The sequence below is a fragment of the Stegostoma tigrinum genome, chromosome 44 (assembly GCF_030684315.1).
Source record: "Stegostoma tigrinum isolate sSteTig4 chromosome 44, sSteTig4.hap1, whole genome shotgun sequence".
In the NCBI taxonomy this organism is placed as follows: Eukaryota; Metazoa; Chordata; class Chondrichthyes; order Orectolobiformes; family Stegostomatidae; genus Stegostoma; species Stegostoma tigrinum.
In genome coordinates, this window is record NC_081397.1 from 4,015,303 (window position 1) to 4,086,983 (window position 71,681).

General features: G+C 44.9%; 5 protein-coding genes across 13 annotated transcripts; 2 read left to right on the top strand and 3 right to left on the bottom strand.

Moving 5' to 3' along the window:
- Positions 1-5,101: 5,101 nt before the first annotated feature.
- On the bottom strand, positions 5,102-9,265 carry LOC132207104 (histone H1-like). Of its 4 annotated transcripts, none has more exons than XM_059642273.1 (2): positions 8,684-9,265; positions 5,102-6,766 (listed from the first exon to the last, which is right to left on the bottom strand). In XM_059642273.1, the coding sequence occupies exons 1-2, from the start codon at positions 9,263-9,265 to the stop codon at positions 6,629-6,631; spliced, it is 720 nt and encodes a 239-aa protein (XP_059498256.1). In that variant the 3' UTR covers positions 5,102-6,628. The 4 variants fall into 4 exon arrangements, 1 of the variants encoding a protein (XP_059498256.1); XR_009443333.1 differs by lacking the exon at positions 8,684-9,265 and adding an exon at positions 7,594-7,703 and having other exon boundaries at positions 6,654-6,766; XR_009443331.1 differs by lacking the exon at positions 8,684-9,265 and adding an exon at positions 6,851-6,981 and having other exon boundaries at positions 6,658-6,766.
- A 5,195-nt stretch (positions 9,266-14,460) lies between these two features.
- LOC132207105 (late histone H2B.L4-like) lies at positions 14,461-34,582 on the top strand. Of its 5 annotated transcripts, XM_059642276.1 has the most exons (6): positions 14,461-14,574; positions 15,284-15,365; positions 19,680-19,791; positions 22,632-22,720; positions 24,388-24,464; positions 32,528-34,582. In XM_059642276.1, the coding sequence occupies exon 6, from the start codon at positions 32,539-32,541 to the stop codon at positions 32,917-32,919; it is 381 nt and encodes a 126-aa protein (XP_059498259.1). In that variant the 5' UTR covers positions 14,461-14,574; positions 15,284-15,365; positions 19,680-19,791; positions 22,632-22,720; positions 24,388-24,464; positions 32,528-32,538; the 3' UTR covers positions 32,920-34,582. The 5 variants fall into 5 exon arrangements, with proteins under 5 accessions (XP_059498259.1, XP_059498261.1, XP_059498257.1 ...); XM_059642278.1 differs by lacking the exon at positions 19,680-19,791; XM_059642274.1 differs by lacking the exon at positions 24,388-24,464 and having other exon boundaries at positions 14,462-14,574.
- Positions 34,583-35,006: 424 nt separating this feature from the next.
- Positions 35,007-35,426, top strand: LOC132207110 (late histone H2A.2.2-like). The gene has a single exon (XM_059642285.1). It carries the CDS (start codon positions 35,034-35,036, stop codon positions 35,424-35,426), a length of 393 nt encoding a protein of 130 aa, XP_059498268.1. The 5' UTR covers positions 35,007-35,033.
- An 806-nt stretch (positions 35,427-36,232) lies between these two features.
- Positions 36,233-38,038, bottom strand: LOC132207109 (histone H3). Of its 2 annotated transcripts, XM_059642283.1 has the most exons (2): positions 38,010-38,038; positions 36,233-36,644 (listed from the first exon to the last, which is right to left on the bottom strand). In XM_059642283.1, the coding sequence occupies exons 1-2, from the start codon at positions 38,018-38,020 to the stop codon at positions 36,233-36,235; spliced, it is 423 nt and encodes a 140-aa protein (XP_059498266.1). In that variant the 5' UTR covers positions 38,021-38,038. The 2 variants fall into 2 exon arrangements, with proteins under 2 accessions (XP_059498266.1, XP_059498267.1); XM_059642284.1 differs by lacking the exon at positions 38,010-38,038 and having other exon boundaries at positions 36,233-36,649.
- Positions 37,526-37,837, bottom strand: LOC132207107 (histone H4). Its single transcript, XM_059642280.1, has one exon. It carries the CDS (start codon positions 37,835-37,837, stop codon positions 37,526-37,528), a length of 312 nt encoding a protein of 103 aa, XP_059498263.1.
- Positions 38,039-71,681: the final 33,643 nt, after the last annotated feature.

Consider the following 71,681-nt stretch of genomic DNA (forward strand, 5'->3'; position numbering starts at 1 on the left):
CAATTTGTGCATACAGTTATCAATCCGCTCCTGTCAGCATCCTTTTGTAAACATCAGGGTGCCGTCATTAATCTACTCCGTCACTTTCAGCTTAATGAATTTGAGAGTGGTGTTAGCAATCCATAACTGCCAGGTTCCACTCTGAATGTTAATAGAGAAGGCAATAGTCTAATAGCATTATTGTTGGACTATTATTCCAGAGAGCCAGATATTATTCTGTGGACCCCGTTTCAAATCCCATCATGGCAGATAGTGGAATTTTAATTCAACAATAAACTAAGCAAAAAGTTGACTGATAATTCTCCATGAAAATAAATCTGATCCTCTAACATCCTTTTGGGAACAAAGTCTACCATCCTTATCTGGTCTGGCCTACACATGATTCCAGACCCACAGCAACGTGGTTGGCACTTAACTGCCTTCTGTGCACAATTAGGGATAGTCTGTGACACACATCCCATCAATAAATTAATAAAAAAAATGTTGGAATGCAGTTATCAATCTGTCTCTGCCAGTCACTGTTTTGATAATGTGATGAAAGTTATCATCCTGTACCTGTCAATTTCTGCAATGTCCATACATATCAGCAGTTATTAATTTGTACCAATTTTTCTTGGTTTACAAAGTCACCAGAGAGCTGATCTGTACCTGTCAGTTTCTGTTGTGAGTGTATTTATCAAATTGTTCCTGTCAGTTTCTGCTCTGTCAATCTGAGAGTGCAGTTATTAATCTATACCTGTCAGTTGCTGCAAGGTGAATGAGGGGGTTCTGTTATGAACATACACCATCAAATTCTGCTCAGAGAAGTGAGAGCAGTTATCATGCTGTCACCATCAACTTCGCTCTGTAAATTTGACTGTAGTTATTCATCTGCACTTGTCAGTTTCACGTTTGTGAATGTGAGTAATTAGTATTCTCTCCCCAACTGTTTCTTTTTCTTGAATATCAGTTTAGTTATCATTCTGTCCTTGTGGAGGCGAGGGAACTTGGGGAAATAAATATGGATGTCTTGAAAATAGTCCGCATGACATTAACAGGAGTTGTTAGAGGCAGCAAGAGTAAAAACACAAAGTGGCTAAATCGACAGGACCTAAACAAGTTTTTGTAGATTTTCAGGATATCAGGATTTTGTGGGAAGCTGTGTTGATAATTTGAACAAATGACATTGTTTTCGTGCTTTCTTGTAATATTTCGAGGGAAGGATCATCCCATCCCTGTCACATATTGCAATACAAATGTGTGACTATGGTCATCAAATGTGTACACTCAGTTTCTGTTATGTGAATGTGACAGTGCAGTTATAAATCTCAGTTTCTGCAGTGATAATGAGAGTGTAATTATCAGTCTGTCAGTTTCTGCTATATCCATATGGGTTTAGTTATTATCAGTACATGTTAGTTTCTGTCATATTAATGTGACAGTGTCATCAGCCTGCCCCTGACAGTTACTGTACTGAAGGTGCGTGACTGTAGTTACCAAGCTGTAGCTCTCCATTACTGCCATGTGAATGAGGGTAGTTGTGCACCTACACCTTGGCTTTCTAATGATCAATGTGTGAGTGTCGTTGTCATTTATATACCTGTTTGGATTTGCTTGTCAATCTGAGTTTAGTTATCGATCTGTACTTGTCAGATTCTGCTGAGAAAGTGTATGATTAGTTATCAAACTGTCCCTGTCAGTGTAAACAATGTGAAATCGGGAGTTTTATTATTAATCTGTTCCTGTCAGTTTTTGCTGTGTGGATATGATAGATGTGTTATCAAAAGTTCTGTCTGTAACTACCATGTGAGCATCGGAGTCTATTTACCGGTCAGTCCCTGTCCGTTTCAGCTCTGTATCCGAGTGTGCAGTCATTAGTCTGCAACTGGTAGTCTCTGCTACATGACTATTTCAGGACATTCATCAAACTTTCCCTATCAGGGAAAGAGTGTGCTATGAATGTGCTTCGCAATTTGGACTTGCCAGTTCCAGTGCAGAAATGTAAATAACAATTTCTCCTTGTCAGTTTCTGCTGTATGTGTTAATGAGTGGAGTTAGAAATCTGTACACATGTTTGTACCACACAAATACAGGTACAGATGTTACTCTTTCTCTGTATGTTTCTGCTACGTGAATATCTAAGCATGGTTATCAATCGGTACTTGCCAGCTGCTGCTTTGTGAATCTGTGAATTTAGTTGTCAGTCCATGCCTGTCAGTTTCTGCTTTAAGAATGTATGAGTGCAGTTATCAACATGTACCTGTCAGTTATTGCTCCATGTATTTGTTTTGAGCAATGGATTGTGTAGAAGCAAAAGGTTTTGTAACTCCAACAGTGCAGAGTCTAACTGGGAGAAGTTATCAAGGGCTGTTCATAACATCAGATTTTCTGACTGCATAGTAACATAATTCTGTGAATAATGCTGTGGAATAGACAGATGTGGCATTCCTTTCTTCGAGTCTAAAGGAAAAAGGGCAATGAACAAATCAACTGTATTCAGCTGAATGACCACAATGTTCCTTCTACAGGGAAGGGTATTGGCTAATTCACTTCATTATTCTCATGAATATTACATAACCCTGCTCTGTGGCGTGACGGTGCACGGCAGCAGCAATACTCTTATGATGTGCTGTTGTGGGGATGAAGAAAGCAAAAGGACTTGTATTTTCTGTCTTACAGTGGAGAAGATTTAAACTTATTGAACATGGTCAAACTCTTTGCCAAAAATAATTGACAAATACAAGATTTAGTTACGTGGATCATTCTTGGTGGCTTTAAATGGTGATTACATCATTAATGTGAAGAAACAGCATTCTGTTTTCTGGCTTTTTTTTTGTAATTTCATTTGGAGGGGCAAGTGACACAAAACTGTTTAACCTAGTCGCCAAATTCACTTCCATGCTTCCCCACCGACGCCACCCTGCCCCCGATCCAAAAAGAAGTTTTGCAAGCCAGATGGAAAATATGGTTTCTGTTCCTGAAGGTGAACATGTTGAGGATCACATTGTAATGAAGTTGGGGTTGGCAAATCGTATACTGCCATGGCACACTTATTGAAATGGAATGCTAGCTGAATGGGATCAGAATTGTCAGGTGCTTGTTTTGGTCTACAATCAACCTGATGGGCTGAAAGGTCTTTTTTCTGTCCTGTAGACTCCTCCTCCGCTGAAATAAAAAGGCCGTAAACATTTTGTATGTATCCACTTGTTACCTGTAGTGTGTATGGGTATATATTGTTGTTAGTCTTTGTATGTTATGTGTTCATACAGACAGCATATTTGGGACTCAATGTGAATCAGTCAGCAGCTTTGTGTGTGTGTCTGCATGTGCTCAGTAGTGATTTGCTACTTGCCAGTAACACTACTTGTCACATGTGGTTGTTGAAACTATGTAACATGATGTCTTTCTTTGAGGGGGTAACAAGGTGTAGAGCTCGATGAACAAAGCAGGTCAGGCAGCAGAGGAACAGGAAAGCTGACATTTTGGGACTGTTAGAAATGGGTGAAGAGAAAGGGACTCTGCAATAAATAGAGAGAAGTGAGGAGATGATAATGAAAGGTGGATAAGTACCAGATAGGTGGAGAGAAGATGGACAGGTCAAGGAGGCAGGGCTGGAGCCAGTAAAGGTAAGTGTAGGGAGGGAGTTTGGATGTGGATTGGTCAGTTGAGGGAAGATGGAGTGGTCAGGGAGGTAGGGATAACACGAGTAGGCCAGAAGTGCAGGTTTGGGTTGGTCAGTGAAGTGGAAGGAGCAGATTGGTCAGAGAAAAGATGTACAGGTCATGGAGGCAGGGACCTACTGGACGGGTTTGGGGTGGAGAGATTTTGAAGCTCACATTGAGAACATTGGGTTGCAGGGCTCTCAAGCGCAATATGAGGTGCTGTTTGTGCAGCCTTCTGGTGCAACATTGTGGCAGTAGAGGTAGCGTGGGATGGATATGTTGTCCAAGGAGTGGGAGGGGGTACTGAAGTGGTTCGCAACTGGGAGTTGCATTTATTTGTCAAGATCAGAGCGTAGGTGTTCAACAAAGCAGTCTCCAAGCCACCGCTTGGTTTGCCCGATGTCGAGGGGGGCACATCGGGAACAGCGGATACAATGCACCCCATTACCGGACATGTAGATGAACATCTGTTTAATGTGGAAGGTTTTCATGGGGCTTGGGATGGGGATAAGGGGAGAGATGTTGGGGCAAGTGTTGCACTTCCTGCTGATGCAGTGAAAAGTGCCAGGGTGGTGGGGCTAGTGGGAGTGTGGAGTGGACACGGGAGTCAGAGAGAACAGTACCTCTGGGAGGCAGATAAGGGTCGGGAGGGGAAAAAAGTGTCCGTGGGAGTGGAGTGAGATTGAAGGTGGCAGAAGTGGTGGAGGTTCATGCCTTGAGTGCAGAGTTTGATGGAGTGATACTTGATGATAAGAGGATATTGTCTTTGTCTTTGAGAGATAATGGGAACTGCAGATGCTGGAGAATCCAAGATAAAAGTGTGAAGCTGGAAGAACACAGCAGGCCAAGCAGCATCTCAGGAGCACAAAAGCTGACGTTTTGGGCCGAGACCCTTCAGACAGGAATGTGGAATAAATAGGGAGCAAGGGGGAGGCAGACCAAAGATGGAGAGAAAAGATGATAGGTGGAGAGGAGAGTATAGGTGGGGAGGTAGGGAGGGGATAGGTCAGTCCAGGGAAGACGGACAGGTCAAGGAGATGGGATGAGGTTAGTAGATAGGAAATGGAGGTGCGGCTTGAGGAGGGGGTAAGGGATGGGTGAGAGGAAGAACAGGTTAGGGAGGCAGAGATAGGGTGGGCTGGTTTGGGGAGGCAGTGGGCGAAGGGGAAGACCTGGGCTGCTTTATGGATGCGGTGGGAGAAGGGGAGATTTTTAAGCTGGTGAAGTCCACATTGGGAACCCTGCATCCCAATGGTGTCAAGAGGAATAGGAGTTGCTGTTCCTGCAACCCTCAGGTGGCATCATTCTGGCACTGCATGAGGCCCATGATGGACATGTCATCTAAAGAATGGGAGGGGGAGTTAAAATGGTTCATGGCTAGGAGGTGCAGTTGTTTGTTGCGAACTGAGCAGAGGTGTTCTGCAAAGCAGTCCCCAAGCCTCCGCTTGGTTTCCCCAATGTACAGGAAGCTACACTGGGTACAATGCATACAGTATACCACATTGGCAGATGTGCAGGTGAACATCTGCTTAATATGGAAGGTCATCTTGGGGCCTGGGATCGGGGTGAGGGAGGTGTGTGGGCAAGTGTGGCACTTCCTGCGGTTGCAGGGCAAGGTGCCAGGTGTGGTGGGGTTGGAGGGGAGTGTGGAGCGAACAAGGGAGTCATGGAGACAATGGTCTCTCCGGAAGGCAGAGAAGGGTGGGGATGGAGAAAGGTCTTGGGTGGTGGGGTCGGATTGTAGGTGGTGGAAGTGTTGGAGGATGATACGTTGTGTCCGGAGCTAGGAGGGTGGTGTGAGACAACGAGGGGGATCCTCTTGAGGCGGTTGTGGTGGGGGCAGGGTGTGAGGGATGTGTTGCAGGAAATGGAGGAGACGCGGTCAAGGGCATTCTCAACCACTGTGGGGGAAGTTTCGGTCCTTGAAGAACTTGGACATCTGGGACGTGCGGGAGTGGAATGCCTTATCCTGGGAGCAGATGCGGCAGAGGCAGAGGAAATGGGAGTAGGGGATGAAATTTTTGCAGGAGGGTGGGTGGGAGGAGGTGTGTTCTAGGTAGCTGTAGGAGTCGGTGGGCTTGAAATGAACATCAGTTTCTCGCTGGTTACCTGAGGGGTCCAGGAAGGTGAGGGATGTGTTGGAGATGGCCCAGGTGAACTTGAGGTTCGGGGTGGAAGGTGTTAGTAGAGTGGATGAACTGTTTGAGCTCCGTGTGGGAGCAGAAGGCAGCATCGATGCAGTCAGTCATCGATATAATGGTGGAAGTGGGGTGGCGCCAGTGTAGCTGTAAAAGATAGGCTGGTCCATGTATCCTACAAAGAGACAGGAATAGCTTGGGTCCATGCGGGTACCCATGGTCACCCACTTTGACTGTAGGGAGTTGGGGGGGGGGGGGTTGAAGGAGAAGATGTGGGTGGTGTCACAGACATCGGTGGGAGTTCCTGGCCTTGGGGAGTGGGGTGGGTGGGTGTAGAAAAGGGAGTTGAGATAATTGGAGATAAGTTTGATGGGGCAGGGTCATGCAGAGGCAATGGGTCAACAGGGGCAGTCGGGTTTGTGGATTTTGGGAATGAGGCAGAAACAGTTAACATGGCGTTGGGGAAAGATGAGGCTGAAGGCTGTTGGCAGGAGGTTACCTGAGGGGTTGAGGTTGTGGATGGTCTGGGAGATGATGTTTTGGTGATCAGGGCAGGGTCATGATCAAGGGGGTGGTAGGAGGAGTCTCTCTCTGTCCAGTTTGAGGCAAAGTACATTTCCTAAATGTAAACTGGATACAGTTCCTGTTTGAGTACTTTCAACAAAGAGTCACCCGTTAACATTTCAAAGATGTGAATGTTGATGGACTATGAATGATGTTAATTGGAACTAGCGGGATGTCAATTGGCAATTGAAACATTACAAAGAGAAACTTGCCTTTTCTCAGTTGGGATTGGGTGGTTGTTTCCTTGGTCAAGTCTCTGGAAATTGACCTCAATGTAAGTCTGATTCAATCCGCTCTGACTATGGGAAAGATATTCTCCATTTTGATCACAGGAACGTGCCTGCTGTTAGTTGGAAGCAACTGCACACACTCGGCTTTGTACCGAGGAAATATTGCATCAACTGGTTTCTTCAAGTATTTTGCCTGGAGGAAGACAGAAGAGATATCTCTCGTAAATCAACATCAGCCAACTTTGACAATATCAAACAGATTAACATATTCAGGTACCAGTTATTAGGATGTTTCTTTTCTTGAACTTCACCTCTCAAAGCAGCAGAACTCCAAAAGCTTGTGATTTAAAATAAACCTGTTGGACCACAACATTGTGTCATGAGAGTTGTGTCTGTTCTTTAAAAGGCATCAATTTAAACACAAGTCTGATTCAATTCTTACATCGAGCTGCTCCTTGGCTGAGGATTGTGTTTTTAAATATGTAATTCGATACCAAGTGAGTGAGATTCAGAAACTGAGCAATAATTGCACAGCTCCATCTACGGTGCTACCTGAAGATGCTACACTGTTGTCACAGCTCATGTTACCAGATCCCAACACACTGACTGTTGAAAGAACAACAGCCGCTATTCCAAATATTTTTCCCGAGACGTATGATCTGTTAACTCCAATCTGCGTCCTTTACAGGTCTTCCACTCCACGTCCCACCGCCCAAACCCCGCTCCCGGCAACTCGCAACGAACAGCGTGAAACAGCAGCCAAACAGTGAATTTGCAGTGTTTACAAGTCTAAAAGCGACAAGACTGACCCCCAGCAGCTTCTTGCCGCTGTGTCTCCCTCAGCAGGCCCACACACAGCCCGAGAAAGGCCTCTCTCTCCCCGCCCCCAGGCCGCTCTCTCTCCAAGTTCCGGGACCAGTTCCTGCCCCGCTCGGCCTCTTACCAACAGCCCCCGGTTCTCCCTGAACTGAGCCCGAATCAATGCCGGTCTCGGAGCCCCCCTCTGTGTCCCGGACTCACATCTCGATGCGCGGCCGGAAGGAGCCTACTGCTCCCTCGCTTCCGTGGGCGCTGGTCTCTCCATTGCGGCCTGTTTCAAACAAACCTCTTCCACTCACTGAGTAAATGCCCCTCAATGACAGCGCAGGGGGAGGGCCTCACGCATGCGCTCCCATGGTCATCAAAAAGCAACATTGGGGGCCGGGCCAGCCTCACGCATGCGCTGTTAGCCCCATTTTTTTAAAACAGAGTTTGCAGGCAGCGCGGACCGGACACGGGATCATTGCCTGATCTGTATGTACCATTCAGGAGGGAAGCGCGGGGTTTAATACAGCCCAGGCAAACTGATCAACCGGCTGGGTAACCGTGGTTAATCAATCTTATCAAACCCGCCAATTTAAACAACTTCAAAGCGATTAATTACAGAATCCCTTTTTTTTCGGGGCATGTTTAATTTGTAATTGCAGTTGCTGCCTGAAATGTATTTCGCAGGCAAATGGAAGGAATAACCGTTAAAACATCGCCAGAGATCGTAGCATCAAAGTTAGATAAAATATCATTCCTGGAAGGGTTATACTGCAATGTGCGACATTAGTGCCTGGGCAGAATTACAATCCGTGGGAGGAAATAACCAGATGCAGTTCCAGTGACCCTCCCGACATGATACCATCCTCATTTTCAGTCTCCGCTCTAGGAAATGTGATATTTGAGTTACTAGAATCAATTCAAATTTATGCTCTGTCTGCACTCGGAACCGGGACAGGGATAATTTGACTTATAGACGGAGCTGCAGATGCTGGACAATGTGACATAAGGTGTAGAGTTGGATGGACAGAGCGAGCCGAGCAGCATCAGAGGAGCAGGAAGAAGGATCTAGGTCCGAAACGTCAGCTTTCCTGCTCCTCTGATGCTGCTTGACCTGTTATGTCCAGCCAGCTCTCCACCTTGTTCTCTCAGGGATCATTTGATCCGGGCTCAGCTCTTTCCTGGAGAGATGTGGGTGGCTCTGAGAAGAGCCTTTGGGTTCAGGTGGTGACACATTACAACGACTGCTTCATTTCTTTGCTGCTTTCTTGGTCACTTTCGCTTTGGCCTTCGCCTTCGTTCTCACCGATTTCGGGGCCGGTTTTGCGGCCTTGGGGCTCTTGGTCTTTTTCACCTTCTTCACGGGAGTCTTTTTCTGAGGCGCTGCTTTCTTCGCCGCTTTCTTTGGCGTTGCTGCCTTCTTGGCGGCCGCTTTCTTTCCTGTTGCTTTCTTGGCTGGGGATTTCTTCGCTGCCACCTTCTTGGCCGTTGTTTTCTTCACAGCTGCTTTCTTGGCGGCTGCTGCGGGTCTCGCCTTCTTTCCCACTTTTGCCTTGACCTGATTCTTTGGGAGTTTGAAGGAGCCGGAGACGCCCTGGCCCTTCACCAGAACCAGGGAGCCTTTCGCCAGGCACCTCTTGGTAGCCATCCTGATCTGTGCATTCTGCTTCTCCACATTGACCCCGCTTCTCTGCAGCGCCTTCTTTATAGCGGCCAGAGACGTCCCCTTCCGATCGCTGTTCTCCCCGACAATCTTCACAATCCGCTCGCCCAACCCGGGACCGGCTGGTTTTTTCCTGGGGGCCGCCGCCTTCTTCTTCTTGGGAGCCTTGGGTTTGGTGCTGGCGGAGGCTGGAGGAGCCGTTTCGGCAGCTGCACTGTCGCTCATGTCGGGAACTCTGCGCTGAATCTCTCTCTGTCAGACTGAACTGGGTCAGCAATGAAGCTGCTGGTGGCGGCACTGAGCAACTTCAAGGCAGCGAGCGGACGGCGCGGAGACAACCTGCCCTCAGCTCCCTGCTCCTGCTGCCTCTCTGTGTTTCTCTCTCGGCAGAAACTCTCCAATTCCTCTGCAATTCCGCATCTCCAGAGAGCCAGGTTCGATCGTTCCTGACCATGACACGGGAAGGTTTGCGGCCAAAAAGTTTTCACTCGAATTGACGGCTCCGTTGTCGAGTTACACGCATTTTGCTGTTGCACTGATCGCGCTCTCTGAGCTGAGCGCTGGCATTATCCTCACTTTTGGACTGAAATCTTGAAATCAACAAATACACAGCTTTGAATTCTAGCTTTCGGGTTTAGTGGGGGAGCAGGTGGACAAATGGAATTGAAAATATTTTCGATCTGCACAAGAGAGATTCGGAAATATCATGATATGAGCGGACAGACAAACTCAGTGACGTTAGACTAACCCGCCCGCCCGTCTCCCACAGTCTCTCTGATTCAATATTCACATTCACACAGTCACAGGCCAGAAATATGGCCAGATGTAAATGTGGAAGGATATAATTTGTTTTCCTTTCAGCTTTTGCTCGGATATCAGGGAGTTGTTGGAGATTTTCCCCTCAGTAACTCTTAAACTCTCTGAGGCCGGTTTGCCGGAGATTCGCTCTTCTCCACATTCAGCTGCAAAAGCCAATCATCTGGTTTGAAGTTATATTGATCACCCAGATCAGTTTTTATTTAATTTTCATTCCGGTGACAATACTCAACATCGGTTCTGGGAGTAATCAGACATAGAAACACATATAATGGCAACTTGGCCTGACCAATCGGCCCTTCAAACCACTCCTCCAACTCATGAAAATGGCAGGTCATCTAACTCAATAGCCTGTGTCCGTTCTTCTCTCATATGGAGTCGTTCAGCAAGGATGCATAACCTTCAGTCCAACCATAACATGCCGAATATAATGCCAAACTGAATTAGTTCCACCTGCCTGTCCCTTACCTGTTTCCTTTCAAACCTGTCATATTTACCTACTTATCCAAACGCCGTTTCAAGGCTGTATTTGTAGGCACATGGGCCGTTTCCTCAGGAAGTTCATTCCACTTGCAGCCGGCTCTGTGACAATAAAACCCTCGTGTCTTTTGTTTTAATGTCTCTCCTGTCACTGTAAAAATGTTCACGCCGCTCCTCAATTACCCCCATCCCAGGCAAAAGACAGCTGCCACTAACTCCGTCTCACCCCCTCATTATTTTATGAACTTCTATAAGCTGACTTTCAACATGCTACACTCGAGTGAAAAATAAACTCCCAGCCTTTCCATCCTCCCTTTATAACTCGAAAACTACATACTCGGCAATTACTGATGAGCCTCTTTTGAACCGTCTCCACCTTAACACTGTCCTTCCTCTAACTGGCCCAGTGGCCTCACCCAATGCCCTGTGTAACGTCAATGTGATTGTCACCTCCTAAACTCAAAGGACTCAGCAGTGAAGGAAAGCGTGCCAAACACCTTCTTCGCCTTCCTGTTGAGGTGTGATGCAGACTGAAAAGAATTCTCGGCCCTTCTGTTCTGCAACACTACCCATTAATTGTACAAGGCCTACACTTGTATGTTGCACCAAAATGCAAAACCTCACAGTTATCCAGTTGAGCGCCATTTTGCAGCCCAACCGATTGGATCAGGATCCCTTTGCAATCTCAGAAAACCTTCTCCACTCACTGTGCTACTAACTTTGCCAGCATTCACAAACGTGCTTACCATGCCTTCTATATTCTGATTCCAATCATTTTTATAAATGGCAAACAAAAACAGAGCCAGTACCAATCCCTGTGGAAACCACTGGTGACAGGCCCCCAGGGTTAAAAACAAACAGCCCTCCACCTCACTCTCTCTCTATTGCCATTAAGCCAATTATAACTAGATTCCCTTTAGTCACAATTGCTACACCCTATAACATTTTGAAATCATATATACTGTGTTGGATGTAGCTGATTTCTGCAGTTGAGAATTCCAGAGGCATACCGTTCTCTGTATGAAGAAATCTCTCACTTTCTCAGCCCTAAATGCCCTATCCCATCTCTGAAAAATGTCATTCACACCTTCAGGAATATTTTTCCAGCATTTACATTGTTTATGTCTGCCAGTTTCTTACAGATTTCGAGAAAATCCCTCATTATTCAGAATCTAAGTATGTAAGTTCACAAACAATTCAATCTCTCCTTCCATCCCAGCAATCTGCCCACTAATGCTACCTTTATAGTAACACCATCCTTCCACAGATAAGGAGGCCACACCTGCTGTCAGTATTCTCGATGTTGTCTCACAGATGCTCTGTTAAATTGTTCCAATTTCTACTTTTCTCCTGTACTCTAATTCTCTCTCCATGAAGGAAAACATACCTGTTGCCTTTCTCACTGCCTTCTACACCGACATGCTTAATTTCAGTGATTGATTTGTGAGGGCACCCTGGTCTCATTGCAAATTCCACTGTGTTCATTTATCGACGTCCAGAAAATAAAGTGCCTTCCTTTTATTTTGCAACCAATGTGTATAACCTTACATTTATGCACATTACACAGTGCCTTCCTGGGTGAAATTGAGGACACAGTAATGAGAAGGGGAGTTGAACTGGTCGCGACTGGGAGGTGCAGTTGTTTACTGCGAGCGTAGATGTTCTGCAAAGCAGTTCCCAAGCCTTCGCTTGGTTTCCCCAATGTACAGAAAGCCACACCGTGTACAGCGGATGCAGTACACCACATTGGCGGACATGCAGGTGAACATCTGCTTGATGTGAAAAGTCAACTTGGGGCCTGGGATGGGAGTGAAGGAAGAGGTGTGGGGGCAAGTGTAGCTTGTGTAGCAAGTGTAGCAAGTGCAACCACTTCCTGTGGTTGCAGGGCGTGGTGGGATTGGACAAGCAAGTCATGGAGAGAGTGGTCTCTCCAGAAGGCATGCAAGGGTAGGGTGGGAAAAATGTCTTTGGTGGCTGAGTCGGATTGTAGATGGCAGAAGTGTCGCATTGTATTGGAGGTTGGTGGGGTGGTAATGAACATAGAACAATACAGCGTAGAACAGGCCCTTCGGCCCTCAATATTGCTCCGAACTGCAAACTGATCTAAACCCCTCCCCCTACACTATCCCATCATTATTCATATGCTTATTCAAGGACTGTTTAAATGCCCCTAATGTGGCTGAGTTAACTACATTGACAGGCAGGGTGTTCCACGCCCTTACCACTCTGAGTAAAGAGACTACCTCTGGCATCTGTCTTAAATCTATCACTCTTCAATTTGTAGCTATGCCCCCTTGTACAAACTGAAGTCATCATCCTCGGAAAAAGACTCTCACTATCTAATCCACTGATCATCTTGTATGTCCGTATTAAATCACCTCTTAGCCTCCTTCTCTCCAATGAAAACTGACCCAAGTCCCTCAGCCTTTCTTCATAGGGCCTGCGCTCCAGACCAGGCATCATCCTGGTAAATCTCCTTTTCACCTTTTCCAATGCTTCCACATCCTTCCTGTAATGGGGAGGGGGGACCAGAACTGCATGCAATATTCCAAATGAGGCCGCACGAGCGTTTTGTAAAATTACATCATGTCATCACAGCTCCGGAACTCAATCCCTCTACCAATAAAACCTATCACACCATAAGCTTTCTTAACAGCACTATCAACCTGGGTGGCAACTTGCATGGATCTATGTACACGGACAACATGATCCAAAGCACATCCGCACTACCAAGAATCTTTCCATTGATCCAGTATTCTACCTTCCTGTTATTCCTCCCAAAGTGAATCACCTCACATTTATCCATATTAAACTCCATTTGCCAACTTTTGGCCCAATTCTGCAGTTTATCCAAGTGGAGGTGGTCGCCTGAGATGGAGACAGAAAGGTCCAGGAAGGTAAGGGATGTGTTGGAGATGGTCCAGGTGAACTTGACGTTGGGATGGAAGATGTTGGTGAAATGGATGGACTGTTTGAGCTCCTCTTGGGAGCATGAGGCAGCGCCGATACATTCATCAATGTGACGGAAGAAGAGGTGGGGTTTGAGGCCAGTGTCGGTGCGGAAGAGGGACTGTTCCACATAAGCCACAAAGAGGCAGGCATAGCTTGGGCCCATTCCTCAGACGACATGACCATCCTGGGCATCTTGCAGTGCCATAATGATGCCACCGGTAGGTTGCATGAACATCAATTCATATTCCGCTGCGGAACCCTGCAGTCCAATAGCATCAATGTGGATTTGACCAGCTTCAAAATCTCCGCTCCCACCACTGCATCTAAAAACAAGCCCAGCTCGTACCAGCCTGCCTAACCTGTTCTTCCTCTCACCTATCCCCTCCTCCCACCTCAAGCTGCACCTCCGTTTCGGACCTGCTAACCTCGTCCCGCCCACTTGACCTGTCCGTCCTCCCCGGACTGACCTATCCCTTCCCTACCTCCCAACCCATACTCTCCTCTGCACCTATCTTCTCCTCTGTCCACCTACGGTCCGCCTCCCCCTCTCTCCGTATTTATTTCAAAATCCTCTCCCCCTCCCCTTTTCTGTTGAAGCGCCTCGGCCCGAAACGCCATCTTTTTGTGTTCGTAAGATGCTGCTTGTCAGCTGTGCCCATTCAGCCCCACACTTTGTTATCATAAGATTAGGCGTGATGTTTTGAATTAGGGAGCACATCTAACGGGCCGAATGGCCGTTAGTTACTCCACTTGCCCACCAGATTGTGAGAGCCGGAGGGAGGGAGTTATTAACATGGTCCGGGAAACGATCGAAACTCATCGTTCAGCTTCTGTTTCACGCTCTTTTTTTTGCGAATTTGTATTGAATCGTGGGAAAGAAAAGTCATTATATACAAACGGTCTCTGCTCTTTCCCCCACGGCCCCCAGTTGCTTTGCTGAAACTGGGTGGAAAGTGAATTGGGGAAATGATCAATTGATCACTGTTTCTGGGAATTACTTGGAAAAGTAGCGCATGCGCGATATTCCCCCCGAAAAAGAGGTGCAATTGGCTGTTGAGTGGAGCGCATGCGTGAGGCCCTCCCCCTGCGCTGCCATTGAGGGGCATTCACTCAGTGAGTGGAAGAGGTTTGTTTGAAACAGACCGCAATGGAGAGACCAGCGCCCAGGGAAGCGAGGGAGCAGCAGGCTCCTTCCGGCAGCGCATCGAGATGTGAGTCTGGGACAGAGGGGGGCTCCGAGACCGGCATTGATTCGGGCTCAGTTCAGGGAGAACCGGGGGCTGTTGGTAAGTGGCCGAACGGGGCAGGAACTGGTCCCGGAACTTGGAGAGAGAGCGGCCTGTGGGCGGGGAGAGAGAGGCCTTTCTCGGGCTGTGTGTGGGCCTGCTGAGGGAGACACAGCGGCAAGAAGATGCTGGGGGTCAGTCTTGAGGTTTTCAAATCCCCAACCACTGATGGAAATTCCTTGTTTGGCTTCTGTTTCATGCTGTTTGTTGACATTGTGCTGTCAAAGTCGAAACACAGACAAGACTGGAAATATAAGAACCCTGTAAAGGACATGGATTAGAGTCAATATATTCTGCAGTCAGTGCATTGGGATTTGGTAACATGAGCTGCGCAGACATTGCAGTGGCTCTGGGTAGCACCTTACGTGGAGCTGTACAATTATCGTTCCATTTCTAGATTTTACCCAATTGCTATCGAAGCAGATATATTTTTTAAAAAATCCTCAGACAAGGCGCAGCTGAAAGTTAAAATGGAATCAGACCTGCATTTGAATTGATGACTTTAAAGAAAAGGTAGATGTCTCATGACACTGTCATCATCTCTCAGGTACTTTTGAAATGACAGGCTTTTGGAGCACCGTTCTTCAGAAGAAGTTAAAGAAAAGAAACATCCTAATAATTATTACCTGAGTATTACAGTAATCTTTTTGACATTTTAAAACTTAACTGATGTTGATTTACAGGAGTAAACTCTGCTGTCTTTCCCCAGGAAAACGCTTGCAGGAACAAGACGATGTAATGTGTGCTTGGTACGAAGCCAAGGGTGACCAGCTGCTTTGAACAACCAACAGGTATGTTACCATGTCCAAGCAGAGAACATCCTTTCCACAGGCACAGAGCAAATTGAGTCAGAGATACATTAAACTCAATTTCTGGTGACATGCGTGCAAGCCAACAGTCAAGCACAAACAACAAAATAAAAATAGTTTTTTTTCCCCCTCTGTTTTCTCAATACACCACCCTGCTTCAAAAAAGATCATTTGTAGCCTATTGGCATTTATGGCATTTTTGAAAGTGAATAGACTGAATTTTCATCTGAAATAGACACAAAAGAATGGCAGTAAACCTACATTTAGTAAGCATGTTTTCAAATTTACTGTCAAGGTGAAGAAATCTTTCATGCTGTTACATAGTTACACCAACCAAACATATAGCAGATAATGAGGACAGATATGGAAGAAAACATTGACGTTATCATCAGTAACTGAGCAGGACAGCATTCATCTTTTGTCAAATAGATGTCCCAGGCACAGCCAGAACAGTTAATTAATGTGCCTTCCAAATGCACATCCTGTCCCAAAGCCTGACGTAGAATGCCAGCAGAGTGTATGCACACACTTTCTGGCACACACGCACTCCACTGAGTTGTAAATATATACACTATCCCCATCACACGTGTCACACCATCTAACAGCCATGAAGATCATGTATATTGCAAACCTCACAGTGTAACAATGAAGATGATTTCCACTCACGGATTTCAGGTCAGAGAGCTAGCCTTTCATGATAAGTGACAAATAGAAAAGAATGTGAGCTAAATACTTCAATCCTCGTGTGGACATGCACTCCCGTGTTCATAATGTCAATATCACTCATTCACTGTATTTGGGGAAAAAAGGACAAATTTTGAGGAGTTCAGTTCAGGCAAATGCGAGGTGATGCATTTTGAAAGATCCACTTCAAGAGCGAATTATGTGGTAAATGGCAAAGCCCCAGCAAAAGTTGATGCCCAGAGAGATCTGGGTGTTCAGGTCCATTGCACCCTGAAGGTGGCAACGCATGTCGATAGAGTGGTCAAGAAGACATAGTGCATTCTTTCCTTCATCAGATGTGTCATTTAGTGCAAGAGTTGGCAGGTCATGTTACAGTTGTATAGGGCTTTGATTTGAACACATTTGGAATATTGTTTTCGGTTCAGGTCACCACATTACCAAAAGGAGGTTGATGCTTTGGAGAAGGTGCAGAGGAGGTTCACCAGGATGTTGCCTGGTATGGAGGGTGCTAGCTATGAAGAGAGTTTGAGTAGATTAGGATTATTTATATTGGAAAGATGGAGGTTGAGGGGGAACTTGATTGAGGCCTACACAGTCATGAGATGAATTGACGGGGTGGATAGCAAGAAGCTTTTTCCAAGAGTGTGGAACTCTCTGACTACGCGTCATGATTTCAAGGTGAGGGGCAAAAGTTTAAGGATGATATGCATGGAAAATTCTTTACACAGAAGGCTTTGGGTGCCTGGAATGCGTTGCCAGCGGAGGTGGTAGAGGCGTGCGTTATAGTGTCCCTTAGTATGTATGTAGACAGATAGGTGACTGGACAGGGAGCAGAGGGATACAGATCCTTGGAAAATAGGTGACAGGTTAAGATAGGGGATATGGATCAGCACAGGCTTGGAGGGCCAAAGAGCCTGTTCCTCTGCTGAAATGTTTTTTTTTGTTCTTTGACACACTGAATTCCCAAGAAGTAGTCCAAGAAATATATCGAACAAGAGATTAATTTCACCTCTCTGTGTCACCATCTCATCGACTGAGAGAGAATTAAAGTATCATTTCCTTTTGTACAAACTGGAGAAATTGCACATCAGGATAACTTTCAGGTTGAAATTGAAATTGATATTGTCATTGCATTTGTTTGCATAAAACTACAAACTGAATAGTGAAAACCATCTGATACACTTCCAATGAATATAAACTTTGCTATTAAATGGACCAGAAGGAAATCAAGTAGTGACCTGAAATGATACAGAGAATAACCTACACTCAAGCAGATAACCTAGATTGTTGACTGTACAATTAAGAATGTCTCATACAGTGAGCTTGCAACAACAAATGGACATTAAACTCTATATGTATCCAGACCAGAGACAGAGCAAGCCGAAATAAAAGACAGAAACCCTACCCTAGAAATTATACAGGGAGAGAATGATAAATGCATTCACAAACCAGATAATGTCAGGCATAGCCTAAAAACTCACCTCTCAGATTTAAAGGACAGGATCTGACAGGGCCAAATGGTTAAATACACTTGCACAGCCAGAGAGAAGAAACTGACAGGCACGTATTGATAACGGCATACTCATATTCACATATCAGAAAATGACAGGGACAGAAAGATAATTACACACACATTCAGACTACAAAAACTGACAGGTACAGGCTGATAAATACATGCATACATGACAGGACAGCAAATGCATAAGCATATGTAGATTGATAACTACATTTGCGTATTCACAGACAAATTTGACAGGGACATATTTGTAACACTTTGACATTCACGCAAGAGGAATTGATGGATATAGGTTGATAACGAAACTCACATATTTCACAGCAGAAACTGAGAGGGACAGTTTGATGATTACGCTCATATCTTCACGTGACAGCTACCGACAAGTACGAAGCGATGATTACCACTCTCACACACACAAATTCATAGACGTCTGCAGCACAGGAAACAGTCCTTTCTCTCACTGAATCTGCACTGTTCAGAAACAACCAGCCGACAATTCTACATCAATTCAGCCAGTAATCAAATTCCATAAATGTGTCATGTTGGCAGAGGAAGTATCATCCTCACCTTTATCAGTTGTCAATTTCTTCACCAAGCATGATCAGATTTTTTTTATTCTATGTTAAGCAAGAGGACTTTATAATCAGAGACCTTTTGTTTTCAAATTAGCTTAAAATTTGTTCAAATAGCTCTGTTCCTCTTGACAATCCACCTGAATTTTTACATAAAACACAAGAAAGCTTCATGCCGTTTTTTTCAAACAAGCAAGATCACAATAGAACCGCCCTCACTTATATTTCGCAAACATTGTTCAACAGTGTTTACTCTTCAGTAAATTCAGTTTGACGGTTCCAGTTGTGCCCAGTGAATGACAGAAAACAAAAGTTCAACACCGAGCATGTTAATGGCCGCGCCATAAAACGAAATCCAAGTAAGAAGGCTAATTTTCTTTCCTGCACAAGCAACATTGTGGTCAGTCAGCCGCAATGCATTTGATTTGTTCATTGCACTTCCTCTTTGGCAATAACATACTAAATTAACATCTTTACTTTAGCAGCATTCCAAGACTTGTGTTACTATGCAATGTTGAATAATATTAATCTCATCCTGAAAATATCCTTTGATATCACCACAGCGGTTAGACTCTGCAATGTATCCTTGGCAAAGGTCGATTGCTTCTCTGTCCTCAACTCTAAAGAAAGGCACAGACTCATTTCAGTTGCAATGCCTTGCATTTTCACTTGCTTATAAATGCTGGAGGCACAAACAACTGAAGAATATAGGCTGTTTCACATTTGCGAAAGAAGAAATGAACCGAAAACTCTGTCCTCTGCCATGGTGGTAATTGGCTCTCCACTTTGCAAGAAATACTTAATCTGCTCAGTAACGCAATACAGGAAGATAGAAATAGGATCAATTGAGTGTACCTGTCTGTCTTGTTTCATAGCAGCAGCTCTTGTGCCAATACACCGTAGGTACAGAATAACTTAGAAAGCGTGGAGATGCTGCCAGGTTAGTAGATACCCAGGCAAAAACAAAAGAAAATGCCATTTCTCTTAAATATCACATGGGTGGGAAAGCTCCCCTTTCATGACGCATTAATAGGACAGGGTAAGAGCGAAGTACTTCAATCCCAGGATGTGAATACTTTCCTTGAGGATTAAGTATGAGGTATAAGCTTGGCATAAAGTAAATTCGTCATGTTCACTACATCAGAAAATACTGAATCGATTGCATGATCAATGATGAATTCTACTGAAACAGCTCAAGAAGTAAATTGAAATCCAGATTAAATATGCTTCCAAATATCACACCATGCCTTTGATTTGGACACGTAACTAGTGCATCAATTTCCATTGTTGAAACTGAAGGAAATATATAGTAGGCCAAGTTTAAAATGAAATAAACATTACAATTTAATTTGCTTCCAAAGCGGTACAAATTAAAAAGCAGCTCTCATCTCGTGCAGAAGTACTGCATAAAGATGTTGTTAAATGGACCAAAGAAGAAAGCAAATGGGGTCGTGAACAGATACAGATAACTGGAGTTTATTGGAAAAAGATTGAAGAAACGCTGATCTCATGATCTTGTTACAGGAGGAATAAATACACATTCAGTTTCTGAGTGACTGACCAATCCCGAACGAAACTTACTATCATAAACCGGACAGTGACCAAACTGTATCCACAGAGTCGGAGACTGACAAAGGTATTAAAACAGTTTAATTTACATGATCTGATTATTTGGCATTGGGTAAAATCTCATTCATGTTGAGCAGCAGAGATTTGAACAATAGAAGAATGTCAGCAGTTCCTACAAGTAACTTGTTCAATGCAACATTACCCACTTGTTACCCATGTGAAATATGAAGACAACGCATGAGGAATACATTGACACACAATGCCAGAGACTGAATCGATCCCATGCTGACTGTCAGCCCGATGCTGATGAAAACCAGCAGTAACCACACTTATAATCTGAGTGGGAGACTGACTATTTCAGAAGAATGCCCACACTCTCTTTGTGATTAATGTATTATAAATTAGTGTTATAATGATATAATAATTTATAATACACCTCATAAAGGGAATCCAATCATACATGCAGAGCTGGAAACACAAGCAGAAATTTGGAAAAGGACAGTGTCACTTAGCCCAATACCCATCTTTCATTCAGATTGGCACCTCATTAGAAATCTCCCTCTCATACAACAAACAGATGCTGAAAGGAAAGGAATGAAATTGATACCTTTGGTCGGCATGGACTGTTGGACCAAAGGTCTGTTTCCCAGATGTACTTTGACAATATTGCTGCACTCTCATATTCACAAAGCAGAAACTGATCAGAAGAAACTCACAGTAACACTCCCAAGCCGCATGAGGCATAAAATGGCATAACAAGGCAGTTATATTCACAGAGTAGAATCTGATAGGGGGAAATAACAATTATATTTCCATATTCAAATCACAGAAACTGATTGGAAAAGGTTTACAACTGCACTTCAACATTCACACTGCAGGTAATGACAGGGACAGATTGATAACAATGTCCGTATATGCACATGGCCAAGAATGATAGGTAGAAATAGATAACTGTATTCTCATATTCTCGGAGAGGAAAGCATTACAAATTCATAACTACATTTATATATTCACATCACAAAAACTGATAGTTGCAGATGAATAACTACATTCTCAGGTTCCCAGAGCAGACGTGGACAGATACAGATGGAAATTTGCACTCAAATATTCACGTTGCATGTTCACACATCATTATCAACAGATTAATTACAAAACTCACATCTGTATAACACAAATAGACACTGATTGCTGTGTGAAGGTGCAATTGTATTTTTCAATCAGTCCCTGTCAGTTTTCACAACGTGGATGTGTGATTTTAGTTATCAATCAATACCTGTCAGTGAATGCCACGTGAATGTGTGAGGATAGTGTAATGCACGTTAACTACAGGGATTTTAGTAAGACATTTGATAAAGTACCATGCAGCAGATGAATCAGAAATGGAAAGGCTTTTGGGATACGGAGCCATGTGCTAAATTGGAAGCAAAGTTTGCTTTGCAACAGGAATCAAATGGTCAATGGCTGCCCTTGTAAACCGAAAGCTGTTTGAAGTGGTGTTTCTCATAGCTCAGTGTTGGGACATCTGCTGTTTGTTTTATGTGATAACAACTTGGACTTGAACATGGGGATACAATTGGGAAATTTTCAGCCAGCACAAAAATTTAACAGTGTACTGGTAGTGCAGAGGATAGCTGACAGCTCCAAAATGATATAGAAGTTTTGGTGGAAGGGGCAGATGAGTGGCATATGGAGTTCAACTCTGATAAATGTGAGGTAATGCATTTCAGGAGGTGCAAGGACACAAAATAGGAATACATGAGGTGGTGTGGAAATAGTACATAAAGTGAGTGATTTGGTGTGCAAGTGTAATGGAGTATGAAAATAGCAGTACAGGTGGATAAGATTGTGAAACTAGGTATATAGAATGCTGCCCTTTTTTGGCAGAGGTATACAACACAAAAGTAGGGCTATAACGATGAAAGTATTTAAGACACTGGTGAGGCTGGAACTGATGTATTGTGCGCCACGATGGTCACCACATTACAGGAAAACGTTATTGCTCTGGATATATTGCAGAGAAGATTTACTGGAATGTTGCCAGGGCTGGAGAGTTACAGCTATGAGGAGTGATTGCAGAGGTTGGAGCTATATTATTTTGAACAGTGAAAGCTGGGAGTGCCATGATTCAGGCAATTGGGATGGGCAGAGATAGAGTCAACAGGGGGAATCTGTTTCCCTTGGCATAGAGTTTAAAAACCATTGGGTGTGGATTAAGTGAAGTGGCAGGACGATGAGAGATGATGGGAGGAAAACCATTTTTATGAGAGGTTGCTTACCTCAAATACGCTGCCTGAGCTGCTGATAGCAGAGATTCTCAACTCTTGTAAGAACATACCTGGACCTCCACATTAAGTCTGCAAGCTGCAGGGCTATGGGATGTATGCAAGAAGATCATATTTTATGATGGCCATTTTGGGGTGTTTGGGTCAGCATGGATATAATGAGCCAAATGGCCACCTTCTGTGCTGCATAATTTAAATGGATCAATAGTTCCTGATCATTCTGTCCCTGTCAGCCTCTGTTGTGTAATACATGAATAATTACCAAAGACCTCGAGGGACACATTGATAACTACACTCACACATTCACCAAGTAGCAACTGACATGAATAGATCAAGAACTAAACTCGGATCCACTGACAAGCTTCCACTGGGTGGTTCCAGTCATGGAGCTGTACAGGTATCATTTACTTTCAGGAGCTCATTCAAATGGTGTTGAAGTTTTTAGAAATGATCAGACAAGGAGCAGCTCGGGCAAGATTGGATCAAAACCCATAGTTATGTAAGAATTCCTAGTAATATTAGTATATCCAAATGATTATTAATGAAATGTTGTGTTGATCAGTTGAACATTGTCAAACCCAATTGATGTTGCTTTACACGAACTATCTCTTCTGTCTTCCCGCAGAAAAAAAGAAAACACTTGAATGACCAAGACAAAGTAAGATTTCTTCAGTGCAGAGGCAAGTGTGACCAGATCCTTCTGATAAACAGCAGGTAGGTTCCCACTGTCAGAGCAGAGAACATCCTTTCCGCAGTCACAGAGCAGATTGAGTCGGACACACAGTGAGCTTAATTTCCAACAGATATGTTCAAATTTTTCCAACAGGAGAACAACGTTGGAGAAATTAAACTTTATTTTTCTTATCTCTCCATTCCAAATACACAGTTCCAACAAATTTCAGCATTCATCACCCATTGACTTGTACACTATTTTTGAAGATGGATGAACTGAAGTTATACACTCAGTATCTGAATGAAATCTACGTAAAATTACTCTACTAGCAATTATCACATAATGAATCACACCTCCACTAAGAATATTACTGGCTGCTGACAATTAAGCCACTTTTACAAGTAGAAAATGACCAGTATGGATTGATGCCTAACCTCACTCATTTGTGTTGCAAATGCATACAAAAGAGAAAGGATGACGAGACTCACATATTGACATTGCAGAAACCGACAGCTAAAGATTCATAAAGATATTCACACATTCACATCATAGAAACTGGTATACACAGGTTAGTAAACAACACTCACATTCACATAGCAAACTGACAGCAACTGAACGATAACTACTTTCACATATCCACACAGCAGAAACTGGCAGCTACATATTGATGACAACTCCCAATTTCACAGACCATAAAGTGACAGGTACAGTTTTATAACTGCATACCCACAGACTTAAAAAATACCGACGGGTACAGTTTGATAACTATACTCAAATATTCACAAAGTAGATTCCCACAGGTACATATTGATAACTTTACTTGCAAATTATGAGGTACTGATAGGTACAGGTTGCTCTACATGCATATATCCATACAGAAGGAATTGATAGGAACTGATTGACGATCACTTTAGAGATAGCAAGAGCTGCAGATTCTGGAGTCAGCCTTCCCAGTTTCACAAAGCATTAGCTGACAGATACAGTTTGGTAACTACTCTCATGTTCACAGAGTAGAAGCTGACAGGCCGTTATTGATAACTGCACTCACATGGTCACCAAGCAGAAACTCAGAGATTGATAACAGTGACATTCAAATTGCAGAAACTGGCGGCTACACAATGATAGCTGCTGTCACACTTGCATTGCATGAACCGTTGGGGTCAGATTAATAACTATGCTGTTGTTGAATTGCTCAACAAGCTTCTTGCTTGTTTCGAGACATTTTGTCACCATCTACATAATACCTTCAGTGCACCTCTGGTGATGTGTTGCTGTTGTGTCCTGCTGGCTGTTCATGTGCTGCAGTTTGCTGGGGTGGCTGACATCACTTCTGGATTTGTTTCTCAGTGGTTGGTGTATGGGATCCTGCTCTACGCATTTGTTAATGGCATTCCAGTTTGAATGTCAGGCCTCCAGGAATTCTCGTGCATGTCTTTGGTTGGCTTTTCCTCAGATGACTAAGTTGTCCCAGTCAAATTGGTGTCCCTCTTTGTCCATGCGTATTGAGATGAGTGATAGTTGGCCATGTCTCTTGGTAGCTAGTTTGTGTTTACGAATCATGATGGCTAGTTTCCTACCAGTTTGGCCTTTGTACTGCTTTTGGCATCTGTGCACGATATCGTGCAAATAACGTTGGTTCTGTCAGTTGTGGTTGTTGGTTCGGGGCAATATGGTGCTCATTTCTGATATGTTTTTCATGTTTGGTCAGGTGACTAGTGTCCCTGGACGTGCTGTGTAATCCATTTGTCGTCTGTTGTGCAGGTGTCGAAGGACAATGCTTTTCAGGTAACCTTCGTTTCTATAGTCACTGTATCGTGTTCTTCCTCAGCTTTACGCAGCTCTGGATGCTGCAGTGTGTTGTGGCTCACTTGAACAGTGTTTTGGTGCAGCTCCATGAGTAGATATTGGGATGATTGCTATTGTAGTTGAGTATCTGATCAGAATGTATTAAAACATGTAATAACTACACTCTCAGGCTCTCCTAATTGACATTGATGGAGAGCGATTGATAACTAAACATTCATATAGCAAAACAGTGTCATGGACAGACTGATAATTTCAGACACATATTCACTGAGTAGAAACTGACTGACAGAGAATGACATCTATACTCAGGTACCCGGATAGCAGAAACTGACAGGAACAGGTTGATGATAACACGGACATGTACATGATACCTACATCCCTCATTCCACTTGCATTAACTGAGTGGTACAGATTGATTCCTGCACTCTCACATTCACACAACAGAAAGTGGCAGAGACAGACATATAACTGCATTCATTCACACGGCACAAACTGTGAGGATGAGGTTGTCAACTACGCTCTCACATTTACAGAGCAGAAACTGACAGGTACAAAGTAAATCTGCACTCATACATCCACAAATCAGAAACTGAAAGGCCCACACAGATACCCACACTCAGTGTTTCACACAGCGTAAACGGACAATATAAAAACCGAAAGAACTGCGGATGTTCCCCCCGCAGCGGTCGGCAATGCCCTCAACCGTGTCTTCCACATTTCCCGTGCCTCATCCCTCACACCCTGACCCCGCAATAACCGCCAAAACAGAACCCCCTTGGTCCTCACATCCCACCCTACCAACCTCTGGATACAATGCATCATCCTCCGACACTTGTGCCATCTACAATTCAACCCGACCACCGAAGACATTTTTACTACCCGACCCTTCTCTGCTTTCAGATGAGACCACTCTCTCCACAACTCCCTTGTCCGCTCCACACTGCCCTCCAACCCCAGCACACCCGGCACCTTCCCCTGCAACCGGAGGAAGTGCTACACTTGCCCTCACACCTCCTCCCTAACCCCAATCCTAGGCCCCAAGATGACTTTCCACATCAAGCAGATGTTCCCCTGCACATCCGCCAATGTGGTATACTGCATCCACTGTACGCGGTGTGGTTTTCTCTACATTGGCGAAACCAAGCGGAGCCTTGGGGACTGCTTTGCAGAACACCTCCGCTTGGTTCGCCATAAACAACTGCACCTCCCAGTCGCGAACCATTTCAACTCTCCCTCCCATTCCTCAGACAACATGTCCATCCTGGGCATCCTGCAGTGTCATAATGATCCCACCCGAAAGTTGCAGGAACAGCAACTCATATTCCGCTTGGGAACCCTGCAGCCTCAAGGTATCGATGTGGATTTCACCAGCATCAAAATCTCCCTTCCCCCCGCTGCATCCCAAACCAGCCCAGCTCTTCCCCACCTGCCTAACCTGTTCTTCCCCTCACCTATCCCGTCTTCCCACGTCAAGCCGCACCTCCATTTCCTACCTCCTAACCTCAGCCTGCCCCCTTGACCGGTCCATCCTCCCCAGACTGACCTATCCCCTCCCTACCTCCCCACCCATACTCTCCTCTCCACCTATCTTCTCCTCTGTCCATCTTCAGTCCACCTCCCTCTCTCTCCCTATTTATTTCAAAATCCTCTCCCCCTCCCCCTTTTTATGATGAAGGGTCTTGGCCGAAAACGTCAGCTATTATGCTCCTAAGATGCTGTTTGTCCTGCTGTGTTCATCCACTCCCATGCCTTGTTATCTGCGGAAGCTGTAAATCAGGAACAAAAACAAAGTTGCTGGAAAAACTCAGCAGGTCCAGCAGCATCTGTGAGGGAGAAAACAGAGTTAACATTTCAGGTCCGGTGTACAGATCCATAACTAAACTCACGTATTCACATTGAGGAATCTTTGAGCTAGAGACTGATAATCACAGTCATACATTCAGAGAACAGGAACACACAGGCATAGACTGATAACTAACTTCTGTATTAACATCGCAGAAACTGACTCGCATTGACTGGTAACTGCATTCATGTTATCTTGTCAGGTGCAACAAACAGGTACGGATAGATAACTACACTCACACATTCACACCGTAAATACTGACAATGACAAACAGCTTCAATCCCACCTATTGCATAGCAGAGACTGTCAAGAACAGATTGATAACAAAGTGTGGAGCTGGACAATCACAGCAGGCCAAGCAGCTCCTGAGACGCTGCTTGGCCTGCTGTGTTCATCCAGCTCCACACTTTGTTATCTTGGATTCTCCAGCATCTGCAGTTCCCGTTATCACAGGAACAGATTGATAACTGCACTCAAATAGTGACACATCAGAAGCTGGCAGGCGCTGTTTAATATCCAAACTCTCATATTCACATACCAGAAAATGGCAGGTATAAATTGACAACCACACTCACATACACACAGTCGCAGAAACTGACAGTGAAAGAACTGATAACAGCGTTCAGACGTTGACATCACAGAGCCTGGCAGAAACAGAGTGATAACTAAACCCTCACATTCTTATAACAGAAACTGTCATGGATAGTTTGGAAATTTAATCATCAAGCAGAACCTGACAGATACAGAGTGATGTGATAATGGGAACTGCAGATGCTGGAGAATCCAAGACAACAAAGTGTGGAGGTGGATGAACACAGCAGGCCAAGTAGCATCTCTGGAGCACAAAAGCTGACGTTTCGGGCCGAGACCCTTCATCAGAGGGGGGGATGGGGAGAGGGAACTGGAATAAATAGGGAGAGAGGGGGAGGTGGACCCAAGATGGAGAGAAAACAAGATAGGTAGAGAGGAGCCTACAGGTGGGGAGGGGTAGTTCAGTCCAGGGAAGATGGATAGGTCAAGGAGGCGGGATGAGGGGTAGGTAGGAAATGGAGGTGCGGCCTGAGGTGGGAGGAAGGGATTGGTGAGAGGAAGAACAGGTTAGGGAAGCAGAGACAAGCTGGGCTGGTTTTGGGATGCAGTGGGGGGAGGGGAAGAACTGGGCTGGTTTTGGGATGCAGTAGGGTGACCCCAGAGGATCCCCCTCATCCTCACATACCAGCCCACCTACCTCTGGATACAACATATCATCCTCCGACTCTTTCGCCATCTACAATCCGTCCCCACCACCCAAGCCATTTTTCCATTCCCACCCTTGTCTCTTTCCGGAGAGATCACTCTCTCCACGACTCCCTTGTCCACTCCACACTCCCCTCCAACCACACCACAGCAGACACCTTCCCCTGCAACCGCAGGAAGTGCTGCACTTGTCCCACACACCTCCGTCACCCCCATCCCAGGCCCCAGGATGACCTTCTATATCAAACAGATGTTCACCTGCACATCTGCCAATGTGGTATATTGTATCCATTGCACCCAGTGTGGCTTGCTCTACATTGGAGAAACCAAGCGGAGGCTTGGGGACTGCTTTGCAGAACACCTCCGCTCGGTTTGCAACAAACAACTGCACCTCCCAGTCGCGCAACATTTCAGCTCCCCCTCCCATTCCTCAGACGACATGGGCCTCCTGCATTGCCACAATGATGCCACCCGAAGGTTGCAGGAACAGCAACTCATATTCCGCTTGGGAACCCTGCAGCCCAGTGGTATCAACGTGGACTTCACAAGCTTCAAAATCTCCCCTTCCCCTACTGCATCCCAAAACCAGCCCAGTTCTTCCCCTCCCACCACTGCATCACAAAACCAGCCCAACCTGTGTCTGCTTCCCTAACCTGTTCGTCCTCTCACCAATCCCTTCCTCCCACCTCAAGCCGCACCTCCATTTCCAACCGATCATGTCATCCCGCCTCGTTGACCTGTCCATCTTCCCTGGACTGACCTATCCCCTCCCGACCTCCCCACCTATACCCTCCTCTCTACCTATCTTCTTTTCTCTCCATCTTCAGCCCGTCTCCCCCTCTCTCCCTATTTATTCCAGTTCCCTCTCCCCATTCCCCTCTCTGATGAAGGGTCTAGGCCCGAAACATCAGATTTTGTGCTCCTGAGATAGTGATAACTGCTGCCAAACATTCGCAGAGCATGGATGAAAATAAACAGATTGATAACTAAACACCCATTTTCACAAGACAGAAGACTGATGGGGAAAAATTAGTACATCCTCTCATAATTTCACACAGCAAAGACTGATATGGATGGAATGATAACTACAATTACACATTCATGCAACAGAATCTTGCAGGAATGTACTGATAATTGTACAAACAAACTCACTTAGGAGAAACTGACAGTCTCAGATTTAAAACCACACTCTCTTTGTCACAAACTAAAAACTGGGAGGTACAGTGTGACAACTGAACTCAATAGTCACAGAACAAAGTCTCCCAGGTACAGTGTGATAACTACCTTCTCACATCTGCCTAACAGAAACTAAACTCGCATATTGACGGAGCAGAAATTGGCATGTGCAGACTAATGCCTGCACTCTTACATTGATACCACCGAATGGACATGTAGGTACGAGTAACAACACTCATGCATTTTCTTGGAGAAACTGTCAGGCATGGATTGAGAACTACACCCACACATTCACAGAGCACACATTGAAAGGTACAGACTAATAATGTCACACTTTTGGACAACAGAAATGACAGAGGTAGATGACCTGAAATATCAAGCGACGTTGAAGATCTGGTCAGGAAAGGGAAGAAGGCATACATTGGGTTTAAACTATCAGGCTCAAGTGAATCCCTAGATAACTATAAAAAGTGGAGAAGCACACAAGAGGGAAATCAGAAGAGCAAAAAGATGTCATGAAATGGATCTGGCAGAAAAGGTTACAGATAATCCCCAGAGGCTCATTCGTTATAATAAGAGTAAAAGGTTGGCTGCGGAGAGGAGGACCTCTTTAAGATCAGGATGGTGGTCCATGTGTGGAGCCACAGCAGAAGGGGAGGATTTTTAATGGATATTTCTCCTCAGTGTTTGCTGAGGAGAGAATCATGGATGCTAATGAAATGAGATTAATTCCCTACAGTGTGGAAACAGGCGCCTCGGCTCAACAAGTCCACACCACCCCTTCAAGCTTCCCACCCAGACCCATACCCCTGTAACCCACATACCCCTGAACAGTACAGGCAATTTAGCATGTCCGATCCACCTAACCTGCACATCTTTGGGCTGTGGGAGGAAACCGGAGCACCCGGAGGAAACCCACGCAGACACAGGGAGAATGTGTAAACTCCATACAGACAGTCGCCCGAGGCTGGAATCGAATCTGGGTCCCTGGTGCTGTGAGGCTGCGGTGCTAGCCACTGTGCCACCCTATAATCCCTATTAGAAATAAGGGAAGGAGGTAGAGATATTTTGGACTGCATATGTATGAACAGAAAGGGTGTCTTTGCAGCCTCAGATCATACAAAGGTGGATGAATTTCTGAGTTCTGATAGTGTCCATCTCGGATTTTGTGGGAAGCCAGTAAAGAAATTGCAGAGGCCCTTCCTTTGCAGAGATTTTAGCTTCATTTTTAGCCACTGGCGAGGTTCCAGAAGACTGGAGGGTGGCTAAAGTTGTTACATTGTTTATGAAAGGGAGGAAAGACAAGCCAGGGAACTTCCAGCCAGTGAGCCTAACACCAGCAGTAAGCAAGTTATTGGAAAGGATGCTGAGTGACAGGATCAATGAACATTTGGATATTCAAGGTATGATTACGGATAGTCGGCATGGATTTGTGTGCGGAAAGGCACATGTGACAAATCTTTGAGTTTTTCAAAGAAGTAACCAAGTGAATAGATGAGGGGAGGGCAGTAGATGCAGTCTCTGTGGACTTTAGTAAGGCCTTTGACAAGGTCCTGCACGCAGACTAGTAATGAAGGTTAGGTTGCAAGGGATCCAGGGAGAGCTAGCTAATTTGATTCAAAAATGGCTCGATGGTAGAAAGCAGAGTGTGATGGTTGAAGCTTGTTTCTCGGACTGGAGGCCTGTGACTCGTGGTGTGCCACAGGGGTTTGTGCTGTGACCTTTGTTGGGCACCTCGGTGTCTCAGTGGCTAGCACCGGGGATCTGGGTTCAATTCCATCCTCAGGCGATTATCTGTGTGGAGTTTGCACATTCTCTCCGTGTCTGAATGATGTTCCTCCGGGTGCTCCGGTTTCCTCCCACAGTTCAAAGATGTGCAGGCGAGGTTGGTTGGCTATGGGAATTTTCCCGTAGTGTTCAGTCATGTGTTGGGTGAGTTATAGCAGGATGGATCTGGGTGGGATGCTCGGAGTGTCAGCATGGACTTGTTGGGCCAAAGGGCCTATTTCCACACAGTAGGGATTCGATGATTGTGTGATAAGTGGCCTTGATGTGAATGTACAAGGCATGATTCGCATGTTTTCCAATAATACAAAATTAAGATGTAGTTTTGAAAGTGCGGAAGGTTTATCAAGAAAATAGAGGGATTTAAGAAGGACCTTGCGGAGTGGTGCACATGTGGAATCAGCTGCCAGAGAAAGTTGTTGAGGCAGGTGCAATTGCAGCATTAAAAAAAGGGTAGGTTTTAGAGGGATATGGACCAAATGTGGGCAGTTGGAATTAGCTGAGAGGGCACCATGATCAGCATGAACCAGTTTGGGCTGAAGGGCCTTTGTCCATGCTGCATGACTGCCTGACCTCAGACTACAACAGGACCTTGATCGAGAGGACCAATGGGCCATGGAGTGGCAGCTGGGGTTTAATCTTGACAAATGTGAGGTGCTACATTTTGTCACAGAAAATCGGGGCAAGACTTGCACACTTCATGGTCAATTCTCGGGAAGTGTTGCCAAACTAAGTGGCCATGGAATGCAGGCTCATAGCGTCGTGAAAGTGGAATTCCAGGGAGACAGGGCAGTGAAGAAGGTGTTTGATACAATTGCCTTTATTGGTCAGGGCATTCAGTGTATATTGAGGATTGGGAGGTGATGTTGTGACTGTACAGAAGATTGGTTAGACTACTTCTGAAATACTCCATTCAGTTCTGGTGCCCCCTTGCAATAGGGAAGGTGTTGTTAAACTTGCATGAGTCAGGAACATGTTTAAAAGGATGTTGCCACAGTTTGAAAGTTTGAGTTTCAGGGAGAGACTGAATAGACAGGGCTTATTGTGGCTTGTTTTGCAGCTTGTTTTCCATGAAGTGTCTGAGGCTGGGTGGTGACTGTATAGAAGATAGAAAATTAAGAGGGGCATGGATAGCATGAATAGTCACGTTCTTATGCACACGGGATAGGAGTCCGAAACTCGAGGGCATGGGTTTTGGATGAGAAAATCACGATGTGAAAGGAATTTAAGGTGGGCAATGTTTGCTCACAGAGTGTAGTGTGGAATTGCAGTGAACTGCCAGAGGAAGTGGTGGAGTTGAGTACAGCTACAACATTTACATGACATCTGGGCGGGTGTATGAATAGGAAGGGCTTAGAGTGATGTGGGCCAAATGCTGGCAAATAGGACTAGATTAATTTAGGATATCTGGTTGCCATGGATGAGGTGGACCCACGAGTGTTGTATATCTTTATGACAGTATGACAGGAACAGACTGTGAGAGAGTAATAACCATCCACACTGCGTGAAAAGCGTCAGATGGATAACTGCACTCCCATTTTCATATCGCAGAGACTGACAGATATTCGACAACTATCCCTCATTAAACATCAAGCTCTGGACACAATACTGCTCATAGTGTAATGCAGAAACTACAGAGAGTGATGAAACAAAATAATATGTTATACATGAAAGGTTGCTTTGAGCAGATAAATACATTGTCGCAATTAAAAACTCTCAGGGACTGTGTTTAAAATATCAATAAATGACAATAACGAGTTAAATGTAGAGTGATCCGGGTACAAAATTTCGGCTTGTGTTTCACTTTTCGTTGCATATCCTGACAGATCCCCGATGTATCCCACACTAACCAATCACAGAAAAGCTAATCACATCCTCTGAGATTCTTGTAAACTGTCCAATCATGAACAAGACCTCCCCCATCCCTCATTAGCATTGCTGACGCCAGCAGCCTATAAAAAGCGAGCTCCGCGCCCACTTTCCCTTATTCTGTGTCTGACAGTGACCGTCGCTATGGCAGATGAGAAGAAATCGCAGGCAACTTCCAAGAAAGGCGCGAAGAAAATCATCAAGAAGGCGCCGGGGAAAAGCGGCAAGAAAAGGAGCCGACGCAGGAAAGAAAGTTACTCCATCTATATCTACAAAGTGATGAAGCAGGTTCACCCCGACACCGGCATCTCCTCCAAGGCCATGAGCATCATGAACTCGTTCGTCAACGATATTTTCGAGCGTATCGCAGGGGAGGCTTCCCGCCTGGCCCATTACAACAAGCGCAGCACCATCAGCTCCCGGGAGATCCAGACCGCCGTGCGGCTGCTGCTGCCCGGGGAGCTGGCCAAGCACGCCGTGTCGGAGGGTACAAAGGCGGTGACCAAGTACACCAGCTCCAAGTGAGACACCTCACTGCTGAAAGAACACACAAAAATCCAAAACCCAACGGCTCTTTTAAGAGCCACCCACAATTGCACTGAGACAGCTGAACCGTTTTAACTTGGATAGTCGATGCTGGAAAATCTGAGACAACAAGGTGTGGGGCTGGGTGAACACAGCAAGCCGAGCAGCATCAGAGGAGCAGGAATGTTGACATGTCGGGGCGAGACCCTTCTTAAGAAATTAGGTTTTAACTTTATGGTTTATTCTGGGTCTGTATAATTCATGTCCCTAAGCTTTGTGTTTCGTTTTCAATAAACTTTGTTAAAAAAAATTCGTGTGATCCCTCACCCTCTGCCTTTTATTCTCGGTTGCGTAGTTCCCTGACTGTTTTCCCTGCCTGTATAGAGAGCATACTTTTCGTCCCGGAGCCATTTTTTCTGCACCTTCTATGTTTTCCAGTTACTCTTTAACCCTTGATCAGCGCAAAAGCTACAGTGCCCCGTGTGGTCTGAAACACGAGTTTCAACCGGAATGAAAAGTAACTGTTCTAGTCCCACGAATAGATTTTGAAATTTACTTGTCCTTTTCTTTCATTAACTTTTCAAAGCGCCACTGAGACTTCGTCTGATGTTTGCAGAGCACTGCAAATGAGGCTCTCAGCTGTCGATAAGGGGCTTTCAAACTGAACTGAGATAAAACCAGATTAACTGCTGGATTGCCATATCAAGTGTGAAACTGGTTGAAGTCTGATCAAGGACAACAGGGACGGCACTTTAAACTAAAGTTTCACCGCTCTCTCCGGCAAGAAGGTTATGTGAGTTTTTCCTAAATATTTCAGGGTCCACTTGCAATATGTAAAATGAATTAAATTCGACGAAAAATTAAATTATTCATTCCTCTTTGTAAAACTTCTTTTTCCTATTTCGGACATGTTGGAGGGTTTTGTCCCTGTGGGTAATGAGCCCTAAATTTCTCCCGTGGGAACGAAAGCAAATGACCCCCGAATTTGAGACCCACGAAGAGTAGTATCGTGCGATTTCTGTTTTGTTTCAATTCCCAAATCTCGACGTGAAGTTCTTCGAATTTATTTTCAGAATGCAGGATGTGGGGCTTGCCGTTCTCGAGAAGAGGCTTTCAAAATGAACCGAGATTAACAGGGAAGTCTGATCTAGCGCAATAATTACAAAATTTCCCGAAGCCGGAGTTACTCAGAGTGAGAACGAGAGGTTATGTCAAGGATCAATTTGTAATCTGAAAGGAAATTAAATCGTAAGCATTCACGTAAAGCGTCTTCCTCGTATTGCCCATGTTGGCGGGCTTTTCAAATCGGAAAGAAAACGGTGGATGATTTGGCGCCGGTATTTTCCTACGGTTTCCACGCAGAGGAATTTTGTTTTATTTTCAAATCTCCCCGCTGGTTCTATCCAGTTTTGCAGAAAGCTATAAATGAGGCTTTCTGCTGTCGGTGTGAACATTTCAAAGTGAACCGAGATGAAAGCAGAACAGCTGCCGGACTGGCATCGCAAAAGTAGAAATATTGTTCATCTCGTGCAGTAGGGAGCGCGATTGTAAAATGTTGTTTAAAGCAGTAATGCGCTCAACGGGAAAGAAATTGTTGTGTGATACTGTTATCATTATATCCATTATCAGCATTATATGCTGATCTGAAATCAAATAAATCTGTGCAGAGACTTACTTCGAGCGGGCTCTTTTTTCTGCCATCTGCTCATTCTTAAGTATAAAAAAAATCAGAAACACATCGATTCACTGAGGCCTGTGAATCAGAGAGAGATTGTGTGAAGTATACAGGCGTATTCTAACAGTAAATTATCTGAAATATGAACGTATTCTTCTTTGTAAAACTTCTTCCAGTTTTGTACATATTGGCGGGCTTTCCGAGTTTGAAAGAAAGCGGTTGATGATTTGGCGCCGGGACGTTCCCGCCTCCTCCCCGGGCCCTCTCCGGATTGGTGAGGGAAGCAGATATCTGATTGGGAATGGAAACGACATGAGGAGATACCGAACAATGTGACCAATCAGCAATGGCCGCACCCCCATTCCTCCCGAAGGTATAAGAGGGTGGGATGGGGCCACATTGCAGCATTCTCTGTGAAAGTGTTTGTGAGGTTGTGGCAATGTCTGGGAGAGGAAAGGGCAGTGGAGGGAAAGCTCGCTCGAAGGCCAAGTCCCGGTCTTCCCGAGCTGGCCTGCAGTTCCCGGTGGGCCGTGTTCACAGGCTCCTGAGAAAGGGTAACTATGCTGAGCGTGTGGGTGCCGGAGCGCCGGTCTATCTGGCTGCGGTGCTCGAGTACCTGACGGCTGAAATCCTCGAGCTGGCCGGGAACGCGGCCCGGGACAACAAGAAGACCCGCATCATCCCCAGGCACCTCCAGCTGGCCGTGCGCAATGACGAGGAGCTCAACAAGCTGCTGGGAGGGGTGACCATCGCTCAGGGCGGGGTGCTGCCTAATATCCAGGCCGTGCTGCTGCCCAAGAAAACCGCTGCAGGGGGCTCCGCTAAAAAGTGAAGAGGCCATTCTTGAATTTGCGAACACAAAGGCTCTTTTAAGAGCCACCCACCACATCAGTGAAAAGCAGCTAGACCGTCACTGCTGGCTAATTAACTTTCATGTTATGTTCAAACACGGTCCTTTAAATGAGCAAAAATAATCCCTTTTGTTTTCTCCTTGAGAGATAATACTAGAACAGCTGCCGGACGGGACGAATAAAGTTGGAGGTTTTGCTACAGGGACAGTGACTCAAAGGGGCGTTCCCACCCATACGCTGACAGGGAAATAGAGACATGGAACAGCTCTGCGCCACAAAGAGGCCATTCGAGACTGACCCGACCCTCCTCAGTTGGTCGAACGAATCCACTAGTGGGAGATTGCGCAAAATTTCGAGTGCACGAACAAAAATATAAACATAGTTTGTATGTTGTGGTGGGTTTTGAAATTGGCGATTATTTTCCACCATCCTCCTCCTCCGCCAAGTTCAGTTACAGCTGGGGAAATGCCAAGGGAAGCAATTCGCACACAGAGGCGTTTCAATTAGAAATGTATAAATTATAAAACGTGGAGTGCAGTACTTGAATTTGTTGCGATTAGTGAAAGTGTATAAATCTGATTGCCCCGAGTTGCGTCTTGTCTTTAAGATGAATTAGTGCATCTCAGACACATTAAGTTTCTGTAAGAGCTGTTGCATTGAGACGATATCAATAGCATTAACTAAAGTCCATCGTGCCTGACGATTGCTGCTCCCTCTGGATAGTGTAGTGGCTCTGAAAAGAGCCGTTGTTTCTCGGGGTGAATGTGGACGGTCGGGCACGCTCCTTTTAGGCGCGCTCCCCGCGGATCCGGCGGGCCAGCTGGATGTCTTTGGGCATGATGGTGACCCGCTTGGCGTGGATGGCACACAGGTTGGTGTCCTCAAACAGCCCCACCAGGTAAGCCTCGCTGGCCTCCTGCAGGGCCATCACGGCCGAGCTCTGGAAGCGCAGGTCGGTCTTGAAGTCCTGAGCGATCTCCCGCACCAAGCGCTGGAACGGCAGTTTGCGGATCAGTAGCTCGGTGGATTTCTGGTAGCGGCGGATCTCCCGCAGAGCCACCGTGCCGGGCCTGTAGCGATGAGGCTTTTTCACTCCACCCGTGGCCGGAGCGCTCTTGCGGGCCGCTTTGGTCGCTAGCTGCTTGCGCGGAGCTTTCCCTCCGGTGGATTTGCGCGCTGTCTGCTTGGTTCTGGCCATTCTCTCTGTAATACGCACAGGCCGCTGCTCTCAATGCTGAGCCTGCTGCGGCGCTGCCTATTTAAGGGAATGGAGAGCCCGCCCTAGAGCCTGGATTGGATACAGCCCCGTCCCTGAACCCCCTGAGAAACAGCCGCTGAAGGACAGGAAAGGCAGCAAAATAGTTGTTGGAGGCTGATTGGTTAAGTTGAAATGACAGTTGGTCAATTTCAAATCGCCCGCCGATTTCAGAAAGAGCTGAAGTAATTTTAAAACGAGAACTCCCATGTGTCTGCAACTAAGGTTATATCTTATGCTTTACAAAATTTTCTTGTGAACCTAACTTGCAGTCAGCGCGGAGAGGGCTCTGAATCATTTCCTGATGTGTCTCTGACAGGCAGTTAGAATGAACTCGCCACTAAAACATCGGCACAGCTACCAGAATCAAAATGAACAAAGTATCATTCCTGGAAGCGTGAATGAAGTACAAACACTGCAATATGCAATTAGCGCCTGGGCCCAAAATTACGGACAGAACAAATTATTATTCATGGTATGGACAACTGGTAGTATTACTGATAGACTGGTATTCACAAGAAAGGGCATAACCAGCTGCAGAACAGTATCGTCTCGAATGGCCGTGAAACCTCTATCTGTAGTGCAGGGATACCTTGGTTATAGAACACTTTTCTGCAGACAGTATAATTTCACAATCCGCGCTCTCTCTCCTGCAACGCGGGGCACGAAGTTAATATGTTTCCTTAAAGGATTGGTTCAAAATTAAAAGTCGCTGCACCAGCCCTATGTGTTGCCTTTCCCCGTCCTCAGGTCTCCGCTCTCAATCGGAGGGTTTGGGTGGCTCTGAAAAGAGCCTTTGGGTTCGCTGGAAAAGGGACGAGTTGCTCAGCCGCCGAATCCATAGAGAGTGCGGCCCTGGCGTTTCAGAGCGTACACCACGTCCATGGCAGTGACCGTCTTGCGCTTGGCGTGCTCAGTGTAGGTCACCGCATCCCTGATCACATTCTCCAGGAAAACCTTCAGCACCCCGCGGGTCTCCTCGTAGATCAAGCCCGAGATGCGCTTGACCCCGCCTCGGCGAGCCAGGCGCCGGATGGCTGGTTTCGTGATGCCCTGGATGTTATCACGGAGCACTTTGCGGTGCCGCTTCGCCCCGCCTTTTCCCAGGCCTTTGCCTCCTTTGCCTCTCCCAGACATCACGCTTCTTCACTGCAATCGCTGCCGAGTGAGAGCCGAGCTGCCTCACCTTCCTTCTTTATACAGCCCGCCCCGACCTGACTGAGAAAGAGCTGACAGAGAGGGAGAGGCGGCCCGGGCAGGAAACTGAGTGACAGACAGAGAAATGTCCAGCTCCGCCTCCAGCTGCGACTCAAGCTTCATGTTCGAAGATAATAAAACCTGGAACTTTTAAAAGCAGTTGTGATACAATTAAACGCCCATGTGCCGGCCTTTCTTTCAGGAGACAGCATGTCAGCTTCCATTTCAAAGATAGCAGAAACTGCAGATGCTGTAGAATACGACAGTGTCAGTTTCCATTGCTCCAGCTGAATCACACAAAATCAATTCTTGAGGGCTGTGTTATGAAGCGGGGTTTCTGCGCCAGTGTTACTCTCTCCCTAAATGTGTAAAATAGAAACGGACAGGAACTGAAACTGACTTTTCCACAGCCATGATAAGAAAGTGTGGGGCTGGATGAACACAGCTGGCCAAGCAGCATCTTAGGAGCACAAAAGCTGATATTTCGGGCCGAGACTCTTCATCCAGCCAATATCACTTTCCACAGCCATATCACATTCCTCAGTGACTGCCTCCGGCTCAGACTCACACCACGTGGATTCCAACTCAAGTTTCATCCCTCATGTTTTGAATCCTCCCAGGATCAGAGAAACCACCATGATGTTCAACGTTCCACGGACAGCAGCTCTGGCCACATTCTGAGATCCACCCTCAATGCGATGCGGCTGCACATGCATCGTCTCAACCTCTCTCTCCAACAGCATCGTAACACACTGGCTCAGAGCTGTACCAGTCCTCAGTTCCACTTCATGCTCCGGCTCATTCGTCAGACTAACAAGGAATTTTTTTTTCTCTTCTGATCAGGCAATCAGGCCCACAAGATGCATCAACTCAAAAATACCAATGGCTGTCTGGAACCTACCGCTCCTTCCCTTCCCTCTGACTCTATCCCCTCCCACAAACACCCCACATCATGTTGGGTATTGGCCATCCCTACTAACCTTCTGCTCTCTGATGCTGAACGCTCTGTACTCAGCAAAGGCCTCAGCTTCATCTCTCTGCATCCAGTTCTGAGGAAGGGTCATCGGACCTGAAATGTTCACTTTTTCCCCTCCATAGATGCTGCCAAATCTGCTGAGCATTTCCAGTAACTTTGTTTTTGTTCCTGAACTGCAAGTGCACCCGAACTGATGGTCAGTAAAAATGAGAGGGGGTGTCCTCACACTGATTCATTGTAGAATGTGCGAGAGGAACTGGGTGTAAATGGAGCCAAGAAAGCGTGCTTTGAGTGATTCGAATTAATTAATGTCTATGTCTCCATTCGGAACCAGGACAGGGACCCTTTGAGCCGGGCTCAGCTCTTTCCTGAGAGATATCGGTGTCTCTGACAGGAGCCTTTGGTTTCAGATGGTTACATGTTGCACCTATGGGTTCATTTCTTTTCTGCTTTCTTGGTCACTTTCACTATCGGCTTGGCCTTCACTTTAGTGAACCTTTCCAATGTTTTCAATTGTTATTGCTCCTCCTGCTCTGACAGTAAACATTACAAAATCAATCCCAGCGGAGATCAGCTGTTCTCCACTAAACATAGACACACAGACCGTGCAGTTTCTCAGCATGGGGAGATGTACCTAACCTCTAGTCAGGGTGAGTGTGTGCCTGGGCAGACTTTCCGAGAGGAGAAGGAACATTGACTGCTTTGCTGTAATACAGGAGTATTGTTCTCAGGGTCAGTGCAACATGTCCAATTCTGTTCACTATCACTCACATTAATCGATACAATACCATAGAGATTTGGGATTGTAGTGGGGATTGTTGTGATGGAACTTGCTGTTAGGGTGGATGGAGGCTATATCAAGTCTGATCAGTGTGTGAGTGTAAAACTGCATCACAGAGACGTGCAGTAAGGCATCCTTTGACTTGGGCCTCAGCATCATTGTATCCTCCACTATCAACATCCTGAAAGCTACCATGAACCACAAGCTGAACTGGACTCACCCAATAAATGCAGTGGCAACAAGAGCAGGTCTAAGGCTATGGATACTGCAACAAGTAACTTACCTCCTGATTTCTCAAACCTGTCCAAAATCTCCAACATTTAAGTCATGTGTTAGTGCTGCTCCAACTGCACACGGCAAGCGAGATACTATCCATGAAAAAGCTGCTCGTGTTTAATTGGCACCACATTCACAAACATCCACTCTCTCAAACATAAAATTAGACAGCACCTTCCAAACCCACAACTACTTCCATCTTGAAAGACAACAGCAGCAGGTTCACGGGAACAGCATGATCTGCAAGATCTTCTCCAAGCCACTCACCATCCTGACTTGGACATATATTGGCCATTCAGCCTGTGTCAATCCGTGAAAATCCTGCAATTCCCTTACTACCGGCAATGTGGGTCGACCTACAGCTCAGAGATTGCAATGGTTCAGGAAGACAGTTCACTACCACCTTCTCACGCGTATTTTAGGAGGGCCAATCAATGCTCAGACCAGTCAGTGATGCCCACACCCGGCATTTTTTTTTTCTTTGAAAAGTCTGCATCATTCTTGCCCAGTAACAAAGACTGTCCAAATTCTCTTAAAACATCCAGTTGTGAAACAAAGCATAGACTGGCTCATCATTTTGAAGAGCATCGATGTATTGCTTGCAAAAAAGACCTTGAAATTCCTGTTGCCTGACACTTTAATACACCACCTCGTTCCCAGTCCAACATCTCTGTCTCTGTCTTGCTGTAGAGTTCCATTGAAGCTCAACACAAGCTAGAAGAACAACACCTCATCTTCCACTTGGGGACCCTGCAGCCCTCCAGACTTAATATCGAGATGAATATTTTTTGTGCCTAAACTCTACCCCTCACAAGGCCTTGTTACCACATACCCTGCCATTATCCACCACCTACTGTCAGCCACTAATAGCCCCCATTAACTACTATTCAACCTCCCAGCCTGATCGTCAACAGCTCTGACCAAATGTTCTTCTCTCTGTTAGGCTCTATCCTATCATTTATTCCAAACCCCATCACACTCTCCTTTTGCTTCTGTATATAAACTGACGTTTCCCCGGCCACCATCAGTTTTGCGTAAAGGTCACGGGATCCAGAATGTTAATTTTGTTTCTTTTTCCTTTGAAGATGCTGCCACACACAAAACCCCTCCAGGCCATTTGGTCCAACAAGTCCCCATCGCCCCTCTGAAGAGCAGACCCAGACCTATTCCCCTACCCTTTATATCTCGCGCTTAACCCACCTAACCGAAACATCCCTGGGTACCACGGGCAATTTAGCACAGCCAACCCGCCTAGTTTGCACACCTTTGGACTGTGGGAGGAAACCGGAGCATTCAAAATTATAGTCTAACGTTTATTCTATATGAAAACAGGAAAGTAGTTTATATGAGCAGTTCAAAACATTAGCATATAGTTCACATTTATGCACCTAATTTGCAGCAAACTTCATAGAATCATCATACAATCCCTAGAGTGTGGAAACAGACAATTCAGACCAACTAAAAGCCCACACCGACCCTCTGAACAGCATCCCCACCAGACACATTGCACTGCCCTGAGATAATGGGAACTGCAGATGCTGGAGATTCCAAGATAATAAAATGTGAGGCTGGATGAACACAGCAGGCCAAGCAGCATCTCAGGAGCACAAAAGCTGACGTTTCGGGCCTAGACCCTTCATCAGAGTGCTCTCTGATGAAGGGTCTAGGCCCGAAACGTCAGCTTTTGTGCTCCTGAGATGCTGCTTGGCCTGCTGTGTTCATCCAGCCTCACATTTTATTACATTGCACTGCCCTGTCCCTTTGTCACACACAACACAGAGGAGCGCATGCGTGAGGCCCTTCCCCCTGTGCTGCCATTGAGGGGCATTTACTCACTGAGTGGAAGAGGTTTGTTTGAAACAGACCGCAATGGAGAGACCAGCGCCCAGGGAAGCGAGGGAGCAGCAGGCTCCTTCCGGCAGCGCATCGAGATGTGAGTCTGGGACACAGAGGGGGGCTCCGAGACCGGCATTGATTCGGGCTCAGTTCAGGGAGAACCCGGGGACTGTTGGTAAGAGGCCGAGCGGAGCAGGAACTGGTCCCGGAACTTGGAGAGAGAGCGGCCTGGGGGCAGGGAGAGAGAGGCCTTTCTCGGGCTGTGTGTGGGCCTGCTGAGGGAGACACAGCGGCAAGAAGCTGCTGGGGGTCAGTCTTGTGGTATTTTTTATCCTCTCAGCACTGATGGAAATTCATCGATTAGCTTCTGTTTCACGCTGTTTTTAGATACTGTGCCGTGAACAGTGGAAATATTGCCAGACTTTCTGTATAACAAGGTGTAGAACTGGATGAAGACAGCAGGCCAAGCTGCTTGTCCTGCTATGTTCGTCCAGCTCTATGCCTTGTTATATCGGATTCTCCAGCATCCGCTGTTCCTATTATCTCACATTTTCAGGATTTTACAGGAAGCGTGTATTCTCTCTTCCTCCAGGCAAATACTTGAAGGACCTGGATGTTACCATATTTCCTCGGTAGAAAGCCATGTGTGACTAGCTGCTTCTAACAATCAGCAGGTATGTAGCCCATTGACATTGACACCGGTTTTGAAGATGGATAGACTGAACGGTCATCTGGAACAGACACTCGGGAACAGCATTAAATCTGCACTGACTGAGGGCATTTTCAAACTTACAATCAAGACAAACAAATAGATCATGCTGTAACATAGTGGCAACAGCCATACCTCAGTTCAGTGCAGAAATGGGAAGAAACTGCTCACTGAGAGGACAAGAGTTACTAAAATGGATGAAACACGTTTATATGAAGCTTATCAGTAAATGAGAAGGACAGAATTAATTCTTTGTGGAATAATTCTAACCCTCTGACTCACACACACACACACACACACACACACACACACACACACACACTCTCACTGTCCAAAGGTGCATGTTGCAATGTGGAACAACCAAACGTTCTGTACATGCTGCGAATCATAGAAAATAGTACATTCAAAGTGATCTCCCCAAACAACCTCAAGTTATAGAAGTCTGCAGCACAGAAAAAGGCCCTTTGGCCCTTTGGGTCTGCGCCAATGAAAAACAGCTAACAACACTAAACCCAATCAGTCAGCATTCTATTTCTACGAATGTATCGAGGCTGCAGAGGAACTGCTGTCCCCACCCTTATCACAACATTATTCTCCATTTCTTCACCTTACAGGATTTAACATTGCTTTTAATTTTTCCTTCAGTCCAACAAGAAACATTGTACATCTCCTTTCATTTTGTTTTCAAATTTCTACAAAGGGTTTGAAGTTACTCTCGACCTTCCCTAGTACACTCATGTTAGTTTCCATGTTCTGCTCTGTTGGATGCCAGTCACATGAGCAAAATTTGGAATAAACGTTCAGACCAGGGACTGACCAATCTAGAATAAACGCAGAATCAGAGACTGACAAAGGGAGAAATGCCTTCACTTTTAGGCCCTGACTCTGAGGGGATTAGATGAAGACTCATTCATGTTGAGCAGTAGAGATTAGAAAAATCAAACGCACTCCTGCAACATCTGAAAGTAATGTGTTCATTTTAAAAAGATACTCGTGCACTGTGAAATACAATGACAAATAATGAGAAGCAGATTGACAGATAATACCAGAGACTGAATAAAGTACTGATGAAAACTCACTTCATCCATGCTCGCACTCTGGTCAAGAGACTGAGAAAGAGTGGACATGTTTCTGCAAGAGTCAATGTATGAAAAAGCTGTTTTACAGTACATGAATCACACCTTATGAGGAGTATCAGATCATGACATGCAGAGCTAGAAACACAAGGAGACATACAGAAACAGTCAGTGTGACATGAATCAGTACCAGTTTTTAAAGATATATTGACGAGGAGCATGCAAGAAAACTCGCTCACAGCCAGTCATTGAATGCTGAAAGGAAGATAATGAAATTTATCCTTACACAGATTTCCAGATATGGACAAATGTAAACTGATGCACAAACTCACCAATCACAACAGAGAGGAGATTTGGTGTTCGATGTTTGTTCGTTACATTGTCTAGTCATGATTGACAAAGTCCACTGTGCACTCAAATTTGAAAAAAAAACTTTGATTGAATGCAATGAAATTAAGCTTCATGGTAAGGACAAATGTCAATGCAAAATTAATCCCTCAATCATACAGGGTCAGTGAATATCTGCAGAGTTTATGCTGCATTCAGATACAAAACCACAAATGAACATGGAAGGAGAATGAAATCCATATACTGTAGCTGAGACTGTTGCAGACATCGCAAAGCTGGCATTCCAGCTCTTCAAAGGCTGATAACTACAGAATTAATGTCAAGTTGGCACTACCAGATAGACACGAGGAGTGAGTGGAAGAAGCTCACATTCTCGCCAACTACTGGAAACTAGTATGCAGAATAGAATGTCCTAGTGCAAGCACAATGGGCAGAATGGCCTACTTCTGCACTGCACCTCATCCTGATTCTGATCCTGGTGATGAAGCAAATGACATTCTATTGGAGAAAGTATTAGTATAAAAATATAATGTAGAAATAGAAAGACAGGTGCAGAACATAACTCTCTTTAATGAAAGAGTACTAAAAATGTCCAACAGAAAATGAATCTAAATATCTAACTGATACTACAGAAACCAGAAAAAAGATCCCGTACTGACACACAGAACCAGCATTCAGTACGTGCAGTATAGAAAACCCACACTCAGCACACAAACTAGAAAACGTGTTACTGATTCAGAATTGTTCTCAGAGGAAAGCAGCCCCACTTCTATGAACCCTCCTAGAACCTGACACCTGACAGTAAATGCAGAAGTCACAAAATGCAGAAGCGATTAATACCCTGTCTGGACACCCTAATAGCTATATCAGAATGTATCTCTCAGTCAAAGAGAATGTTACTGGTTGCCAGAGAATCAAGGCACATTGACACACAACAGTAAAAACTGACAGGTACAGATTGATATCTACGATGACTGTGTTGACATTCCCGAAACAGACAAAAGAAAGCTGATGTTAAAACTCACATCCACATGCCGGGAACTGATGGGTACAGATTTATCATGACATTCGTATTCAAACAGCAGAAACTGACAGGCATGGACTGATCATTTTTCTTGCCCATTTGCAGAGCATAAACTGGCTGGGAGAGAATGATAAATTCATTTCCACATTCAAAACCCAGAAACTGACAGGCACAGGTTGATAATTGATAACTCATAACTTTCAGATACACAGAGCTGCAACTGACTGCGACAGGTGGAGAAATGTTCTCACACATTTGTGTTGCAGATACTGACATGTAGAATATTATTATTACATACAAATTCACAGAGTAATAACTGACAGGTACACATTGATAAACGCATTTACACATTTGAAGCTAGAAACTGACAGTTTGAAGTTGGTGGGTAAAATCACACATTCACAGGCCAGATTGATTGATAAGAACAGTCTCAGTTTAAAATAGCATGAACTGACAGGGACAGATTGGCAACTTCCCTCACCTGTTCACAGAGCAGAAACTGACAGGTATAGATCGATAACTACACTCATCTACTGCCATAGGTACAGATCGATAGTGACATGCACATATTCACGTAGAAGAAACTGACAGGTATTCACCGAGGGACATATTCACCAAGCAGAAGTTGACTGGTGCAGACTGATAACTACCCAAATGTATTCACACAGCAGTCTGCCAGGGACAGATTGATTGCTAAACTCACATATTGACAGAGCAGAAACTGACAGGCTGCGATTGACAATGAAAATCTGATTGTCATAGCTGATACTGACAGGTATAGATTAATAACTACATCCTGACATTCACACAGAAAAACAGACTGCACAGAATGATAAATTCATTCACACATTCACAAACCAGAAACTGACAACTGCAAAATAATAACTATATTACATATTCACACAGCAGAAACTGATGTGGATAACAGAGAGGGTAATTGTAAGATGCAAAATGATACAGATGGTTTGGTGGAGTGGGCAGGAAAGTGACAGAGGGAGTTCAGCTCTGATCGAGGTAATGCAGTTTGGGAAGGTCACACAGTAAATGAGAATATGTAATAAATGGGAATATATTGAGAATGGTACATGAAATGAGAGATCTTGACGTGTAAGTGTACAGGTAACTAAAGGTATTGGTACACGTATTTAGGGTTGTTAACAAGGCATGTGGAATGCTCCCCTTCATTAGTCGTGGTATGGAATACAAAAGTAGGCATGTAATGATGAAACAATATGAGACAGTGGTGAGGCCACAACTGGAGTATTGTGTGCAATTCTGGTCACCACATTATAGGAAGGATGTAATTGCTGTGGAGGGGGTGGAGAGGAGATTTACCAGAATGTTGCCAGGGCTGAAGAATTGCAGCTGCAAGGAGAGATTAGAGGGTTTGGAGTCATATTCCTTCGAACAGAGGAGGCTGAGAGGTGCCATGATTAAGGAAAACTAACTTGTGAGAGGGAGAGGTAGAGTAGACAGGAGGAACCTGTTTCCCTTGGCAGAGAGCCTAAAAACCAGATTGAAGCAAAGCTGATGGATCAAACGATATGTGAGGAAAAATGCTTCTTATGAAGAGGGTGTTGGGTATCTGGAATGTATTGCCTGAATTAGGAGTGGAATCAGAGGCTGTAAACTTGTTTAAAGATAAATTACCTGGATCTGCACCTGAAGTGCTGTAAGCTGCAGTGTTACAAGCAGTATGCAGGAAGTGGAGGGACATCTGGGGGCATCATTGGGTCAGCAGGACAAGATGGTGTGAATCGTCCCTTCTGTGCTGTAACATTTTTATGGTTCTATCGTTATCAACTCATCCCTGTCAGTCTCTGCTGTGTGACTGTGTGAATGAAATGACCAGACACTGACAGGAACAGGTTGACTGGGCTGTGTACATCACCTGTAGTTTTCTTACAGCCCTGGACAGTACAGTTGCCATATCAGGTCATTATGCAGGCATGCAATGATGATTTCAATGGTGCATTTATTGAAGTTGGTGACGGTCCTTCTGGACATGACAAATTTCCTGAGCCGCCTGAGGAAGAAGAGGCCTTGTGCCTTTTAACTGTTACATCTACGTGCGATGTCCAGGGCGGGTTGTTGGTTATTGTCACTCCAAGGAACTTGGTGCTCTCCAACCTCTCAACCTCAGTTCAAGTGATGTATATGGGCAGGAGTTTTCCTCCTTTCTTTCTGAAGTCAATGATCAGTTCTTTAGTTTTTCTGACAGTGAAAGAGCAGTTGCCTTCATTGCATCATGTCGCCAAGCCCCCTATCTCCCTTCTGGGTTTTGATTCCTCGTAGTTAGGTATCCATCCTACACTGATGTCATCAGCAAATTTGTTGACGGTGTTCATTTGGAATTTGGCCCCACAGTTTTGAGTGTACATGGAGTACAGTAGGGTGCTGAAGACAAATTGTTGAGGCTGTGGGGGTGGAGGGAGCACTCTAGTGTTGTGTTATTCTACAAGAGATGCAGTTGTCTATCTTTACTGATTATAGTATACGGGTCAGAAAGCTGAGAATCAGGTTGCAGTGGGCCTAGCTGAGATCAAGGTCATGGAGTTTTGAGATCAGTCTGTACAGAACAGTGGTGTTGACAGCGGAGATGTAGTCAATGAGCATGAGTTTCACGTAGGTGTCTTTGTCATTCAGATGTTCCACGGATCAAAGATCTCCTCCAACCCCTTCCATCAGGCAGAAGATACAGAAGCCTAAACACACGCATGAGCAGGTTCAAGAACAGCTTCTTCCTTGCCCTGAGTAGAATGATGAATGGACGTTTTAGCCTCAAATAATGACAATTTAGCTAATGTTGATCTCTCCTAGTGCACACCCTGTCAATGTAACCTGCATGCCTCTGTCTTAAGTCATTTTTATCTGTACCTTACTGAACATGATCTGCCAGAAATGCTCATAAACAGAGGTTTTCACTGTATTTCACTGTATGTGATAATAAATCTGTCAAGTTAAAAAGATTAACACAGCATATACTGACAGGTACATATTGATAATTACACTCACACATTCAACAATTGGGAATTGACAGATACAGATTGACAACAAAACGGACATATCCACTTACCCACTTGCATCCATGGAGTTGTACAGGTGCTGTTTACTTTCTAGATCTCACTCAACAGGTATAGAGTTTTAAGGAAAAACAGACAAGTGGCAGCTGAGGGCACGAGTGGAATCAGACTCCTGGATGCGTTCAAATTGCTGGCTTTAAAGAAACAATCCAAATGATTATTGACCGAATGTGACATTGATCAGTTTGATATTGCCAGTATTGGCTGATGTTGATATACAGGGGCCATCCCTTCTGTCTACCTCCAGGCAAATATTTGAAGGACCTGGACAATGTAATATTTCCTCAGCACAAAGCCAAGTGTGACCAGTAACTTTGAACAACCACCAGGTGTGCTACACTGACAGAGCATAGAAAGCACAGTGACAGCGGATTGAATCAAACACACATTGAACACAATTTTCAGAGAGAAGCATTCAAACCGAGAGTCAAACACCACCAAGGAAACATTTGTTTCTTTTATCTGTATTCTCAACACATATCACCCAGTTCCAAACAATTTCGCCATTCACATTGTCAAAAACCTATGAGGAGAGAGAGTGAATCCTCATCTAAAATATACACTCTAGAACTGCATTACTCCTGCATTTAGTAAGGATACTTTGAGTTACAGTCAGTGTGAACAAATTGATGAAACTGTAAGTTTGAACACCCACATGGGAACTGGATATTGAGCACAGATATTGAAGCACAAACATTCAATTAGCAGTGACAGAGAAGGACAGAAGTAACAATTTGATAAATCTTTGTCACATACAACAATTAAACAATGTGAATTCCAAAAGCACGTTCTGCACCATAGCCTGACAGAATCATTATTGTTCATGCACACACGTGCTCTCTTTCTGTCAAATACACACACAATCCCAACACACCTTCCAACATATAACAACCATGCTGTTGCATAGACATTGCAAGTAATAAAAAATGTTACATTTGGAATGATTTTGACTCACAGATCCATTGCCAGAGAAGTCGACAGCACAGAATAAGGCCCTTCAAACGTTTAAGTCTGCACGGATCAAAAACAAATTCAATTCTCATCCTGTTCAGCCAGCCCTTCATGTGCCAGAGCTGCAGAGGAGTTGCCATCCCCACATTTATCGCAATATTTTTCTCCATCTCTTCACCTTTCAGGAATAGTTTTATTTATAATTGTGTACTTCTTTCAAAATTGTCTCAATTTTCTACGAAGAGCCTGGCATTGCTCCTGGCCCTCCCTAGGATGTACTACAGAAAAATAGCAAGATACCTGAATACAATTTGCACAATGAATCAACGTAATCAAGTAGTCACCCTTCAAAACAGTGGAGAAATATAAAAATGGACAAAACTGGTAGCTTTGTGAAACTGCTCATTTTGTTCCAATGCAGAATTGAAGTGTTGATTGTTCAGTAATTGAGTTTGACAGTTTAAATATTCTGCACTGCATGACAGAAAATAAAATTCCTTTTTCCTTTCCACGTTCCTTGCATAGAACAACACAAGAGTACCACTGATTGTTTGCACCGTCACAGCACAGAGCAGGGTAATGTCCTGTCTACATCAGGAAATAAATTAGCCAATTGTCTTTCTGTACAAGCAACACTGTGGTCAGTCAGCGGCGATGCAGTTGAGTTGTTTATTGCCCTTTCACTGAGTTGTAAATGGATTCAGTTCACATTGATTGCTACTTCAGCAGTATTCAGAAAAGCATATCAATACACACTGAAAAAGAAACTAATGGTATTCTGAAAATGAACACTTAATATCACTCCTCCATGTTAGACTGCACTATACAAGTTACAAAGGCCCATTGTGTTTCCTGTTTCCATGCTGTGGAACAGCAAAGAATCCTTTCTGTAGCAGTGTGTTGCCTTTCACTTGCATGTAATTCCCACAGGCACCAACAATTGAAGAACTTTGCTGGTTCCCTTTCACTACAGGAGACGTGAACTGAGATACAGACTGGCAGCACAAGGGAAAACTCACTCACACACAGCCAGTGGATGCTGAAAGGAAAAGAATGAAATTTGGCCTCACAGTAATTTCCAGATATGAATTGACTCTCAAAATCACTGATTACACCTGAGGATGTTGGATTATTACTGTGCCCAGTAGTGACAGATAAATTCTACTACACAGTCAACCTCACGCATAATGTCAAACCAAACTGAGACTGAAACGCAATGCAATTAAGTGTCGATTGAAGAGAGTTTAGTTACAGAGTTTACTATTCAGACACAAACCACAACTGAACGTTGAAGAATGAAATCCCATATACTGTATCTGAGGGTGTGGGAAACATATCAAAAATACCATTATTGTTACTGAAAGCCAAGTGCCTCCAGAACTAATGTCAAATTGTCCTTTCCATCTCGACACTAACAATGAGTGGAAGAAGGTCATGTTCCCCATAATTACTGCAGAACTGATACATAATAGAACGGCCCAGTACAGAGACGATGGGCTGAATGGCCTGTTTCTGTGAACATAGAATAGCACAGCACAGTACAGGCCCTTTGCCCCACGATTTTGTGCAGAACCTTAACCCAAAACCGAAGGTCTATCTAACCTCCTCCACTACCTTATACAATCATCCATATGTCTATCTAACAGCCTCTTAAATGACCTCAATGAGGCTGACTCAACCACCCTCTCCGGCAATGCATTCCACACCGCTACCACTCTCTGAGTAAAGAATCTACCTCTGACGTCTCTCCAGTATCGGCCTCATTTCACTTTAAATCTATGTCCCCTCGTAAAAGCTAACTCCACTCCTTTATCTCTGCCTCTGTTCACTTTGTACACCTCTGTGCTGTACCATATCTGTGATTCTGATTTCGGTGAGAGACGAGCAGTTATATTAGTGATGCCACAGGCCTCACATTCTCTAACCATATCAGAAATGTGTGACCATTCGTCAGAATGGTTCTCAGAATAAAGCAGTTCCCCTCCTGTTATCACCCCATGTCCTCAACTTCTCCATCCCCTCACCTACAACATGGACTGACACTCAACTCATAAATCATGCAATGCAGAAGAGATTAAGACGCAGCCTCAACATCCTAACAATAACTATCACAGAGTGAATCATGCACTCACAGAGAATAATACTGGCTTTCAGAGAACTAAGATATTTTAATAAACGAGGAGAAACTGACATGTACAGATCAATAACTAAACCCATTTGTTCATATTGAAGAAGCACACAAACCAATGATGATGACACATTTACTACAATGTAAATATGTGACTATCGTTATCAGTCTCTTTTGGTTTCTGCTAATTTCAGTCAGGCATTCACACTGCAGTAACTATCAGGGAGAGATTAAAAACTACATTCTTACTGGCAAAGCTGAAACTGGCAGTCATAATGATAACTACATTCCCAGTTTCACAGAGCATAAAGTGATAAGTACAGTCTGATAACTAGACTCTCCTATGCACAGAGCAGAATCTCACAGACATATATTGGTAACAGCACTCACATTCACCAAGCAGGAACTGAGAGGTATATTTTGATAAGAACATTTACAAATTGCAAGACAGAAACAGAGAGACATACATTGGTAACTGTACTCATGCTAACGCAGCAGAAACTGACAGATACAGAGTAATATTGTCTCTGTTAATTCACAGTGCAGAAACTAACAAGAACAGACTGGTAAATATACTCACCCATTGACATTGGTGAAACTGACAGGTATATATTGATAACTGTATTGATTATATGTAAATGATTTGGAGTTGGGTGTTGAGGATAAAATCTCTAAATGTGCAGATGATACTAAGCCAGGGAGAAGAGTGAATTGTGAGGATGATACTGAGTGACTTCACAGGTACATTGACAAGTTGGCCAAATGGGCAGAGACCTGGCAGATAAATTTCAATGCAGAAAAATATGAGCTTGTGCATTTTTCTGATAAAAACACAGAGAGACAATTTTAAGCTTAAGGGTACAGCTTTGAGGGGAGTATTGAGCAGAGAGACCTTGGGGTTCATGTGCATTATTCTCTGAAGGTGGCCAGGCAAGTTGAAACAGTTGTGAAGCAGGTTCAATGGATCTTTGAGTTTAAAAACAGAGGCATTGAGTCTTAAAGCAAGGAAGTAATGCTACATCTCTACAAGTCATTGCTAAGACCACATTGCTCAGACTGTTTGTTCTCAGTTCTCAGTTCTGGGCATTTAACGTAAGGAAGAAGCCTCTGGGGAGGGTCCAAATGAGATTACTAGAATGACTGCAGGAATGAAGGATTTTACTTACAAGGAAAGATGAATGAAATCAGGCTTATTCTCCTTGGAGCAGAGAAGATTAAAAGGAAACTTTATGGACGTGTTCACAATTATGAAGAATTTTGAGAGAGTGAAGTTCAATACTCTATTTCCACTATGCCAGTAACCAAGGGTCACAATTTCAAGATTGTCACCCTGACAGCTAGGAGTGAGATGAGGAGAAACATCTTTAGTCGGAGCATTGTTCGGATTTGGAATGTGCTGCCTCGGAGAGTGTTGGAGGTGGATTCCATATGAGGTATGAAAAGAGAGCTGGATATATGTCTGAAAATGATGAACTTAGAGGCTAATTTAGATAGAGCTGGAGAACAATCCTGTCTAGAATTATTTTCAGCTCACCACAATTTAAAAAAAAATGCAGAGTAGATTCAATTCATTGGCTAATCTGTTCTGACCCACTGACCAGGAGATCAAATGGATTCTCAAGCTGGGAATGGACAGCACAAAATCTCAAATCCCTGCCATCAAGGGTCAGATCATGCTACAGCAGGAGAAATTGGCTCTCTCAGAGTTCTGTGTGAGTCAGTTATTCAGATGTTTTCTCAAGGCAAGTTCATCTTTGGAATTGATGTCTGGCTGAGAGAATGGAAACAAAGCTTAGCCATTTGTCAGCTGCAGAAACTTGACGCAGGTCTGGTTGATCAGCCTGAAAATAGGACAATGCAGAAACGTAGTAAATGAGGAGCAGGAACAAAATTGTTGGCCTCGTGGACAGTGAAGGTGATTATCTCAGAGTACAACAGGAGCTTGATCAACTGGGCCAATGGGCTGAGGACTAGCGGGTGGAGTTTAATTTAGACAAATATGGAGGTGTTGCATCTTTGGTGAGGCAAACCAGTGCAGGGGCTAGGGCCCTGGGGAGTGTTGTCAAACAGGGGGATCGAAGGGTCCAGACACAAAGTTCCATTAAGTAGAGTCACAGGTGGATAGCAAGTTTGGAACACTTGTCTTTTTTCAGTTCTAACACTGAGTGTAGCAGTTGGGATGTTATTATGTGGCTGTACAAGACATTTCGCCCCTAACAACTGCATGCAAGTACTTGAACAACATTCACTGCTTTGGCCCTGACCACTTTGTGTGGCAGAGAATCCTTCTTTGTGAAGACATTTGTCCCCATCTCCGTCCTTCCCTGTCTCCTGTAGCCTGTGACTGCCTGATTCTGGACTCACACACCCTCGCTCCCTATTCTGGCCATCAGCAACATCTGCGTTAACCATTGTTTCGTCCTGTTAAAATTTTATAGATTTCTATGCGATCACCCCACATTCTTCTAAACTCCAGTGAATATAATCCTAATTGATCCAGTCTCTCCTTATCCATCAGTCCTGCCATCCCAGGAATCAGTCTGGGAAACCTCGGCTGCACTCCCTCCATAGCCACGGCATCCTTCCTCAGAGATGGAGACCCCAAACTGCACACACAATACTGCAGGACGTGGTCTATCCCTGTACAATTGCAGCAAGACAGCCCTGCTCCTGGACTTGAACCCTCTCGCTATGAAGGCCACCGTCCAGTTGCCTGCTTCACCGTCTGCTGTTGCTGCACTGCTCACTGTCAGTGACTGGTGTACGAGGTACTCCCAGGTCTAATTGCGCCCCCGCATTCCTATCTGTCACCTTTCGGATAACAACTTGTTTTCCTGGTTTTGCTCTCAAAGCAGATAACCTCACGCTGATCCACATTAAACTGGATGAACCATTTCTGTGTCAAGTCTACAAGCTGGAAATTCAGAGGAGGTGGGTGGTGAGCGCACAGGCACAGAGGGGACAGACAGTGAGCGTGGGGGACAGAGGGGCTGGGTGGTGAGAATAACACTTTATCTGGAAGACAGTGAGAGTGTACAGGATGAGCTGTGAACATCTGGGGTTATTACACAGACCAATTCCTCTGAGAAACGCACACCATTGGAACAAGCCTAAAACTGATGATGATGAATGTTATTTCTCTGTACTCGGATCAGGGCGTGGCCAGCTCTGCCAAGGTGGCAATGGATGCCAATCTCAGAATGTCCTTCGACAGATTGCCTTCATGCCGAGGAAGTCAATGAGGTGTCTGCAAAGTGGTAGGAGTAACGTGCAGAGCGGACCAGGTAAGAACGGCAGATTTTGCTCCCAAAAGTACCATCAGAGACAGGAATGGAAAGAGGCCATTCAGTCCCTTGAACCTGCATTCTGTTGGACCGTGGCTGATCCACAATTCCTCGTGTCCACTTCCCTGCCCTTTCCTTTGATTCCCTGGCTGATCAAGAATCTATCAATCCCAGCCTTACATCTGCCTTCCCCCTGCTGCAACAAATACACATGTTCTCTGTGGCAAGAAGTTCCAAAGATTCCTAGCTCCCTTAGAGAAGAAATGCCTTCTCATGTTAGTCTTCAGAAGTGAACCAGATGGTTCTTTGTTCCTGACAATGGTCATCATTAGAGTCTTAACTCCAGAGCTGCTTTGTTTGAAGTTGAATTCAAAATACATCACCTGCCACAGCAACATTCAAATTCAAGTCCTCAGAGTATCCCTTGGACATCTGACAGAATCAGATCTTACCTCCCAATTAGTTTAGAAATTGAAAATGAATCTCATCAAAGTGCAGTGCTCAGATCAGAATAAATTGCCCCACACCATTGAGCTAAACACTGACGGTAGTGGATTCCCCACAGTGTAGAAGTAGGCCATTGGCCCATCAGGTCTCCACCTAAACTCCAAGGAACATCCCACCCAGACCTGCGCTGCTACCCTGTCCCTGTAACCATGCATTTTCCATGATTAATCTCCCTAATCTACACACCCCTGGACACCACCGAACCTGCACACGTTTAGACCAATGGGAGAAGCCTGGAGCACCTGGCGGAAACACACAGACAATATGAGGCAGCAGTGCTAAGCACTGAGCCACCAATGTTTTTGCCATGTAGGGCTTGATTGTCTGGTCGTGCTGAAAGCGCGGGGTTCAGTTCCTGCACTGGCTGAGATTGCTGTGAATGATCGTTCCCCTTTGCCTTAGATGTGGCGACCCACAGGTTAAACAGTAAAACAGTTGTTGTTGCTGTCTCTCTCTCTCTCTCTCTCTCTCTCTCTCTCTCTCTCTTTCTCTGCAATGAGACAACAGTGACTCGACATTAACCACCTGCTAAAACATAACTTTGCTGATTAAAAATTATCTGCCAGCTTTTTCACTGCAAAATAACTTGAGTGTTTCCCGCCCTATGCAATATCACAGTGACCTGTAAATAAAGGACACTTTAATGACAGAATGTATCTAAAAGCACGGGGAGAGGGTGTAGAGGCAGACTTACCAGGATGTTGCCTTAGACGCTGGAGAGTGTCAGTGATGGAGAGAGATTGTAGAGACCAGGGTTGTTATCCTTCGAGCAGAGGTGATTGAGAGGCTGGACGTGATTGGGATGTATCAAATGATGAGGGACCATAGATTGGGTACGCAGGAAGAAACTTTTCCTCCTTGATGGAGGGAACAATGAGGGAAAACGCTCTCATCCAGAGGCTGGTGGGGAACCTGCAACTCGCTACCAGTGAAGATGGGAGGGGCAGAAACCCTCATCACTTTGAAGAAGGATTTTGATGTGCACTTGGGATGCCAAGGCAATGGGCTGTGTGCTGGGGAAGTGGTATTAGAGAATGGTGAAGTGGTTGTTTTTGACTGGTACAGACTCAGTGGGCTTTTTTTTGTGCTGTAAACCTCTTAACACTGTGATTAGCTCACTTTGCGATATGTGTTCTACATTCAAGATGCTGTCTAGATGTAAGGTGATTTTGTCCATTTTGTTTTTGAGGTAAGGGGTTTGTCTTATGAAGAGAGATTGAGCAGTTTTGGCTGATAATCTCTGGAGTTTAGAAGAATGAGACGGGATCTAATTGAGGGAAAGCAGAAGGAAAGAGAATGTTCCCTCATGTGGGACAATCTGGAAGAACAGGTCAACATTTCAGGAGAAGGTGGTGGGACAGTTTGAAAACAGAGATAAGGAGGAATGGAAGTGGGGGCAGAAAACTGGATCTGAGGCCAAGATGGGGTCAGCCAGGCCATATTAAATGGGGCCACAGGCACCCAAGAGGCTGAATGGTCTCCTCCTGCTCGCCTTTAAGTTGTATTGGTCATTCAGTTACCTGAGCGCAATTTAGCGTGGGTGCGACATAGGACGTGGACAGAACACTCTTATTCTGAGATTCTAAAGTGTGTGATCCGCTACAGGTCACTCAGTAAGAGTGAATCTAAGAACCATATGATAACACAGCAGCATTAAGCCATTTGGCCCATTGAGTCTGCTTCGTCATCTAACTGTTGCTGATATGTATCTAAACTGTATTCTCTTACCTTCTTCCCCTGGTACTTGATCCCTTTACGAATCCCTTTACCACAACCATCTGTGGCAATGAGTTCCACAGATTCATCACCCTCTGGCTGAAGAAATTACTGCTCATCTCAGTTCGAAAGAGTCATCCCTTCACTCTGAGGCTGTGCCCCTCATGTCCTCGTCTCTATCTTGGCCTCTCAATATTCCCTAAGTTTCAATCAGATTATCCTCATCCTCTGAATCTCCATTGAGTACAGACACACAGTTCTCAACCACTCCTCATCAGACATGTCCTGGGATCTTGTAAATCTCCTCTGGATCCCCCTCCAAGGCCAGCACTTCCTTCCTGATATACAGGGCCCAAGGCTGCTCACAGTATTCCAAGTACAGTCTGACCAGAGCCTTTTACAAGCTCAGCACTACGTCTCTGTTGTATTCCAGCTGTCTTGAAATGATCGCAAATGTTACATTAACTGGCAAATGAACTTGCATGTTAACTTTAAGAGAACCCTGAACTAGGACTCCCAGTCTCTTCATGCTTTAGATTTCCAAAACCTTCCCCATTTGGAAAACAGTCAATGCCTCCATTCCTACCCAAGCGCATAACCCCACACTTTCCCCCATTGTATTCCATTGCAATTTCTTTGCCCACTCTCTGAGCCTGCCCAGGCCCTTCTGCAGCCTCTCTGCTTCCTCACCATTACCTGTCCCTCCACTGAACTTCCTGTCATCAAAGAAACAGGAAATGACAAAGCTCCCCATGAGATTGATTTTGGACCCAGAGCGAATGGCCCCAGTGACTAAGGCCCGAAGGGCCCACTCTCAGATATTACGCTGTTGTATTGGGGTAGTAAACAGCGCCCAAACTTTAGGTGTCCCCTCAGAGCAAGATGAACAATATCACAGTTAGCCATCAGTGTCTGTTTCCCTCTTCCAATTCCCGTTACCCTGTTGTCAATTTCGTTGACATTCTGAAATTTGATAATGATTTTGGTGAATTGCAAACACTATCGTGATTAGTAAATTCAAATCACGTAAAAAGATTCGAGTAGCTTGGGCATGTCTTTGGTCCAGGCTTTAAGCAAGAGGAAAGCAGTGATATTACAAGTGGCTGGGTTTTCTGAGGGTCGAGATGAACCAGAGAAAATCGCCACTTTCACTGAGCCAGAAATGTGACAAAAATATATATAATGTATCCTTGACCAGTGTTTCTTGGCTTTGGGATAATGATGGCCGAGTTCACCAAACCGCCATCCAGCTTGGTATCATCTATAATCAGAAACAATAAGCAAAGGGAATTGAAGGGTTAGAAAACAGAATGTTAATATGACAGCAAAGGCCGCCTCCAGATTGAAGAGAGAGATAATTACCGTCAGAGAGCCAACCGGCAGGAATATAAACCGAAGCTGTTGGCAATGTACAGACATTTCTCACCGCAGGTCACAGAGCAGGTGACTCAACAACGCTGAGTCTGGGAAATTGACAACAGAAATAACGAGATGCCCAACGAATCCCAGGGATATTTTGCATCAACATTTGGTACAAAGTGTGCACCTACCATCCCAGAACAAGCGAACAATAGGGAAATGGAAGGTGCAGGCCTGGGAAGTTAAAGTATTTTATTCAATCGTCTGGCATGGGCATTTCCTGCATTTATCACCCACCCCGTCCACAATTGCCCCCTTGAGAAGGTGGTGGTGAGTTGCCTTCTTGAACTGCTGCAGCCCACCTGCTGTTGGTAGCCTTTCAATGCCCTTCAGGAGGGAATTCCAGATTTTTGACCGAGTAACACTGAAGCAGTGGCTGATCTATTACCAAATCGAGATGGTGAGAGGCTCAGAGGGGAACTTGCAGGGTGCGATGTTCCCCGTATATCTGCTGCCCTTCTGGATGGATATGGTTATGAGTCTGGAAAGTGCTGTCCGCAGCGTCTTTGGTGAATTTCTGCAGTGCATCTTGTTGGAGGTACACACTGCTGCTACTGAGCGCCAGTGGTGGAGGGAGTGGTGGCTTGTGGATGTGGTGCCGGTAAGCAGGGGCTGGCTCCTTTGTCCTTGGATGGTGTCAAGCTTCTCAAGTATTGTTGGAGCTGCACCCATCCAGGCAATTAGGGAGTATTCCTTCACTCCCCTCACTTGTGACTGAGATACTTGGAATGGCTCAATCAGGGCAGCTTCTAACCATATCACCTTCAAAGGAATGACATCATGAAATATCAAGGTGTAGAGCTGGATGAGCACAGCAGGCCAAGCAGCATCAGAGGAGCAGGAAAGCTGAGATTTCAAGCCGAGACACCTCTGCAGATCCTTTTTTTCTGAAGAAGAGTTGAGGCCCGAAACATCAGCTTTTCTGCTCCTCTGATGTGGATTGGCCTGCTGTGTTCATCCAGCTCCTACACCATTTTATCTCAGATTCTCCAGCATCTGTGGTACCTTCTATTTCATGAAATATCAATACTGCTTAGCCTTCTTTTGGTGGACATCAGCGTCTCCCATACAATTTACAAGTTGAGCCATATCCATCTCAAGCAACCTCCCTCAGATAAATGGAAAGCCTTTATTTTTCCACTGTTTAATAATATTTCTCTGGCTTTGCTCCATTGCTCTCGAATATTGAGGTTTGTGAACAAAATGAATGTTTCCCATCACGTGTCCCTGTGTTCTTCACTGAACAGTACTCTGCTCCAGCACAGCTCGTCACTAAAGGGTCAAAAGAAGAGACAAAGAGTTGTCATCAACAGCAAACAGTCAGCCCCCAAGTGGCAAATAATATCTGCCCTTGATGAGTTTCCCCAAAAAATTCTGTGATTCTTTTTAAATCTGATATTCATTGACTGAAGAAAGCTAATGGAATGCTGGCCTTTATATCCAGAGGATTGGAGTACAAGGACACAGAGTTATGCTGCACTTGTACAACACACTGGTTAGACCCCACTTGAAGCAGGTCTGGGCACCACACTTCAGGAAGGACAGATTGGCCTTGGAGGGAGAACATTGTAGGTTTACAAGAATGATACCTGGACTTCAGGGGTTATGTCATATTTAGAAGGTTAAGGGGTGACCTGATCAAAGATCTTATAGGAAAAGACTGGGTGCTTAAATAGAAACTATTTCCACTGGCTGGGGTTTCTGGACCTATGGACGGTGTAGCCTGAGAATTAGGGCCAGACTGTTCAGGAAAGATGTCAGGAAGCACTTTCACACACAAAGGGTGGGAGAGGTTTGGAACTCGCTCCCACAAACAACAGCAGATGCTGGATCGGTTGTTAATTTTCAATCTGAGAGAGAGAGAGAGAATTCTTTTGTTCAGCTAATCTATTTAGGGAATAAACGCAAAAGGCGGGTATATGGCAGACCAGCCTCAAGGAAATGAATTACCTACTCCTGACTTCTTTTGTACGAATATTCAACATTCATAAATCAGGAAGAATCTGTAGTTACGAAGTGTCATTTTCATGCACTGGCGCAACTACAGATTGAAATACTTCCAGATGTTTTATTTTCATGCACTCCAGATCCTCAATGCCCTATGGGACAAACAGTCCTCAAATCCCCTTCTACGCCTCTTACTTTTCACCTTAAAATGTTGCCCCTTCTTCCTTTGTCAGTCACCCTTCATCTTAGGGGAACAGCTGCTTCCTATCCCCTCCCAGCCCCCGCCCATGCCCTTCGTAAGAGAGTCACTGAAACCAACCTTCAATCCAACTTGTCCTTGCTGACCATGTTCCCAAACTAAACTAGTCACACCTGCCTGTGTTTGGCCCATATCCCTCCAAACCTTTCCAATTCATGTACTTTTCCAAATGTCTTTTAGTTGTTGTCCTGTACCCACATCCACCACTTCCTTTGGAAGTCCATTACCTGCATGAACTGCTGTCTGTGCAAAACAAAAATTGTCCCTTATGTATTTGTTAACCTTTGTACTCTCACTTTAAGAAGAACCCGAGTTTTACACTGCCCCAACCTGGAGAAAAGGCACCTGCCATTCTCCTTATCCATACCCTTGATATTTTATGAACCTGGATCAGGCCACCCTTTAACCTCCTGTGCTGCGGTGAAAATAGTCCCAGGCTATCCAACCTCTCTCTTCAACTCACCCCTTCCATTCCCACCAACATCCTGATACATCTTTTTTTTGAACCCTCTCCAGATTAACAATATCCTTAGTGGAACAGGACAACCAGAACTGGACACAGTACTCCAGAAGAGGTCTGAACAACATTGTGTACAAGCACAACATGATGTCAGAACTCCTGTACACAATGTCTGAGCAATGATGGCAAGTGTGCTCAATGCATTCCTCACCACCCTGTCGACCAGTGACTCTGTCTGCAATGAATTATGTGCCTGAACCCATCTGTCTCTGTTCTACAAAACTACCCATTTTACACATCTCTATCATTTCCGCCTTCCTCAACAACCTTCTCTGCTCTCAAGAAAACAACCCAAACTCTCTCCATCACATACAGAAAAAAAGATTTGTTTCTGTCAGTCTTCCCAATTGGATAAATAGCAGTTCGAACAATGACTAATACATGATATTGTAGAATTGGTAGCTCACAGATTCACACTCACCATTTAGTCGACTTGGCCCAATCTCAGCATAATCGAAATTTCTTGTGCGTCTGCCTTCACTCACATCCTCAGCTCGATTTTCCATCACCTCGCTTGAAAGGAAGTATTTTCAGATTGTTACAAAGTAAGTTTCAATTCCCCTTGCAACAACGATTCACAATCTTCACGCGCCTTGAGAGAAGCTGTTTGTTTTCACTTCTGGTTTTGATCTGCCCCACCACTTTCTCCTGAAGCAATGACTCTCTTGTTCTAGATTGCCCCACATGAAGAGACATCTTATCTCCATCTATTTTGTCCATTCTCCCCTTTAGCATCTTCTATCCCTCAATTTAATCTCTTCTCATTCTTCTAAACTCCAGAGAAACTGCGCAATCTCTCTTCTAAGGCAAACCAGTCACTTTTGGAAATAATCGAGTGAATCTCCTTTGAACTGCCTCCAATACAACTACAACCACTCTCATTTAAAGAGACCAAAATTGTCCCAGTCTCTCCTCACAAAGCTCACATTTCATTTTGGTCATTAATTCAGTGAAACTGCTGTGAACTCTCTCCAATGCAATTGCTTTCCTCCTCATGTCAGGGGACCATAGGATTATACAGTACTCCGGATGCAGAAATCCCAATGCTTTGTACATTTGAGAAGTCACACAACACCAGGTTAGAGTTCAATTAGTGTATTTAAAATCACAAGATTTTACCACAATGCCCCTTTGTCAGGTGAAACGATGGAGAGGCACAGACACAGAACTTGTAGGAGTCTCAAATAATCAGTCTCTTCAGGGGACGAATAGTTTCAGCGTATTCATAGGATGTCAGCAGCCGAATAACAAGCAAAGGGATGAGCGAAAATCCGATAAAATGAGGCAGTGAGATAATTACAAGAACTTAGAAATATGGTGGTATTGCAAACAAATGAATGGGATAACATGACAGGGACAAGATTCACATACCAAGGGTTTAACCAAAGTAATAAGTAAACTAAAACTGTATAAACTAATGGAGGTCGAGAGATCATACTAATTTATCAAGCTGGTGGTGTCAGAACAGGACAGCAAACAACGTTTTACAAATACAGACCGGCGGGTGGGGTCACACGTAGCCTGCCATGAGCCCAAGATCACGGTTGAGGCCGTCTTCATGGGTAGGGTTCTTGGCTGGCAGTTTCTGCTGTGGCGATTCTGCATTGTTGTGTATCTCGAAGGCCACCGTGGAGGATGCTTACCTGAAGATTGGGGCGGAGGGGTGCGCGGTGTGTGTTGCTGAATTAATGTTATGAGTAATACTGTCAACACTTTTGATCACAGGCAGAGACTTATTATTCGACACTCCACTCAAAACCTTTATATGATATTTTGATCTCTCTGCCATTTATATCTCTGCTACAAATCCTGTGTCTGTGTGCTTCTCCTAAAGCTTGTGTTTCCAAATAAATCTGTTGGACGCTAACCGGGTGTCATGTGACCTTTGACATTGTCCACTCCAGTCGAACACCAGCACCTCCACTTCATTGTGCGGTTGAAGCAACACTTCCCTACGTTTATATTCCATGCCTTTAGCAATAAATTACTTCCTTATTACTTGCCGGAGCAGCATGCTAGATTTCTGAGAATCATGCACAAGGACAGTCAGATCCGTCTGCACGAATAAATTATTAATTTTCTCTCCCGTTCAGATGGTAAGTTGCCTTTTTCAATTCTTCCAACTACAATGGATAACCCCATCATTGATGTGACTGAGCCACACATTTCAGTGTCAGATGGAAGGTGTCCTCAATTTGATCTGTTTTGCTTTCAATTTGCAAATGAGTACATGCAACAGTACATTTACCACCATGTAAAATTGTTGGGTCTGCACCCCACAGCAATTTTCACCCCATTTGGACTGTTTTTGAAAGCTGTTACAAGTCGCTAAACACCTCACTAACTTACCTCTGCTGCCGGGATCTGCTGGAAGAATCAGCTGGGGAAAATGAGAGAGAGAGAGAAAACATGGGAATGTTTTGCTGTAAATATTTGGCTTCAACTGTTTGCAAATAAATTTGGGTTCCTCGACTGATGTGCAAGTAACAATAATTCCAATTTTAACCTTTAGTTTACATTTGTGCTGACCATTCTTTCAAACACAACACATTACTTTGTCTGTCTTCCCTTGTAATTCCATCTGCTGCTGATTCAGCCTGCTCACACCCTCATAAAGTACATTCACTCGTGCCACATGGACATCACCGGCTGGGCCCAGCATTTATTTCCCCTGTCCCTACTTGACCCCTTGAGAAGGTCGAGGGAGCTGACTTCTTGAACCGCTGCGGTCTGTGTGCTGTGTGCAGATGCACGATGCCCTTAGGGAGGGAATTCCAGGATTTACTGACCCAGAGACACTGAAGAAATGACTGATATATTTTAAAGCCAGGATGGTGAGTGGGTCAGAGCAGGATTTGTATCAGGTAGTGTTCCAGTGCATCTGCTGCACTTGGCCTTGTAGATGAAAACAGCCATGTGTTTGCAAGGTGCTGTCTCCACATCTCTGTTGAAGCTCTCCAGTGCATCTTATTGATGGTTAACACTGCTGCTGCTGAATGTCAGTGATGGCGGGATTGGATGCTAGTGGATGTAGTGCCTGTGAGTATGTGTGGGTGAGTGTGAGAGAAAGCAAGATCTTGTCTGTGAGCAAGTGTGTGTCAATAAGAGTGTGCCTCTCTCACACACATACACACTGACTTTCAATTATACTCCCACTTGCACACGTTCACTGTCACACACACCCTCAAATACAAATGAGCAATGTTACTTTGAAACCCACATTGAGCTGTGACTGGAGAACGATCACCGATTATCTGCCGGAGTGTCTCACCCATCTTGTTTCCTGTTCTGGAGTTTGATGGGAAGCAATGCGAGGAGAGAAAGGATCAGAAACAGTTGGACAATGTGTGCTGCCATCTCAGCGCTGTGTGCCTGTGCTGGATTCAGAGAGGGATTTTCTGTCAATAACATCACTCATTCACCAAATGCCAACACCAGTGTTCCCTGTTGCCCTGAACCCCGCCCCCCCCGCCCCCCCCAGCACACATCCATTTGGAGTGAAACTCTCGTGTCTGTAAAATTCCCCACCAAACCCTCAGCATCGCAGTGACATCATTGTTTCTGTGCATCCTGTCTCATTCACAAAATCCCTCCAATCCAACTCAGACTATTTGGTGCAAAATTCAAAAGATCATTCTGCACTAGTCTCCCTAAATTGTCGATTAGACATTGTTGTCCCTCATTTTTCCTACCACTATATATCAAGCTCTCAGTGGCAACTGGGTCATTCAGAGAGAAACATCAAAAATAGCTTCGGGAGTCGGCCAGTCAGCCTTCCAGCCTGCTGTGCCCATTCCATAGGATCTTAGCTGATCATCCAGCTCAGTCCCCTGTCCCCCTGTATTCTCTCCCCTTAGCCCATAAAAAATCTATACAACTCCCTCCTGCACAACATTTCATGTTCTGGCCCCAACCACTTTCTGAGGCAGCCTGTTCACAGGCTTCCCACTCTCTGGGTAAAGACGTTTCTCCTCATCTCAGTCCTGCCCCATTTCAATTAGACTATGACTTCCTGTTTGCAGACTCTCAGTTATTGAGAACAGCATTCCCGTCGGTCCTGTTAGGATTTCATAGGTTGCGATGAGATCTCCCCACTTCAGTGATCCAGCCTCCATTCATCCATTAGTCCTACCATCCCAGGAATCAGGCTGGGGAACCCTCACTGCACACTTTCCATAGTGAGAACATTCTTCCTCAGAGAAGGAGACCCCAAACTGCACATACAATACTGCAGGGTGTGCTGTGTAATGGCAGCAAGATGACCCTGACATCCCTGTTCCTGAACTTTAAACGTCTCCCTTATCTGATGAAGGATGCTGAGAGACCCAGTGAGTTCTTTTCCAGCATTTTCTGTATTTATAACCAGTAACATTAACTCTGTAACTGTCTCTCTGCCTCCACAGATGCTGCCAGAGCAGATGAGTTTCTCCAGCCATTTTTCCAAGGATTCAAGTCAAGTCTTCAGCCAGATCCCAGTGAAGAATGAGCACAGATCAATGATGAAGAATGGGTTACCTGGAACCATGACGTTGATGGAATTACTGGTCACATGAAATATCATTCCACCGGGACCCCTATTGATCACGACACACTAGTATCAACCTTGGAGATGGGCCTGGAAGGATTCAATTGCCAGCTCTCTCCTGTCCAAGCTAAAGTTGTAATTCTGGCTGGCATTGTTTAAGGCTTTCTGTTGGAAGTACCACTGAAAGTAGGGTCCTGTATCTTGGCTTAACACACACTGTTGAACAAGACGACTCCCAACTGGAACCTCCATTTTATTGGCTCGGAGGATGAGGAAAACCCTGTCAACAGGAACTGGAACAAAACAAAGCCAAATAGTAAATTAAAGATCAGGTGCTGAATTTGTCTATTTTGTTTTCCAGATGTCATCTTCAGTGACAGTATAATAATGGATGGAAAGGAGAAATAAATCGAACAAGATTTTACATTTTTGCCAAGGTGAACAGGCTGTTGTAAAATCTACACTTTGAAAGATTTGTGTGAACTATGGATAGCCAAATGGTATATCATCCAACTGCGCCCCCTTAACAGTCAGTGATGTTACTGTCACTATTTCTCTCCCCAATCCCCACACTATCAACATCCAGGGGGTTACCGTCATGATAGAATCTCACCAGCACCCCCTTGATGTTCATTGGCGCTCCCATCACTGAATTCCCCCAGTATCAACATACTGGGGATTACCTTTGAGAGAGAATCTAAACTTTGCCCCTTGACATTTGATGGTATAACCATCACTGAGTCCCCTATTATTAATATCCTGTGGGTTACAATTTACCAGAAATTGCACTGGGCTCACCATATCAAAATAGTTACTACAGGACAGGTCAGAGACTGGGAATTCTGGTGCAAATAACTCACCTCTGGACTCCCCAAAACTTGTTCGTCATCAACAAGGTGCAAATCAAGAGTGTGATGGAATACTCCCCACTTGTCTGGATGAATGCAGCTCCAACAGCACTTGAGAAGCTCAGCACCATCCAGGGGCAAAGCAGCCCACTTTGTTGGCACCACATCCACTAACATCCACTTCCTTCACCACCAACAATGATCAGCTGCAGCGACCCTGTCTACAAGATGCACTGCATAATGTCACCTTCCTAACACATGTCCACTTCAATCTGGGTGGACAAGGGCTGCAGGTATGTGGGAACACGAAGCCCCTGCAAGTCCCCCCCCGAGCCGCTCACCATGCTCACTTGGAAATATATCAGCCATTTCTTCAGCGTCACTGGTCAAAATCTCTCTCACTGCAAACATTGCAGGTACATTACATTCTCATGGGCTGCATGTGGAAGACAGGGCACCATCAAGGGGAATTCATGATGAGCAATCTGTGATAGGCCTAGCCAATGATATTCAGGTCCTATCGACAAATTAGCTCCATGAGAAAAGGACAGCTTTGAGGCTCGGTGCAGTTCCTTGGCTGAGCCGATAGCTTGAATCAATTGAATGGGAAAGATGTCAAGCTCAGTGCTTTATCTAGCTGTTCCAGATCATTACCCTTTCCCTCCCTGAGGGGGTGCAGAGGGTCTAGGGAAGCTGATCCTGTGGGGATTTCTGCAGGGACAGCACAACATATCAAATGTTTTCAAGAAGGATTTTGATATCATTCTCAGGGCTAAAGGGATCAAAGGGAGAAAGTGAGGGGAAGAGGCAACTGAGGTGGATGATCTGCCCTGATCCCATTGAATGGATGGAGCGAGTGGGATAGCGTAAATTGCCTCCTCCTATTGTCCATGCTTCTAACTTCCTCTGTTGGAGTGCTTAACATGGAATTATAGCGTCAGAGAGGTCTGCAGCACAAAGAAAGGCCCTTTGGCACATTGAATCTGCACCAGTGAAAGGCAGCCACCTCTCTGTTCTTTCATCAATTTTCCCAATACTTCGACACATAGAGCCATATAGCAAGGAAACAGGCCCTTTGGCAGTTTTCACAAACTCACCTGGTCCCATTTACATGCATTTGGCTCATATTCCTCAAACTCTTTTGCGTCTTTTAAATGTTGTATTTGTACTCACCTCCACCACTTCCTCTGGCAGCTCATTTCATTTAGGTACCACCCTCTGTGTGAGCAACTTTCTCCTCAGGACCCTTGTAAATCTTTCCACTCTCCCCTTAAACCTGTGCCCTCTGGTTTTGGACTTCCCTACCCTGGGGGAATGACCTTGGCTATTCACATTATCAGTGTCCCTATTTCTGCAGGAAAAGACAAGTGAAATGTAGAGGACCCTTTAATCTGACTTTAGCTGAGGCATCGCAAGTGCACATCTAAATCCTTCTTCCATGTGATGAGCATTTCTGCCTCTCCCACCCTTTCAGACAGTGAGTTCCAGACTCCCCACCACCCTCTGGGTAAAAAAAAAAGTCCTCACATCTCTTCTACACCTCTGCCCCTTACCTTCACCCACACCAGTCACCGATCCCTGTATCAAAGAGGAAACGTTTCTTCCTGTCAGTCCTATCTGTGCCCCCTCATCATTTTATACAGTTCAAACATATTTGCCTCTCCCAATCTCCTCCACTCTAAGGAAAACATCTCCAGTCTGTCCAAACTTCATCCATTACTGAACTCTCCAACCCTCAAGGCAACATCCTGGTAAATCTCTCCTGCACCCTATCCCAGTGCTATCACATCACTCCCATAAATTGGGATTGCATAGATTAGTTTAGAAACTCATCAATCAATGAAACAGCAATGGCTTTGCTATACTGGAGAGACTGTCCCTCCTGGTTAGAAACAGCACAGTGGTAATAGCCTGCTTATCTTTTGCTGACGTTGATGATGGTGTGTATGGTTCTGCTGTAGTTGGAAAACTCCCAGGAAATCTCATTGCCATCTCTGCAGAAAATATATTGAATTGGAGTCGAACCTCTGGTCACAGAGCAGTTTAATGAGTTGCTGTCTCCCTCCACTACCTCGTTCCCAGGGTGGATACTCAGGTCTGGAACTGACACAGGGATGCCTGTGATTGAACCAAACTGTTAAGTGCTTTTCCAAGGCAGGGATTGTTGTGTTCAGCAGCAAGCAGCACTCCCACCATACAGTCAGAGAGAGAGAGACAGAAATTCATAGAGAGTCATCGAGAAGTACAGAGATATATAGGAAGTAATTGGGAGAAACACTGCCATAGAGTGATACAGAAAGAGAGAGTGTGATAAGGAAAGTCATAGAGATTCATAGTGACAAATAGACTCACAAAGAGATAGATAAATAGATTCATAAAGAGACATAGAGGGATGTAGAGAGTCACAGAATCACATAAAGTTGTCGATATTTATAAAGAGTCATTGAGTTAAAAGTGAGCCACAGAGTGACAGAGAGATGTAGAGATTGATTGGAAAACGTAGAGTGTAGGGAAAACAGAGAGTCATAGGGAGACATAGAGAATCAGAGACAGGTATCAAGTCTTGCACAGTCCTGATGTCACCTCCCAGCTCTTTATAATCTGTGCCACGCCTGATAAAACCAAGTCTTACAGGATGAAGGGTCTAGGCCCGAAGCGTCAGCTTTTGTGCTCCTGAGATGCTGCTTGGCCTGCTGTGTTCATCCAGCCTCACATTTTATTATCTTGGAATCTCCAGCATCTGCAGTTCCCATTATCTCTCTCTTGTATGTTTACCCAACCACCCTTTAACCTGTACCGCCTCCTTCAGTGATCAGTGGGCTAGCTCCCGAACATCCCTCTGATCCTCTGAACTTGCCAAAGGCTGTTGCTGATTGAAGACAAAAAACCCTCAGTCTTCACTAGAAATTCAGACCCAGGAAGCAGAAACACCGCTAATGGCAAAAGAAACAGGCGAAGCGGTCAGGACAGGGTGGATAACTGGTGTGGTATGGAGAGGGATTGAAGACTGTCATAAATATGTATTCACAAACTCAATAGGAGGCGAGAGTGTGCAGCACACAAAAACAGTGTTATTCCATACTGACAATGACAGCAGGAGCTGACCAACCCTTACATTTACAGTGATTTGGATGACAGCAGAAATAATGAAATAAATGGAGACACAGCTTACGTTTGATTGAAATGGGAACTATATTACTCTTTTTCGTCAGTTTATTGTCTCGAATCTTGACTTCACATTGGTAAGTTCCCGAATGGTCCAGTGTTGCCTCCTTTGTTGTGTAACTGCTCTTCTCTGAAGGGAAATTGAGAAATTCACCATTTTTATAAAATACGTACAACAGGAGATAATCATCGTGAAAGGGTTCGGCCAAACAGGCGAGTTTAAAGCGTTCACCAATGAATACTTCCACACTGGGGTCTGCTTGCAGTGTTGGCTCAGAGCAGAGATTTACGACAGGACAAAATAAAATCATATGAATATGTAACACAAAGAATGCAGGAGATATGAAACAAAACACAAAGCGCTGGAGAAACTTAGCAGGTCTGGCGGCACCTGTGAGAGAGGGAAACAGAGTTAATGTTTCAAGCCGTACATCCCATCCTCCGAACTGCCGTCCGACCAAAATACAAAAATGAGAAGAATGTATCTTTACGCCTTGCACTCTGATGCCTTCATACCATTTTCGAGCTCGTGATCACAACTCTCTTTGGGTAACTGCCAACATTGGTTTTTGAAGCAACATTGATGTTTTTGCCTGTGGGCCATTTAACCCAAGTCAGAGCAACTCAAGAGGGAAAACTTACATCTTACAATTATGTTTTCATCATGTGAGATCCACCTCCTGAAACCCAGTCTCTGTTCACATCGATAAGTTGCTCCATCTGAAAATGTCGCACTTGCTATCGTGTATTCAGGTTCACATTCTCCCTCAATTAAGGAATCGTGTTGATACCAAAGGGAGGTGTAATCTCTCTCAAATCCCCAGGGATGCCTGGAGCATTTCAGAACAGACATCTCACCAAGCAGCAGGGTACTTGAATGGACTTGCACTGTCAACGTCACATCCAAAGCTTGAGGGAGAAAATATAACTTGTGAGATCCAAAAAGCCTTATTAGTCCTGATTACAGTGTAAGAGTAGGGTGTTCTTACTGTAACTGTACAAAGTGCTGAGGAGACCACATGTGGAGCAGTGTTATTTAAGGGGAGCTGTTATTTCATTGGAGGAAGTCAGAGAGGTTTCAATAGGATGATCCCTGGGATGGAGGAACTGTCTTCCAAGTAAAGGCTACACAGTTTCAGACTCTACTCGCTGGATTTTAGTAAAATGAGAGGTGATCTTATTGAAACGTAGAGGGCTTGACATGGTCAATGCTGAGAATCTGTTTCCCTTCATGGGAGAGTCTAGGAGCAGAGAACACCATCTCAGAGTAAAGAGACACTGACTGAAGACGGAGATGAGGAGGAGTTTTTTTCTCTCAGCGCAATGTGTATGTTTGGAATGGTTTGCCACAGAGAGCTGTGTGGGTGCAGAGTCCCTGTGCATATTGAAGGCTGAGACAGACAGATTCTTGATCAGACAGGGAATCAAGGGAAAGGGCTGGAAAGTTGCTATGAGGAATTCCGGATCAATCATGATCCTATTGGATGGTTGAATAGGGCATACTCTTGGACAATCTCAGGTTGATCAGCATGTCAAGAATCTAACATCTAAATTCAGATTTTGGAATCCTTTTTACAGGGGGAGGTGGAAACACGATGGTATTATCGTTTGAGTATTAATCCAGTGGCCTGGGTTCAAATCCCACCATGGAAAATGGTGGAGTTTGAATTCAGTTCATAAAAATCGAGAATGAAAGAGTCTGATGGTGACCACAAGTTCATTGCTGATTTTCAGGAACAACCAACTAGTTCACTACTGCCCTTTCGAGAAACAAGTCTGCCATCAATACTTGGTCTGGCCTGTACATGGCTCGAGATGCACAGCAATGTGGTTGACTCGTCACTGCCTTCTGTGCAATTAGGTATGGGCAATGAGTGCCGGGCCCAGCTAGCACCACCCACAGCCCAAGAACATCTCGAGAGATAGTGGGATGGAATATCAAGGTGGCAGGTTAATCAACCATTTTAATACAACACAAAATTAATGTGGATAAAATGAAGATTGGCCGGGTGATTGACAGTGAGGAGAAGGTGTTAGGTTACAGGACATTTGCTCAGATGGGCAGGCCAGTGGCAGATGCGGTTGGACCCTGATAAATGGGAGGTGATGCACTTTGGAAGAAGGAAGACAAGGAAGTACTCAGTGAAAGGCAGGGCACTACAAAGCTCAGAGGAACAGAGGGATCTTAGGGTGTTTGTACACAGATCCGTGAAGGTGACAGGACATGTTGATAGGGCAGTTAGGAAGGCATATGGGACACCTGCCTTTATCAGTCAAGGTACAGATTGTGAGAGCAAGGAGGTGATGTCAGAGCTGGACAGGACTTTGGTGAGGCTGCAGCTGGAGCACTGTGTGGAGTTCCAGTCTCCGCACTATAGGAAGGATGTGATTGCACTGGAGGTGGTG

Excerpts from the sequence above, each read along its gene's own strand:
- LOC132207104 (XM_059642273.1), bottom strand. The coding sequence starts at position 9,265 with ATGAGCGACAGTGCAGCTGCCGAAACGGCTCCTCCAGCCTCCGCCAGC. Across the intron at positions 6,767-8,683 it reads CAAAACCGGCCCCGAAATCG|GCAAAATACTTGAAGAAACC; the intron begins GTGAGAACGAAG and ends GTCTTCCTCCAG.
- LOC132207105 (XM_059642276.1), top strand. The coding sequence starts at position 32,539 with ATGGCAGATGAGAAGAAATCGCAGGCAACTTCCAAGAAAGGCGCGAAG.
- LOC132207110 (XM_059642285.1), top strand. The coding sequence starts at position 35,034 with ATGTCTGGGAGAGGAAAGGGCAGTGGAGGGAAAGCTCGCTCGAAGGCC.
- LOC132207107 (XM_059642280.1), bottom strand. The coding sequence starts at position 37,837 with ATGTCTGGGAGAGGCAAAGGAGGCAAAGGCCTGGGAAAAGGCGGGGCG.